The sequence below is a fragment of the Lathamus discolor genome, chromosome 9, assembly GCF_037157495.1.
Source record: "Lathamus discolor isolate bLatDis1 chromosome 9, bLatDis1.hap1, whole genome shotgun sequence".
In the NCBI taxonomy this organism is placed as follows: Eukaryota; Metazoa; Chordata; class Aves; order Psittaciformes; family Psittacidae; genus Lathamus; species Lathamus discolor.
In genome coordinates this window covers 15,999,596-16,063,979 of record NC_088892.1, presented here as the reverse complement: position 1 = coordinate 16,063,979, position 64,384 = coordinate 15,999,596, and the positions used below count along the sequence as shown (strand labels likewise).

At 44.7% G+C, this 64,384-nt stretch overlaps 2 protein-coding genes and 1 long non-coding RNA gene across 16 annotated transcripts; 1 reads left to right on the top strand and 2 right to left on the bottom strand.

Annotated features, from left to right (window-relative positions):
• Positions 1–7,176: 7,176 nt before the first annotated feature.
• RAB39B (RAB39B, member RAS oncogene family) lies at positions 7,177–15,248 on the top strand. Of its 8 annotated transcripts, none has more exons than XM_065689700.1 (5): positions 7,177–7,574; positions 12,238–12,382; positions 13,602–13,698; positions 13,772–13,936; positions 14,652–15,248. In XM_065689700.1, the coding sequence occupies exons 1-4, from the start codon at positions 7,360–7,362 to the stop codon at positions 13,885–13,887; spliced, it is 573 nt and encodes a 190-aa protein (XP_065545772.1). In that variant the 5' UTR covers positions 7,177–7,359; the 3' UTR covers positions 13,888–13,936; positions 14,652–15,248. The 8 variants fall into 8 exon arrangements, 7 of the variants coding, with proteins under 7 accessions (XP_065545772.1, XP_065545773.1, XP_065545771.1 ...); XM_065689701.1 differs by having other exon boundaries at positions 15,157–15,228; XR_010614900.1 differs by having other exon boundaries at positions 7,178–7,574; positions 13,772–14,765; positions 15,157–15,241.
• Positions 15,249–17,010: 1,762 nt separating this feature from the next.
• On the bottom strand, positions 17,011–57,222 carry VBP1 (VHL binding protein 1). 6 transcript variants are annotated; one of them, XM_065689697.1, is made up of 25 exons: positions 56,742–57,222; positions 48,985–49,127; positions 46,579–46,654; positions 45,933–46,035; positions 45,654–45,747; positions 45,440–45,551; positions 44,292–44,398; positions 43,637–43,678; positions 41,580–41,665; positions 40,375–40,498; positions 39,198–39,334; positions 38,780–38,883; positions 37,745–37,891; positions 37,223–37,282; positions 37,030–37,125; positions 35,569–35,685; positions 35,405–35,435; positions 34,802–34,922; positions 32,812–32,868; positions 32,372–32,479; positions 22,396–22,520; positions 21,447–21,513; positions 20,896–20,994; positions 19,032–19,170; positions 17,011–18,171 (listed from the first exon to the last, which is right to left on the bottom strand). In XM_065689697.1, the coding sequence occupies exons 1-25, from the start codon at positions 56,872–56,874 to the stop codon at positions 18,101–18,103; spliced, it is 2,499 nt and encodes an 832-aa protein (XP_065545769.1). In that variant the 5' UTR covers positions 56,875–57,222; the 3' UTR covers positions 17,011–18,100. The 6 variants fall into 6 exon arrangements, with proteins under 6 accessions (XP_065545769.1, XP_065545767.1, XP_065545768.1 ...); XM_065689691.1 differs by lacking the exons at positions 17,011–18,171; positions 19,032–19,170; positions 20,896–20,994; positions 21,447–21,513; positions 22,396–22,520 and adding an exon at positions 27,514–31,816 and having other exon boundaries at positions 56,742–57,220; XM_065689692.1 differs by lacking the exons at positions 17,011–18,171; positions 19,032–19,170; positions 20,896–20,994; ... (1 more) ...; positions 22,396–22,520; positions 37,223–37,282 and adding an exon at positions 27,514–31,816 and having other exon boundaries at positions 56,742–57,219.
• A 3,437-nt stretch (positions 57,223–60,659) lies between these two features.
• LOC136019543 (uncharacterized) lies at positions 60,660–63,431 on the bottom strand. 2 transcript variants are annotated; one of them, XR_010614935.1, is made up of 3 exons: positions 63,342–63,431; positions 61,743–61,925; positions 60,660–60,908 (listed from the first exon to the last, which is right to left on the bottom strand). It is a non-coding gene; the product is annotated as an uncharacterized LOC136019543 (long non-coding RNA). The 2 variants fall into 2 exon arrangements; XR_010614936.1 differs by having other exon boundaries at positions 60,660–60,789.
• Between the last annotated feature and the right edge of the window lie 953 nt (positions 63,432–64,384).

Sequence of the window (64,384 nt, the reverse complement as noted above, 5' to 3'; positions counted from 1 at the left end):
AATTATCTATTACTAAATATGTACTCAGCTTTATCCTTCACCAAGACAGGGATAAAACTGAAGTACTATGGAGATTCAGGGAGCGTATCACACTGGCTAAATATACCCATATAGTAACATGATCTGTTGAAGTAAGAAATGCCATGTTTTTGCAGGCTTGTTAAGTCAAAAAATGTATCGAATAGACTGGTGTATCAAAAACTCAATGAATAAACACACTTCAGTCCCTGACAACTAAGAGGGAACATACTCAGCACCAGGTTAGACTGCTTGTTTTAGTTGGCTGTTTGTACTTTATTGTGGCTTAATCCATTTTCTTTCCCACCTGGTTACTTCCCACCCCTCAGGTGTCCTGGTTGTCTGCTGTTAGAACGGATGCCTGGGAGGCGACATCCCTCTGAGCGCTGTCACAAAGGTTGTTGGAGGACACTGGGAAGCTCAAACAAAAGCATGTTTGCAAAAAGGCTGTAAGGTATGTGTTGGTGGAGCCATGCTGCTCTCAGCATCACTGCTGTACAAGACTTGTGGAAGGCTCTTGAAACACAAGCCTCTTCCCATGGGGTCAGGCAGGAACAACCCCTTTTTTCCAGGAGAAAGAAGTGCTTTTTGGAAGACTCCTCTGCTACAAGGAGCGTCTCTCCCAGTGAAGGTCAAGGTGAAGTTTGTGGGACCACAGGAGGATGCTTGAGTGTGTTTTGGTACTGCAGTACTGCCTCCTGGCCTGTCATGAGGAGGAGATGATTGATTTGTAGCAATAAGGCTTGAGTAAGACTTGCCAACTCTGGGGTGACTGTTCCCACTTTTGGGGTGTTTGCCAGCTTTTCCTACCCTTCTGAGCACGTTGGTTGGAAGGTGCTTGGTCAGCTCACAGCAGCACAGAAACTGAGCATTAGCCTTCAGGAGGCCCAGGGAGAAATGGCTGTTAATGGCTTATATGAGATCTCTTCTGAGAGAGGGATGGGCATGGTGGAGAGCTGGAAATGTCTCCTCCAGGGGCCTCACAGGAGTTCAGCAGCCCTAGACCAAGCTCCTTTTGGTTTTGCATTAATTTCCCATTTACTCAGCTGACGCCTCATGTCAGATAATAAAATCTGAATGAAGTTGGGTGGCGATGTCAGCAGGCAGCAGCATTCTGGGAGGAGTGGAGAAACAAAGGAGCAGGGTCTGAGCTGTCAGGTTTTCTGGTCACACTGGGTTCGTGCTGGAGGGCTTCAGTTAGCATTGATGCTGGAGAGGGGCTGGTGCTGGTACCATCATTTCCCTCCAAGTGACCTGAAATCAGTGCTCACTTTAAGCAGGCAGATACCTGATTTTTAATATGCTTTAAAATCATACTATGGCTGGACATGTCTTGGGCTGTGGCAGTCCAGCCTATGTTGTAGACTTAAACTAGCCCTGCTTTAATAGATCGTTTTAGGAGGAAAGGAAGGAGTCCGGAATATGAAGGCATTTCTGCTGGTCAGTTTTCCTGGTTTTTTTTACCAGGAGCGCAGTCAGTGTTTAGTGAATTACTTGGCAGCTTGTATTTTACAAAATGGAAAATACACACCACCACAGAGCCACAGTGCAACCCCCTGCAGCACCTTGAAGACCCCTACAATTGATCCTCAACAGGCATTACAGCTTCTGTTAAAAAGGCTTGTGTTTAGTGGTGTTGATCAGAGCAAATTCCAAGTATATTTTGCCTTTTCTCACTCTACAGACCTGCCAGTGCTACTGCTAAACTTGAGACTCCACCAGTAGGAACAGAAATCAGATTTCATGCATCTAACAACCCATAATGCCATCCTGCTAGTCATTAATGATCCAAAGTAGCTCTTGAGCTGTAAGCAAGCAGTCTGAGCTCTGGGCTCAGAGGGGAAGCTAGGGAGCTCTTCTCTGCAACGTAAGTAGCTCAGACACCCACTCTGTGGCAAGAAAAATCACAATAACCTCTCCTGCTCTCCTCCTCTCCCACTCACCATTACTAATTTATCCTGATTGTAATAGCTTCTATTTGCTCTAAGCAGATCCTGTTCGCTTCCTGGGAAGACTTGAACAGCTACAAGGACATAATATTCCCAGTGGAGGAGCTGTTCTTGGATTCAGGCAGACTCAGGCAGATATAATGATCTCTTGATGGGAGCCCCCCTTTTTCAATCACCCAACCCAAGACCATTTTAATGTGATTGTAATCTGAAATAAGACACGGGGAGCTGCATCTGGAGTAAGCCACCCCATAGTAATGACCTAATGTTTAATTTATTGTCACAGGGAAACATTTTGCAAATGATTCGTCTCTTCCAAAACCTAGCTGATGTGCCTGTGCAGGCTGTTGGGGCTGGAGGCTATGTCATGAGAGTGGTGTGTGGCACCAGAGGGTGGCTCTGCCACTGCAGGGATGCAGGGACAAGCTCATCCTCTGTGCACATCCACCCATGTGGATCACACTATAGGAGAGTTTAATATTCCCTGTCCATTCAGGTTGCAAAGCAAATGCTAACAGTGTCCTGGAGCACTGTCGTTGACTCAAGAGGCTATGCTGGTTATTTCTGAAGTTTCCCTGCCTTGGTGTCCCTCCCACATTCTCTCATTGGCACAGATCCTGGCTGGCTTTGCAGCCGCATCTCTGTTAAACTACCTGGGAGGAGGCAGAGCTTCCTTCTGAGAGGATAGAGCAATTCAAGCTTTCTGGGACAGCTGCTCTGTGCTAGGCCTTTTGTTCCTCTACAGCCAAGGGAGAAAGCAGTAGTGGTGGAGGACAGTTCATCCCATCAAGCTGAGTGGGAGAAATAGCTCTTAAGATGTTCTTGCCTCTTTCTGTTGGCTACAGAAAGAGCATGGACACATAGTGTAGGAGAGACAGGTAATGTATTAATGGGGGACCAGTAATGGGACAGCCAGCATCACTCAGCCATGACTATATTTATCAAGCTTGTGCCTGCTCTACTGCTGTTGATTTATCCCAGTGGTACCCCTGCAGGATGCCACTCCTGGAACCTCAACCAGCATGCTTGGTGTGCAGTACTCCATCATGCACTAGAAGCATTTTGCTGACAGGTTGGGGTTTGGTGAGGGAGGTCAGACAAGTTTCCCAGGGACAGAGGCTGCCAGTCTGCCACAGAAGTCCACCGCTACAAAAGACACTTTAACCCAGCCAAAAGCTAAGGTGGGACAGAAGCTTCACCATGTGCCTTCTGGCATTCAGCCCTGCCTGTGCTTCCCTCCTGCTACTGCTGTTGGAGGCTGTACGGCTGTCACCCCATCACAGAGTCCTAAATTACGCTTCCAGTGCCTGCTGTCAGCTGGGCTGTCAGTTCCTGAGCACCGTGCGGTGCCTTGGCTTTACGCTTGTCTGCACCACCCTGACTAACTGTGGGCATCATATAAGCAATAAACACTAATTCACCCAATACCTTCCCTCTGTCCTGGGCACACATCAGCTAGTCCTGGGTGTAATCACATCTCTGTCAGCAGTGTCATCATCTGTCTCCATGCCACATCTCCTGGACAGGCCTAATTTAACAGGTGTTTTATTGAAACTAGCTAATAAATTGTTTGCTGTCTGTGGTTAGCCAGCCCCATTCTCAGCATGCCCATCACCCTTGCGTGTGGCCTGTAACCATTTTCAGTGGGTAGCTGGTCTTTGGCCTGGCTGGTAGCATACAGTGGCAGGGCTTGGCTTGGATGCAGTTCATCTCTGCAGTGGTGAGCAGCACCATTGCAAGTGGGGCTGGAATACAAAACCTGCGAGGGCTGGGGATGTCAGCCCATGGGTTGGGGTGCTCTGGTTCACCCGTGTGCTGCTGTCGCTGCACCTTCCCAGTTTTGGGAGCAGGTTTGGGCTGCCTCGGGCAGCTCCTGTGCAGCCAGCCCCGCAGCCAGGGATTGTGTTGAATTGATTGTTTTTTGTATCCTTGGAAACTGAAAGGGCATTAAAATTGCATGGGGCATGCAGTGCTGATGTGCTCTCCTCCTCATAGTGCTGCCACTGGCTTGGAGATGGCTTCGGCCTCCAGCTGCCAGTTATGGGGCTGGTTCTGGGTCAAAACTAAACTCCAACTCAGCTATTGTGAGGGAGGTACCCTGTGAAATGCAGTGCTGTTGTCCAGGGGGTGTCTCACTTACAGCCATCCCTGACCGTGGCTCAGTACATTCTCTGCTTGTGGCCTAGCCACAGTGAGCACGGGCATCATGGCAGAGAGCTTCTGCCCAAGAGGACCTGCCTGTCTTGGAACCATCCTGCCCCAGCCACAGGGATGCTGAGGTTGGCACTGGGCTCTTAGCATGGAGTTGCATGGTTGTTGTCACTGTTTAGAGCACACATGGCACTCACCACCCACCAGTGTGAAGTGGGTTGGAACTGGCCTCACACAAGCCCCTTCTGAGTATCTGCTTAGGGCTTCATCACCTGACACTTAAAAGAAGTTCATGTAATTGCTCTGGGAGAGAGACTACAGGCAGAGCAGGGTAGCAAGGGAGTGTTTTTCCAGCCCTCACGCCCTTTTGTCCCAGCTTCCTTGCATTAAAGTAGATGTACTAAATTAGAAGTACCCACTCCAGTGGCTGACGTGTGGATGTTTTTCACCTTGTGCAGGAGCTGCACTCAGGTGTGCATTCGTGGCCCTTGGGAAGGGCTTTACCCCTTGTTTGGCTGTACACAGTGCAGGGCACGGGAGCTCCCTTTGACCTCTTGTGACAGCATCAGCGGCTGGGTTCGGCTCCCATGGGTGCTGCTGCAGATGCCAGATCTTGGCCTGTGTGTCAGCATGGGTTCAGCCATGCCCAAGCGTGTGCTGAGGTGGTTTTCAGGCAGCAATCCTGCAGTACTAGCAGCTGTGAGGAGAAAAACTGAACTCAAACTGAACTAGCAGCTGTGAGGAGAAAGCGGCTCCTCTGGAGTCACCCTTGGGAAGGAGCTTGGGAAGGCTGCCTCCCGTCTGGGGGCTGCTGCAAGTGCACCCGTGCTCCTACTGCTTCTCACCAGCACCCGCCATCCTGTCCCCAGCCAACAAGCCTGCCTTAGCATCACATCTAGGTTAACTCTCTGTATCTCTCTTTCAGACACCAGATTTTCCATTTTCTACAATGGTACCAGAACAAGGGCTCTCCCAGGATCTCATTTTCTCCAACCTTCTTGGTTGCTGCTAATTAATAACGTGGCTGCCTGGTCATGCAGCGTGTGTTCATCTGTATGCAGGAAAGTAACATCAGCATCATGGGATCCTGCGAGTTTATTTGCTGGGGGAAACGCGTCCCTCATGGTATGGGAATTCCTCTGGCTAAGCCAGCTTTTGCTGGGCACCAGTGCACCCCTTGCTGCCCTCCCCAGCTCCTCACAGCCCTGCAAGTCAGGGAGCTTCAGGTGTTCCCTGGCGTAGCTCACACCACTGCCATGGAATGTCCACTGGCACCTCTGCCTTCAGACACCTCCCGGAGATGCCACTGACGGCTGATCTGCAAATACCATCAGTGGCATCTGGTGGTGGAAGAATGGGAATATGTGTGCGTGTGCTGGGGAGGAGAGAAAAACAGTTAAGAGAAACCACAGTTTGTTGTGGGCTTGACTGATGGGCATCGAACACCAAGAAATCATATGGTAAAGTGCAACAGATGCCCACAAAGTGCCGCTGGCAATGATTTACTGGTTAATGTACTGCTAACTGGGATTTATAGGTTTAATATTTCTCTGTTGCACCTTTTCTGTTGTTGTGCAAACTGCTTCATTCTTTCCTGAGGTACATTAGAAGAGCGTCTTTTGGGGTTGTTATTTCTTAATATATGTATTTCAAAGGGTATTGAAGCAATTGCTTGCCGTTTATTCCTCATGACTTGGTCTCTTTAATGTTCTAGTCCAATTTACAAGCTGGCTAACTATCTCATACCTATAATAATGTCTTTTTTTGAGGATCTAATGAATATAATAGCCACTGTGATTTTGTTTATTTCAATAGTGGTCATGCAGGATGAGCTATTAATGAAACTATAATTAAAAGCACACCAATGCTTTCATAAATTTACAAAAAGAAGTGTCAGTAATCCTTCTCTTTTTTTAATGTTTGACTTAATATAGACATTTTAGTTGCTGTTTTTAATAATACACATGCTCATCTTCCCTTCCAGAGCCCAAAACTGCGCTGCCAAGCGCTGAAGCAGCAGGCGCTTGAGCTCAGCTGTATCCCACAGAGCCACACTACCTGTTTGGGACAGACTGATCAGAACTGGGACTTACAGTCCAAGGCATCCGTGTATACACTGTGCAAGGTATGCTGCTGCTGGGGGTCCTGAAATCTGTGCTTCACCCTGTGGAGCCAGGAACCCGCCCGAGCAGAGCGGGGGGAAATGGGTTTGTTAGGATTTAAGGTGCTGTGTAGTTAATGCCTGTAACTATTAATTTTTGAGACAATACACCTCATGTAGATACATACATATGCACATACCCGGTTTATACATGCATGCGGCTCTGCTGGGTTTCATGACTCTGCTAGTAAGGTACCTTACCACTACCACTGTCCCCTTCCAGACAAGGCTTCAATGACACAGCCGACCGGTGCCCGGGGGGCCGTGCTGAAGCTCCCTAAAGTGCCAGGCGCACTTGGGCTCTGCGTTAGCCTTCAGCGGAACGACGCTCCCGACGCAGAGCCGAGGAGCTCAGAACCGAGACCCGGGGCTGAGGCACCCCCGGAGCCGCTCCCCAGGGCCGCTCCTTACCCTCGCGGCGCGCCTGGCACGGCTCCGCTCGGCCCGGGGCTGCCCCGCGCGGTCCCGCCCCGCCCCGCCCCCGCGCGGCTCCCGCAGCGGCCGCGTTTCGGGCTGGCGGCTCCTCCCGGCAGTGCGGTAGAGCGCGGCCGCCATTGCACCGCGGCGCGCCCCGCACCCGGCCCGCCTCCGGCCCGGCAGCCGGGACCGGCCGCAGCCCGGCGGGGGGCGGCAGCGCTGCCGCCGCACGGACCGCCCGCCGTGGCGCTGCGGGGACAGCGGGCGCCGCGGTTCTGCAGGGCTGAGGCGGCGGCCGGAGCCCGCCGCGGTCTGCGCGGCACCTCAGTGCGGCTCGGCGGGATGCGCCGGCGGTGCCGGGGCCAGCGGGGGGCCGGGCAGGGGCCTGCGCCGGCCGCCATGGGACCCGCCTGAGCAGTGCGGCTGCGGCGGGGAGAGCGGGGCCGCCCGTCCCAGCTCAGGCGGAGCGGTCCCGGTCCCGGTCCCGGTCCGGGCCCGGTGTGCCGCCAGCCCCCGGTGCGCCGCGGTCCCGGCCTAGCGGCGCGTCCCCGCCGGCCGGCGCGCCCCCTGCGGGTGAACGCAGCGGCGGCTGCCCCCGGGCCCGCGGGCCGGGCATGGGCGGTGCGGCGGCAGCGGGCGGGCGCTGAGGCGGGCGGCGGCAGCATGGAGGCCATCTGGCTGTACCAGTTCCGCCTGATCGTCATCGGCGACTCCACCGTGGGCAAGTCCTGCCTCATCCGCCGCTTCACCGAGGGCCGCTTCGCCCAGATCTCGGACCCCACGGTGGGCGTGGATTTTTTCTCCAGGCTGGTGGAGATCGAGCCGGGCAAGCGGATCAAGCTGCAGATCTGGGACACGGCCGGGCAGGAGCGGTTCCGGTGAGACCGGCGGCGGGGGCAGCGTGCGGGCGGGCCGGGCTCCCGGCGGGGGATGCGGACTGGGGCCGGCTCCCGCGGGGCCTCATCGCCGGAGGAGGCGTTTGGCGCTGGGACAAAGCTGGTTCGAACGCGCCTGTCCCTGCCCCTCAGCTTTTACCTTTCTCCCTTCGATTTGTTTTCCTTTTGGTAGTTTTCCCCCCAGATCGCGCTGGGGAAGCGTTTGCGCCCCTGGACTTGTGTCACCGCGCATGGCCGCGGCCCCGGTGTGCAGGATGTGCTGGCTGTGCAGGATGGAAGGGGTGTGTAGGGTGCAGGTGTAGACGAGCGATGCCGCGGGCGAGGGGGACGGAGCCCGGAGGAAAGGCTGGGTTTGGGCTGGGGACGTTTGTGGGATGTTTTGGGGATGTTTACCAGCCCTGCGCGGCAGCCGTGAGCGAGGAGTTGTGCATCAGAGGATGCAGCTCGGCAGGGAAAGCGCCTGCTCCCTGTTGGTGCAGGAGCAGTAACCAGGATGTTTCACAGCTGAACGCGCTTAGGCTCGCTAAATGCAATGGGATGTGTGGTTTGATCCTCTGCAGCGACAGCAGAGCTTAGCTGTGTAGGACTGAGAAAGGCCGGGACAAACCATTCTTTAGTCGTGGCCGTGCAGAGGTGATGGGTGCTTTCTGGAGAGTGCGGTGCTGAGCACTGCGTGGGCACAAACCTGTGAGAGGTTAAGTGATAGTAAAGAAGACTTGAGAGGAAATAAAGGTTGCAAGTGAGGCCATGCCAAGAGTTCCATGCGGATCTGTGTGGTAAAAGCAGCAGTGATGGCTGGAGCAGGCTTGGCCCCAGCTAAACAGGGGGCTGGTGGTGTCGTGGGACACACGCTGCGCTGACAGTGCGTTTTGGAAGGGGTGTGAGTGCACCTTCAGCTCCCCACCTCCCGTTTGCTTATATTTTACATGCATCTTTAACCCTCATCTGTGCTTTCACCCTGCTCCATCGGGGAGCACTTTCCTTGCTGCACATCTCTGCGCAGCTTCACAGCTCTGCTTCTGTGCAGTAATGCCTGGCCTGAGGAATGCTGTAGTTTCATTCAATAGATGAAGCCTCCCCACCCTTCTCACCAGCTTCCTTCACATCCGTGGTGCTGGCGCCTGGCCCAGGCTGTGCAGTAGTTGGTCCTTATCTGCTGACAGGTTTTCTGCTACCTTGCAGCCTTTCGGGGCGAGGAGCTGGTGCTCTATTCTGCTGAGAGAGGAGGTGCTTTAGCTTGCAGTTGCATCAGCTTCCAGCTTTGGATCTCTGGCTGAGGCCTGTAGAAGACATGCTTGTGTGCTGTCCCCTGCTCCTGTCTTTGGTGTGAAGAACAAAAGGTGGTGGATAGCTCCAGTTTCCTTTCTTTTACACACTGGGGAGTCTGGGGCCCTGGAGGCTGCTTGCCCTGTGTGCTGGTGGTTGACCCGGCCCCAGCGCTGGGGTTGTAAGCATGATGAGCAGGCGACCTTCGGCGCAAGGGCAGGCTGCACTGCTGCCGTGGGCAGCAGCATGCACAGGCAGGAAGAGTGGAAGGGACAGGACGAGTGAGTGACATAAAACCCCCCGCACTATGCAGCTTTGAAACGCCCTTCCCAAAGCACAGGTTTAAATTCCCACTGTGAAAAGCTAGAGGGAAGTGAGCAAACCCTGGTGTCTTTATGGTGCACTCAGAAGTATGAAAAGAATCAGGCAAAAAGTCTGGTTTGTGTTTATCCCTTTCAGATCACCATTAGCCCTGTGACAAGTTGTGCCCCATGAAGGCAGCAAGCAGCACTTGGGCTCTTAAAAGCCATTTTTCTTGGCAAAAAGAAAGATGTAGACGTTACTGAAGCCTCTCAGACTTGTGGGTATAGGCAAGAAGCACGATGGTGCAGGTGTTCTCCAGAACTCTTAAACTTCTTTGTCAGAGCCCAGGGAACCTCTTGAGCAGGAAATCTGTAAGAAGGAGCACCTCAGAGTTCTCAGACTTGAGCATTCGCACTCTGCTTTGCATAGTTTAACAGCTCCTGCGCAAGGAGGAAACCACTGTAGTTATCTTGAAGATACCTTGTTGGCATTCTCTGGCCTGCAGCTGTGCTGCATTTCTGCTCTTCCTGACCCCCATTGTGAGCTCTTTCACTCTCCATAAATTAGAAGCAATTTCCGTGCAGTCAAGGCTTAAATTACAGTTAGGCATGTGCCATTCATTCTGTTTTGCCTGATCAGGCCCCAAAACATGCTGCATGGTAATGCTGAGGCGGTGGCTTTGGGAACGTAGAGGAGCAGGGTCCCATTCTTCCTGGATCCATCAGGTTCTGCCCATCTCTGGTTGCTCAGATACTGCGATTTCCTTGCCTGAAACGTGATGTTGTGTAAGGTCACCAAAAGCAAAAGCGCGTGCAGCCCTCACTCCCTGAACTGTGTAACCCCCGTACAGCAGAGCTGTGCCTTCTAGCCACAGCTTTCCCTCGGCTGAGAGGGAAGGACTCAACCAGGCATGGACCTGGGTGCAGGAATTCCCACCGTGGGTACAGAGCAGGGGAGACCTCCCAGATGGAGGCAATAGCTTTGTGTTAAAACTTGGCCAAAATAGGTGCAAGTCCCTGTACTGCTCCGCGTGAGCATGGCTGGAGGAGGGAAGGTGGCAGTCTTGGAAGGGAACTGGAGGGTGACATGGAGCGTGAAGGCGATGTCGTCTGCTTCCTGCGGGTAGATAGGAAAACAGTCTGTAGAGAAGGCTTTAAGGAAAGGCGCTGAGACCTTCACCTAGTTTTATGTCAAAGCAGCATTCAGCTGAGATCCTGCCATGTCTTTCAGAAGTACCTGAGGCATTGTTGGCGTTGGCAGGAGGAGCCAGGGCTGGTGGCAGGGAGCACAAGGGAGAAACAGAAATGCCTGTGACAGTGTGGGGGTGAATTCAAAGCGCAAATATCTGCTTGCAGCTGGCTAGATAGCAAAAGGCAGAACTAATTCCCTCAGTGCCAAATGTGCAGATCTACTGTTGTCCTTCAGCCAGATAATTGGGAGAGGAGAAATCATCCAAATGCAGCCAAGTGTCTTTTTCCCCTCCTCTTCTGGCTTTCTTCAGTTTTTGGCTGTGGATTTTCACCCATCATTGCATGTCTGTTGATAAAGCAATCCTTGAAAACTCCAGGTCACCTGTTCTTGGGGCAGTTTTGCCAGGTACACACCTTACAGGACCAAATAACCCCTAACAACAGTCTCGCATATCCAGACAGGACTCATCCCAAGGTAGAAAATGCAGCAGTGCTCATATTTCCCCAGCAAGGAAAGTTCAGGTGCATATGTGAGTTTATCCAGGGACTGAAACTGATCGTTGCTTTTGGATTTAGAATGAATCCATGACTTTGCAGAAGCACCTCAGCTTTACAGCTTCTTGGTGTGTCCATGTGTAGTAGTGATGGAGCTATAGCTCTGCTCAGCCTCACAGCTCAGCTTCACTCCATGGCCCTGTGCTGGCTGATTCATAGGAATCATAGAACAGTTAGGGTTGGAAAGGACCTTAAGGTCATCTAGTTCCAACCCCCCTGCCATGGGCAGGGACACCTCACACTATTCCAGTTGCTGCTTCTGGCTGCGCTGAAGCCTGCACTTTCTCAGAGGAGTTACAGAAGAAGTTCTTCCCTGTGAGGGTGCTGAGGCTCTGGCACAGGGTGCCCAGAGAAGCTGTGGCTGCCCCATCCCTGGCAGTGCTCAAGGCCAGGTTGGACACAGGGGCTTGGAGTAACCTGCCCTAGTGGAAGGTGTCCCTGCCAATGGCAGGGGGTTGGAACTGGATGAGCTTTAAGCTCCCTTCCAACCCAAACCATTCTGCAGTGATTCTCTGCACTCCATTTCTCAGCCTGTGGTCTCTGGATACCATTTAATGTTGTCAGTATTTGGCAGAACAAGACCAGTGGTAATGTGCATTCTCCGAGGAAGCTTTGTTATCATTTTGCTGTTACTCAGGGGTCGGACTGGCTCCTCTTGGTGCATTAGCTGTAACATCATTTTGATGAGTAGCATAGTGGAGAAGGTGCAGGGGTTAGTAGATGTCCACCTGCCAAGGCCCTGGATGTACAGAGGAGAGCTACAACCCCATGGGCTGCCTTCCAGATATGTAACCCTCTTCTTTTTCATGTCTGTCAGAGTTTTCAGATGTCAGTTTTATGTGTCTGTTTGGTTTCAGATGGACCCTTTAATTTGTAACAGTGCTTCTAAACTGATGGGTTAAACAGGGTATGCAGAGGACTTATATGGCAGGGGATGGACTCTTAGGACTAACAACAAAGGGCATATGATAGAAAATAGAGACTGAGCATGGTATTGAGGATTTGGAACACAGCTGTGATGAATCAGCAGGGCAGTTACCCAAGGATGAAATCTTTAGGCCAAGACTTGAATGGCAGGCTCTACAGAGGACAAGCTAAAAGTGGTAAGACACTGAGTGGCTCCTCTGCCCTGTATTCTGCAGTGCACACAGGGTGGTGGTAACGCTGCTTTATTAAACAGGGACCAGCCCTTCAGAAGGGCTACATTTGGCATAAGAAAAAGAAGTAATCCGAAGTCGCACACAAACAAACAAAACCCCACCTGAACTCTCTCTGCCCTTCTTCCCAAGCAGCTGTAACTTACACTTTTGTTGTGGTTCGTTTGTTTCCAGGTCCATCACCAGAGCTTACTACAGGAACTCAGTTGGCGGACTCCTCCTCTTTGATATTACAAACCGCAGGTCCTTCCAGAATGTCCACGAGTGGCTAGAGGAGACCAAGGTGCACGTCCAGCCATACCAGATCGTCTTTGTTTTGGTAGGTCACAAGTGTGACCTTGACACACAGCGGCAAGTCACCAGGCATGAGGCTGAGAAACTCGCTGCTGCATATGGTATGAAGTACATTGAGACCTCGGCTCGGGATGCCATTAACGTGGAGAAGGCCTTCACTGACCTGACTCGAGATATATACGAGCTTGTTAAAAGGGGGGACATTTCAATCCAGGAGGGATGGGAAGGGGTAAAGAGCGGGTTTGTCCCAAACGTAGTGCACTCTTCAGAAGAAGTGGTGAAATCAGATAGGCGATGCTTGTGCTGAGCTCTTCTAGTGAGGCAAGTGGTGATGAACTCTACTAACCAAATGTACTTTACTAAGTGAACTCGGTGTGAGAGAAGGGAGAGCAACACTCCCGTTGTGAACAGCCTCCCACAGTGTTTTGGACACCAGAACAGACCCCAGAAAGACATGTTCTGTTCCAAATAACCTTTCAGAACTGGGGGCTACAAACCTACAGGAGAGTGAGTGAGGGTGCATGTAGCTGTTGTAAGGGGACAGGAAGCAGAAATGAGGGGCTGCACAAGTCAGGAGAGAGTATACAGAGAGCTGGATGGGCTGGCACGTGCCAGGGTACTGTACTTGTCCTCTTTTAAGTAAATCCATAGCTCCATGTTGAGTATCGAAGCCACAGTATGGATACTTTAATAGTATGAGAAACGGGCAGACAGAGAGAAAGAAAGAGGACATCTTCCTTTGTGCCAGCTGTTTATTACCAGGAAGGTGAAAAGGCAGCACAGATACTGTTTCCTCATAAGCCAGGCTCCACAGGAGAAGCTTACTGACATGGTGTGCACACTTCTGAATTTTCTTTCTTATGTTCTTGAACCTAGTTTGATAGCAAAGGATATTCTGTGGGATTTAAAGAGGAAAACAGTAGTTATCTGACTGGTAATTAACATTTAAATTATTCCCCTCCCCAGTAGTGCTTTTCTTGCTGTGCTGAGCTGGGACTCTAAGTAGCAACTCCTGCTCCAGTTGTAATTATTCAGTGCATTTTTACACATTTACTGCCTAGGTGAGTACCTTGAATGTACCTGGAGTTCAGGGCTTTCCAATAGGATTAGGTGGTCAGGAGCATAGAGAGAACCACTTCCTCACATGTTGTAGCTTAAGGGTGGGGTGCTGCAGCCAGGTGGGACACACCATCTCTCTCTTGCTAACAAACGGCAGTGTGCTGACTCTTTGGGTGTCTTGCCAGCCAGGTCACAAGGAGGAATGGAAAAGGGGGAGATGGGGGAAACAAACATCAAAAAAACTTGAAAAGCTTAACTCAGGTGCGTCAGCCATCCTAAAAGGTGAGATTTGTTTTTAAAGAGGTTAAATAGCATAGAAGGCAACAGCTTCCATCAGTATTTTCTGCTGTTAAAGTGTCGTTTTCTTTCTTGGCATCTGTGGAAGAAAAGAAACTAGCGCTGGGAAGGAGGAGCACACCCCAGGAGTGTCTGAGCAGGTGGAAAGGAAAGCCACAAGATGAGCTCGAGTAACATTTGTTTTCCTCCATGTTTTAATTTGACAAAAGAGGATCCATCTCAGGTTGGTCGTTATGGGGTGGCAGCCATGTTACAAAAGCTACATGTAGGGAGATGTTTCCTGGGAATGCCATTCACCACTTAGAAGCTTTGCTTCCGCTAAGTTTTAACTTAAGCTTTTGAAGTGCAGCAGGGTAACCGTGCTCCCACAGCAAAGAAGGGAAGTTCAGCCTATTAAAAGCAAACAAACCTATCGTGGCTTTTTTCCACTTGAGTTTGCAAGCTTTATACACCAATCTGCTAATGGGCAGGAGAGAGTGATTAGGTAAGACCACAGGAAGCATCTAGTGCTTGATTTTAGGCCTCTAAAAATAGGGAAGAATAAAATACTTATTTACAGTTTTTTAAGCTACCTTGTCTGTAAAGGTGTGGGCTGCCTTGATCACTGTTGTGTTCAGCCTATTTCTCCCTTTGAACCTGGTCTCAGTTTGCAGCACATGGGCAGGTCTGTATGAATTAAAACCCCTGTGGTTTCCATAGCAAAGCTGTACCAAAACCCCAAAACCCAACAACCAAACCACTGAACATGAGTAATGCTTTTATTCTCAGTGTTCTAGGAACAGTTTGAGTCCCTGGGCTCTGCAGGGGAGCAGCAGTGTGGCACCTGTGTGGCACCTACTGGGGGGCACTGGTAGGAAGTCGGAGGAAGGGAGGGGTGGCACTGGACCAGCACCTTACAGTAAGCGTCTCGCTTCTAACCCCTGGTCACTCTTGAATAGGCTACAAACGCATCAGAAACCTTGTGCTAAAGGCAGATTCAGCTGTGGTCAAATTGAGTGCCCTGAAGATTAAACCACAACAAGAAGAAATCCCTGTACAAACTGTCTTTCTAGGTAAGCAAAGCTGGAGCCGATTGCTGCAGAGCGCACCACAGGCGCTTGGCTGCCCTGGGCTCCCATGGGCTGATGCCAGCGGAGAGCACAAGGTTTGCTGGGATGGGTCTGTGAGTCCTATTTTCACAATGGCAAGGGCAGACAGTTTCAAAAGGGGCAGTTCTTCTTTCTCAGAATGGGAAGTCCACCAAGAAGCCAGTTTGGTGGTTCAGGGTCCAGCCATTCACCGATTGTCCTGGGCCACCTCACTGAGGGTGCTGCACTAACAGCAGTGAGAAGCTGGATCAAATGGTGCTTTAACAATAGTAAAACTCTGTAATTTGCTGTGCAGAAACCTGGCCAGTATGAGAAAGATCGCTTTTCATGAGACAACCACTGTTTTATTTAATAGGTTTTGGACATTCCCCTTTACTGCTCCCAGAGAGAAATTCCAGAAAGCCCACATCAGTCAGTGCATGCAGGCCTCCAGAGTAAGTCTTCAATTTAAAACACAAGGATCATGATTCTAAAGAGGAACAGTGCAGAAGAAAATGTACGCGGTCTTAACTACTTAGAGGTAATAAATGGTTATATTAAATGATAGAGAAATCATTATCTACATCTTTTTTTCTAATTCCTTGCATTTTCTAGACAGCTTATTCAAACATAGGAAATGTAGATTCATCTGTACAAAATTTGGAATGTTTTTTCTAAGATGAAGAACTTATAGGGTATGCTACGAATTCTTTTCTAACAACTGGTTTTAATGCTTTGACTTCTAGTGCAAGAGGGGCTTAGAGAAATCAGCAGGTGCCACCTTTCACAGGACAAAGGTCAGGAGCTCTTTTACTCTAGGACAAAAAGAGAAAAAAATAAACCTAAGAGAAAGCTACTTTCTGTGGTCTGCACCACACATTAAAACCAATCTGCATGTTAGTCTGCAACTGCTCAGACCCTCTGGAATAAAAGCGTACGATACACTTTCCGCTTTGTTATGCACTGTAACGAAATGTGAAAATACTGCTGTATTTAGCTGTCTGTATGTGATTGAAAACATGCTTGTATTTAGCAAAATGACTACTCCGTGATAATGTGAAGTTCAAAACTTGTAAAGAAACGTTGGTGGGGTTTTTTTTCCTCCCTCTCCTCTGTCCTTTACCTGTAAGCGGTCTGCGTCCTGCACTTCTATAGCACAGTGTGAGGGAAAAGCTAACATGGACTGGCTCAACAATGAACAAGTACTCCTGGCAACAGCAGCCATAAAACCAACCTCAGACCAACCCCTTGCACCCTTCAGTAGTAGCCAAACCCAACCTCAGCCCCTGGGCAGCAGCAGTGCCACCACAGCTGCCGCACACTGACCTGCTCTCCCTCGGAGTAACAAAGACTTGACAGGAAAGGGCAGAGCGATGCTGGACAAGGGAAGAATGACTTCTTGTCTACGAGGTTTGGGTTTTTACTTACTTCATATCAAACAAACACCCAAACCACTATGGCCAGAGCCACCTCCTACGCCAATCCCAAGCCTGATACTTTTTGAACCAACTGAGCAGCCCCAGCTCCAGCACTGTCACCATTAGGGCACTGTCAGCTGCACACAGTATTTGCTTCCTGCAGAAACACTTAACTCATCATCTCATTGTGCCCAGCACAGGCAGGCGCTGGCTGCCCGAGGACCAGCCAGCGGGAGCATGCTTTGGCCTGCTGGGAGCTCATTAATCCAAATTGAAGAGAAAATTGCAGGAGAAAGCAGGACGTGTTTGCAGCTGCCCTTCCCGTCAGTGCTGATGCTCTTGCACAGGGCGACACAGCAGCCCGTGGGCTGAGCAGCCCCATGCCCAGCCAAGCCTGGCAGCCCCACGTACCTGTTAGTCACAGAATGCATTTGATCCAGATGTTTCTCTGGCACAGCCGGAGCCGCAGGAACAAACAGCATCTCCCTGCACGACAGGTACGGATGAACCAAGCCCAGGAGCTCCCTGCGGCTGGGGGTAAGGATGTCCCTGGGTTCTGCCCGTCCCTGCAGCTCTTGCACTTTCACAGCCACAGAGCTGTGGGGTCGCTAATTCAGATGTGCTGACTCACACGCCCCGTTTCATTTGAGCCGCTGTTCAGCGGCTCCACTTTTCATCTCTGCTGCTTCAACTGCATTTCCACACACACACACGCATACACACACAGCATGAAGGGAGGGAAACAAAATCACACGAGATCCGTGACATCTCGCAAGGAAAGATGCACAAAACCAGCTGTTTGCCACAACTGCTTAGTTTTACTATTTTAATATCATGAAATAAAAGTACAAAAAATTTACAGGTATATTGTTTCTTACATGAAGACCGAACAGTTAACATTTGCATTTATTTTGCAGCGAAACCTGTATTCTCAGTCACAGAATGTGAGTATTTAGCCACTGACATCACCACTGAGCATTTCAGTTTAGAAAGAAACTGCAGAGGTAAAAGGCAACAATCTTGCAAGGCGCCGGAAAGCCCCAGTAAAGACTCCAACTGTTGACACCAGCAGTGGGGCCTCAGTAACACACCCTCACCCGATACAGGTTTCACCACTGGGAGGCTGTGAGAGGGGGTGACCCATCTTGTCTAAGGGACCAGAAGTGGGGGTTGTTTACAGGCTACCAGTGCTTTGGGTCCTTGTTCAAGGCGTTTGTAGAAGTCGGCAGCGTGCGCATGGGTATGAGAACGAAGGGGAGAGATCGCCTGCGGCCCTGACGCAGCCTGTGCGGCTCATTCACCACTCCTCTCTGCAGAGAGGTCACAAAGTCTTGTGTGCAAAGTGCTGAGTTCAGTAACAGGCGGTTAACTAACCCATTGGTAATAAAACCACATTTATCCACTGTGGATATCCGGGCATGCTCACCGAGTGACGCTGCCTGTTAACTGACTGAAACAAAATCCAAGACTTCACTCTGTTTTCTCTGTTTCCTAGCACATCGCAGCTGCACATCTCCCAGCCCAAGTCACCTTTAACTCCATCATCTGTACACAGAGATGAAAAAGTAAACCCCTGCTCCAGTGCCAGACTCGTTTCATGCATGCCCCTCAGCTTCTCAGACAAGCTCTCAGGTAGAAATTTAGTTCTGACAGACTGGTCTGATCAAAATCCTCTGTCCTTTGCTGGACTCCGTGGTGCCTTTTCAAATAATTCATTTCCTGAAGCATGCATGAAACCAAATTTTGAGTTTACAAATAAATAAAATGGTGGTCACCATTAGTTTTTATACATTTTACCCTTTACTGAAATGCTTAAAGTAACTCAGTCCCTTGAGAATGAACTTTGGGGGTGTTTAAATAAAAAATACTTGGAAATTGAAACCACATTTAAAATTGGCAAAACTACGCTTTGTTTTTGGAAGGGTCTTGCTTGTTTCTTCTCTTTACATCCCAATTATAAACTCTAGCCATATCTGAGAGTGTGGAATTAAGGAAAGAGCTCGTGCATTCAGAAAGGAAAGACAGAAAAGGGGGAAAGCAGGTTAGAGACTTGGCCACGCTTCACTGACTTGTAACTGTCAATACAGAAACCATTTAATGAAAGAGCTGGCTTGGTACAAAGCCTTAACACACAGGAATATACTAACAACTAACTGCAGCATTCATGTCATTCACTTAAAAACCTCCAAAAAGATACTCCAGAGAAACACACGTTCAGTTTTACTCACAGCCACTCCTTCCTGATGTCAGTTGCCCTGTCTGTATCAGCTCTTTGCCTATTTCAGGTACCCGTAACTTCCTGCAGCACTAAGACAGCTTAAGTATCAACTTGAAAAAATAAGCAGTTGTGCCTTTGTTCACTACATCTAACGCTTCAGCTGATGGCTGCCCTCACCAGTGTACAAAGACATAAACCCCAAGTTAAGCAATGCCTAAGCAGCACCAAGCTTGCTGCAGCAGGGCTTGCATGGCTTGGAGAACATGGACACAGCTGAATTGGGTATCATGAGCAACAGATCAAAGAGCAACATGCTCTAGAGAGGAAGGGTCACTTAGCTTTGAAATGGCCACCTGGCCATCAGTCCACTGCACAGATCCACGCTTCCAGTCACTCCCAGTCTAGTTCTGCAACCACAAACGCAAGCCTTGCTACACCTATAGCCTCAGCACTGAAAACAAAATGTCCCCTTCCGCTGCTAGGAAAAGGTGAAGCTCCTGGAGTGCTACAGAATCCTAAGGACGGCCAGTCTCAGATAAAAACATCAGGAAACTGGTACTTTCCAGTGTTAGCTTGCCCATGCACCTCTTCCCCCGCCAACAAAGAAAAGGATACTGACTTCTGTAGTGGTGAACTGGTCTCTAAGAAAATCCAGGTCTTCCTCTAGAAGGTCAAGGTTTCTTGTGGCTGTTGACAAATTCTTTTCTAACAGAGCCTGAGCTTCATCAATATCATATTCAAGCATCACATTGGCCTAAAACAAGAAAGATTGGTAAAAGCTGTTACCCTTGCATTGTAAGGAAAAAGCCATAGCAGGCTTATTTCAAGCTGTTGTTTATAACTTAGCACATTAACAGAAAGCTGTCCTGACAGGTCAAGGCAACAAGATTCGGGACAAACAGTGCCAGAATCCACTCAAGGCCTCTGCCACTGCCTTAACTGTAATAAATCCCTCTAGTGACTTAAAAAAGGTTCTTGTCCTATAGCTAAGCAACAAGGGACTTCTCTCCCTGTGGGCTGCATTCAGCCTTTCAGGTATCAGCATCTCCACCATATTTGAAAAGAGACTTCACATTTCTTAGAAGCACCTTTCAAGAGCCACGTGACTCTAGAAACAGTTTTTGTTGCATTCAAGATTAACCTTGGGATCTGTGTGGAACACTGACAAACAAACAGCCTCAGGTCATTAACAAGAAGTATTACAGGTATTTCAAGATACAATTCGTGTAAGAGTCCTTTCCTTCACCACAGAGGTTTCTGACCTATGAATCTTTGTGTCAATGAGAAGCTGCCACATGAAGAGATAAAAGAGCAGTATGAAGATGCCCCAATGAAGCTTTGTCCCATCTGAGAACTGTGCATTGAGCAGCCATGTGCTACTAACCAGACGTGATCCCAGAGATGCTGCATGGAGCTGCAAGAGGGAATCAGCCATTCTTCTCCTGAAATAACCAGAAGAGTTTCCCAAAAAATAGTAATGCACAGAGCCCAACATGCAGACTGTAAGCAACAAGGAGATAAAGGCAGAAGGCCAAGAACACCTAAATATAATCCTGCTTGTGGCATTTCATTACAGCTTTTCCATACAAACCATCAACAGGATGAACTTTCTCTGATACTCTGTTACAAAATAAACCTGGGATGCTCCCTGGAAGTCAATGTGAATCCTGAAGACAGTCTCCTAAAAGCAAGAGGTGTCAGACAAATCCCTCTTTATGACAAAGAAATAAGTATGAGAGGCTGGGAGTAACTGCCCAATCAGCCCAGATGGTGCACAGGTCAACAATGTGTCTGTTGTAACCAAGTGGTTTGGTTTGGCAGCCAACACAGGGGTTTAGGAACATCCCAGATTTAGAAGTATCAAAATAGCATTAGCAGGTTATCTCCACATATAGGAAGCCTTTGAATACAAAATATCCCAACCTGGTATCACTTAAGTACCTAGAAATCTGTATTTTGAGCTCTGATCCCACCAGTCTCTAGCACGCTAAACGCTGGCAGGTACCTGTGAGTAACAGAAACCCCATCTTTCCCTAAAAACATGCTTGAAAAGGGAAAGCAAGATGCTAAATACCAATATCGCAGAAGATGGGAAGCTGGTTGCCAAACTGAAGTTATTTTGCTGGACACATTCCCACCCCAAGCAATGCTGGATGGTTAATTTGAACCACCAAGCAATAGAGGAGGTAAGGAAAACATTCACCAATGTGCTTTCTGGAAAGAGCCAACCAGCAAAATTACAATTCTCTGAAGTATTTGCTGTTCAGCACCAAATAAATCCAACATGAAACCTTGACCACCGTGCTGAAATGTCTTTGTGAGATTTGCCCTTCTGACAGGGGCAGCTCCACTGTGCACACATGAACAGAATGATGCCCATAGCCACTAGAAGTACAGGTGAGACAGCAACAAACACCGTCTTCTGTAAGCCTTTGGTAAGTTATTTAAACAGTTTCAGAGAAAGTTCCATTTTACTTACCCCCAACCACAAACAAACTTTATCTGTAGGAGGAACTGAAGCTTTGCAGTAGAGATTATCTGCCAATAAAAATCTGGTTTCCATTGGATTTGTGGAATCCTTAAGACAAATGATAAAACTTAAAATTGCTATTTTTCACTGGAAACTTATGTCAAAGACATAAAACTTACAGTAAAGAGCACACTTTTCTGCTTTTTTGCCATTGCAACAGTATTAACTTTGGTGGAGCTCTATGCAATTGTACTTCAACATTAAAGTCAGAGCTCCAAGAATAAAGCATTTTAAAAAGATGTATTTAAAAGCAATACAGAAATCTCTATAAATAATAGATGAAGTCAAAGCTTAGCTGCAATCTATGCACTGCTAACAGTCTGTATTACAAGCAGGTTTTGAACTAGCTTCCAGGAAGTACTACATACCTTTAAAAACAATTCTGCTATTTATAAAGGCATATTAAGTGTGCTCTCCAAAACATTTCTTGCAATGTGTTCTGTCAGGGTGGAAACGTAGTTAGCTTTTCTCATACTCATAGATATTCAAAATAAGTTTACCTTTTTCTTCTGCATGTGTTTTAAAATTTCTAATGTCTGTTTAATTTCAGGAATCTGACTTTTTAGCCTGTGAATTAACAACAGTCACGTATTATTTTACAGAGACACAAAGTTTCCTAAACAAGCGAGCAGTTTCATTACACAATCCAACCTCCATTTCCAAACCTGAAACTCTTAACAGCCTCCCAGGCTTCCAAATGCAGATTTGAAAGCTATGGCATGTAAAGGCACCTCAGCTCCAGCCCCACTGGCCCCACAGCCCTCTGAGGTTCGCTGGTTATCTGAAGCAGAGCAATGCATACTGCTTTCAACCTGGAACACGTGCATTGACAGTAACACATACCTCTTTGCTAAAATACTCTATTTTTGCTTATTTCTGATCTTCCCAAAGAGGGAAACTGCAGCAGAAACACAGATAGAAGACCTCTCCTTGGCAGCCCTTGCAGCAGCCAGTGGGCTCAGACAGCAGTGGCTGCCAAAGGCAGGCCTCCAGGTAGAAGTCAGGAGCGGTGTTTGTCCATGAAGGAACTTTAATCTACATAAAAATATTGCATCAAGTTTTGATTTTAGAAATCTGCTCCTTGCCTGGCTTCAGATCAAGACTGAAGCTATGGAAGAGAGTCGAGGTCACTGACCCAAAAGTTACAGGCTTGATACAGTCATCATTTGACAAAACTGCATTCTCATTTACCCCAGGTGACCGCATTTAAGAGGCTGCAGCAGTACTGTTTGGCCTTAAAGGCTTAAGAACCAATTCAACAATACTGGAAGTTATTTTGCGTGTCATTCTCCAGAAGAGGAAAGAGAAAGCTGGGCTTTCCTCGAGGTACTACAAGTATCAGCTCCCCTAACATAAAAATGTTACCTCTTGTGGTATTTTAAAATAGACTTATTTAAAACAATAAAACTATGCTGCACATTTCCCAGTTCTGCAAAGATGAGGACTTACCTCCTTTTCTTTTGGGCAAGATTAAGTTCCAAAAATTTATACTTCTGATACTGCTCATCCAGCTTCTTAAGAACTACATCTGCTGTCTCATTTCCAGGCTGTTTCATAAAAGAATCTACATCTTCCTTTAAGGAGAAAAAGAAACCCTCAGCGTTAGAACAGTTTTACAGCACTCCTAGATACAGTCACGCTCTCATCTTTCTGCAGCGAAGTCTAGGGGGGGTTTTACAGGAAAATAAACTTCTTGTTCTCTGGAGTCAGGTGCAAAATCCTTTACTTTCCCTTCTTAGTCATCTTTTCAATTCCCCCTCCCCTCTTTCTTACGGCAAGGAACTACAGGATAGGTGCAAGGATTATTTCATAGCCAGATTTGCTAGTACCTTGTCAGTGGTGCTTCCAGTCCCAGCGGATGTCGAATGACACCCGACAGGGATGGGTATCCTCAGACCACTGCTAACCCCTGCTTTGCTCTCCCTACAGCAGGGATAGCGCTTCTCTGGCTGATCAGATTACAAACTGTTCAGGATAAGACTGATGAAGGAAAAGAATCATGGCCTGATCAAACACGTTGTAGTAGAGACACAACGAGGAGGAAAACTGTGGTACCTGCTCAGGCAGGCTTTATGGTAGTGAACAGCTCATCTTCAAGAGCTCCTATAGCCGGCAGGAAGCCATGGAATCCTCTAGAGAACAATTCCAGCCAGTCCTACCATCGGCTGGAAAAGCAGCCAGGGAGGACAGGCTTGAGCAGGCAGGGATGCCGACCTCTGCAAGTGCCTCCTTCAGACCGCAGGAAGCTTCACCTGCCTGTGGGCAACGTTCTCAGCCTCCTGAAAAGCATGTGGGGATCAGCCACGCGTTTCTGACCTTGACATTTAGCCACGTATCATTCAGGGTGACCACACTCACCCACTGCTGCAATTCTGTCCTTATTTCTCTTCGTAGCTCTGTGAAATCTGACAGAGGCCTGCCACAGGCCTCTTCACTCCCCTTAACTAGGCGTTTGCATTCCAGTAGTTTCACACCAGAAAAAGACCATAACACATTACTGAAGTACTATCAGACACCTACCTGGTTCCCTTCATTATGACTCCTAAGTTCTCTTGGCTAAAGCAACTTACTGTGAAATGACTGAACCTGGTGAGAACTCACGCACCTTCCTGATCATGAAGGAAATCTGCAGCAGAAATCTGAACTCCACAAGAGACTCCAGCAGGCAGCATGGTGTAAGCGGTGCAACAGAGCTCAAGTAGACCAAGTTTCAGACTAACTGCCCAAGGAACGCCTTAAGCTACCTCACTGACAACAGCAGGAGAAGCATTCCTAATTCCTCATGGAGCCTGTAGAGAAGCTTTAAACAAAGAAACCCCTAAGGATTAGATTCAGGCACGCGTTGTACAAGTGAGGCCCGAGGATGCTCTGAAATGAAACCCCCTCTTATGGAAGCTCTTCTGCTCATGTAAATCACCCAAGACAGAAGGAAAAAGCAGGTGGGCAGCAACTCACCCCACACAGTGCTGGGTACCTCCTCTGCCCCAGCTAACTCCTGTTTGTAGACACAGGACAGAACCCAAGTCCTCCTGAAACAAAGATGCTGAGAAGTGAATCCAGGCCCCTGCATGCTGGTGGTCTCCTACCAGTGCACAACGCCCAGCCCAAGGCAGGCTCACATTTACCACCCAGGTTTTCCAAGGCCCGCTGGTTGGACTTTCAACCCATCTTACCCCACTGCAAGGCTGAGACATGGTCACTTCTTTGGGCTTGAACAGAACAGCTCTCTAGCAGAGCTGGGCATCAGTGGTATTAGGATCCCTGCTTCGTGGTGTGTCATGCAGCATCTCAACTGCAGAATTACGCTACAGGTTGGGCAAGGCCCTGCCAGGACTCATTTCTGTCTTTTGGGGAAGAAAATTCACTGGCTAAACACCACTGTTGTGTACCATAGAGGCAACAGAGTCTTCGCTAACTTCAAGCCCTGAAATACAGCAGCATGGCACCTTCCCACGCAGCCTTATGTTTATCTTTTAAGTGATGACCCAAATAAAGAGCTGCAGGCACTCACTCTGCGTCTCCGCATCAGCACCTGCGGACATATGCAGAGAGCATAACAAAAGAGACGTGCTCAGATGTGAACTCCCTGTCCTCCCACTCACACACATGCCAAGGAAGATACTTTATTTGGAAACACCTGGACAACAGCTCAAAAGAAAACAAGAGTTGGAAAAGTTCTGTCTGGAGTGACTTTACAGCTCCAGAGAAACCCTGCGTTAGTGCTTCCTGTCACTTGAAGTCCAGCGGCGCAAGAACCCACAGACCAATGCCTATGGAAAGGTATCTACCATAATAAACTGTTTGAAGAGCCTCGACTGAACTGAGACACTTCAAGGAAAATGTTTCTGAGGACAAGACTCACAGTAGGACTGCCCTTGTAGCACACGGTGGGAGGAAACATCAAGCAAGCGATCAGCAAGTTTTTATCATCATGGCAGCACACAACAAAACAGAAACCTATTGCCTGAAGAAGCCTGTAACGAAACCACCCGCAAGACCCTGGTATTTTCACTTTGTGGAGCAGATACCATTAACAACTTCTTGGTGTATGCTTCTTTTGAATAAAATAAAGTCTCTTTAACATCTACATCCAAGTACTCTAAGATCATCATAGAGAATGTCTTTTGCAGACACACCTATATTTGATGAGTACCTCTCAAAACTGAGAATTAGGAAACTGCAGTGGGTTTCAGATCCCAACACAAGGTTAGGAAGAAGTGAACAGAAGCACAGAACAATCCCAGGTGACATCGTACGGCACATGAGATACTTCAGACACAAGCATCAAAGGGGAACCAAACATGAGCTGCACCCACAGCTGCCAGCATGAAAAGAAGGGATGTGACAGCCCCTCTTGAAGGTCTGTGGTTACCTCCTGTCCCCTACCAGCAGTCACCTCCACTGAGGGCCAGCACAGACCACACGTTCTCCTCGGTCACAAGGACTGAGGTCTTGCAGTGCAGCTGGAGCCACGGCCGTTCCCTTTCACCTGCATCCATACTAGTCTCCCATAAGCGTGGAGGGAAGTCGGGCACAGGCAGCAACAGTTTTACATCCCAGTAAGATTTGCCAAGAATTGTTAAAGAACCTTAAAGAAAAAGCAGGACCTGGAAGCACTGAATTCCAGGGCACTGTACCTATTTGTTCAGGACCTACGACCTAGGAAGGTACAGAATAACACAGGTACTACACCTAGAAATACCAAAATGCAAGTGAAATCCATTCACCTCTGCAAGAACAGTCAGAGCTGACCAGTTCAAACAGCTCTGGTGAAGATGTCAGCACAGATCCGAGAAATGCCGGTTTATCCAAGAAAAGTCTCAGTAAGAAATCTCAGCACAAAGCAGCACAATAACTAAAGTGCTCAGGGCAGATGTCAGGCGTTCCGAGATGACACAAAGGCAACCCGGGTACAGCCAGTGTGATCAATATTTATTGATCAAGTGAGATAAAGCAGCAATCAAGGCAGAGCAATCAGAGCCAGCCCACAGCAGAGAGCGAACAGATACCTTTGAAACCATGACACTGCCGACGATGAGCTCTTCCTTCCAGCCAGTCAACAGATTTATAACTCTTGGGAAATCGCCTTTAAAGTCAGATAAACGGGTTCAGCCTGTTCTCCAAAAAGACACATTCGCTGGTTTGCAGGAAACCAGCTTGGCACCGCAGTCACTGCCAGAGACTGATTCAGCCCCAGTCAAGAACTACATTATGAGGGGCAGGTGCAGGTAAAGGTGCTGGCAGTGCAGCACGGCACTGCTGGAGATGAGACAGAATGAGCTCCGGGCAGGAGGGGCCGCTGTGCGGAACCACGGCTCGGTGTGTGCGATGGGAGGGCCCATTCACAGCAGGCTCTCGGCCGGCAGTGAGCCCGACCGTGAGCTGACACGATCCTGCTTAGAGCCGGGGCTGCCTCTGCCGGGAGGAGGGCACACAAAGAACGCCGCTCACCCCCGGAACCCCCCAGGACCGGGGCACCCCGGCCCCCGGGACCCTGCCCGGCCTGCGGGACGAGCACCCCCTGCCGAGACCGCAAACGGCCGCGGGACGAGCCCAGGGCGCCGCGGGGAGCGGAAGGTGCCGCACTGCCCGGAGCGCAGCGGCGCACAGTGAGGAGCGGCCCCGCCGCCCCCGACACGGCCCGCCCGCCAGGCCGCTGCCCCGCCGCAGGTGCCGCCTCACAAGGAGAGGGCCCGGCTGCCGGAGCGCGGCTCCCCTTGCTCATCCATCCCCGCCCCGCCCCGCCCGCCGCGGGCGCTCGGAGCGGCCCGGCCCGGCCCGCGGAGCCGCCGCTCACCACGAACACCGCCTCGGGGATGCCGAGGGGACCGCGCCTCCCGCCCGCCGCCGCCTCGCCGCACCCCGCCTCGTTACTGCTGGCCGCCGCCATCTTGGGAGCCGTCCGTGCGTGCGCGGCTGTGCCCGGGACGCCGGGCCTACGTCACACGTCAGGACCGAGCGCGGTCCCACCCATTGGCTGTCCGGCTGCGTGTGACGCCGTGACGCCGGAGCGCGCGCTGCGGGCAGCGGCGGCCGGCCCACAGCGCCGCCTGCCGGTGGGATGGGGTGAGGGCGGCTCCGGAGCGGCGCCGGTCGGACGGCTCCTGAGCCTGCGCATGCGCCTGCCGGGAAGCAGCGCTGGCAGCGCGCGGCTGTGGCGCGGGACTGCAGCTCCGCGACAGCGCGACCCCGGCGCGGCCGCGCCTGCACAGAGCGGCCGAGGGGGGAGCCCGCAGCGCCTGGCGCGGCGCCGGCGCCGCTCCCGCCCGCTTCGCTGCGGGGCTCCTCAGGAGGGAGCCCGAGGGCAGCCGAGACACAAACCCCTCCCCCCGCGCGCGTGAAACGCGCCACGGCTGCCGGAGGGGCACCGGGCATCCGGTCACGTTAAACTGCCCGAGCCCGGCGCCCCTCACGCCGCGGTAACGCAGCAGCACCCCAGCCCTGCCGCACGCAGCCCGCACGCCCCCGAGCCCCCGCACGCCCCCGAGGCCCCCGCACGCCCCCGAGCCCCCGCACGCCCCCGAGCCCCCCGCACGCCCCCGCGGCCCCGCACGCCCACAGCCGCTGTGCATGTGCCAAAGTTTATTTTTTTCCAAAACTTGTTTCATCAAATAAGGGGACGGGGCGGTCTCTAGAAAAGGGACAGCTCGTGTATTAACAAACTGAGAACGCCACGGTTAACGCACCCGCACAGCCAGGCTTGTGCTTCGGCGGCTGCGTTAAAAAGGGAACGCGTAGAACGTAACCCCCCAAAACGGGTTCCAGGTTGTGGCGAGTGCGTTTCCCACACATTCGGTGTTCTTATAAAATGAAGGAACCCATGTCAGGAAACAGCTGTACAAGAACGCATTGGAAAACAGCCCAACCAACCTAAATTATAGTAGCTCCTTTTAAATAAATATCCACTGAAAGGCACAAACCTGTTATGGGGGAAAACATAACGTATAAAACGAGACCTATTAAATAAATAATGTCAAGTGTGGGTTGGGGGGAGGGAGATCTGTTCCAGCACCGATTTCGTCATTGCTCCAAGACGGAATTTCCAGCCAAACATTTGGTGAAGGATTCAACTTAATCACAAGGATACACGCTTGAGATACACCGAAAGAGCCCACGTTACAATTCCTGTTGTAACTGTACCAGTTACTACAATCTCTTTAAATAAATGGTTATGAGGATCTGCATAATGTAGCGACGCGGTAATGTATATAGATCAATGACAAGATACATCTTCAGAGTAATAGCAACAGGTTTTCTATACTCCTAGCTATCAGTAATGTATAAATGATAACATGTACAGTTTCCATTGCTCAAAAATATAATCTTTTAAATGGAAATAAATGACTGATACACAGTGCCTTTAGATGTTTTCCTTACGATACAAACTACCCCAAACAAAGTTCTGCTTTTTATGTACAAATTAAGCACCGATCCACAGTGCGTACTACTCTAACTGTAACCCCCCCCCTCCCTGCCACACATCAAAAACCCAGATGTGGATACACCCTGTATTCAGTCTTGGAGTACGAAGGTTTTCTGTTGGTTTCTGTGTGGTTTTCTCCTTAAACAAAAGTCCATGTGTTATTTTCACCTATGAGAGTTCCACCGCCATGTGCACAGAACTGAGATTGCTCTAGTACAGGAGTCCAATGTTTAAAAAAACTCAATAACTTCTTGGAGGCAAAGTCAAACTGTTCCTAGAGAACATTAGAAACCCCCAGTTACTTAGAAAGAGGTACACGTTCCAGTCCGACACACAATCAACCTCTCCAGATTCCCCCAGAAGTTATGGTATATCCCACACAACAGCCTCCCTGTAGCAGCAGCAAGTCCCAACAGTCGGGCTTGAATGACCCTCTGAAGTACAATAACGCAAAGCACAGCATACTTCACAAGTCGTCCTCCTTATTCAGACAAACCCGGAGCAACATCTTAAGTCAACTATCTGCTCTCTGAAGCATCCAGAACAGGAGTATGATCAAACCAGTTGGAAGGAAACAAAAGGGGAAGTCACATTTATGTACATCTTTCTTCAGTGTTTTACTCATCACTATTCACAACTGCTGCGGAACAACCTTTGTCTTCAAAGTGGTTTTTTTTTCTGGAGAACAAGATCTGAGCCATGAAAGCCTCAACAGCATCCCAGGTCCTTGGGTTTTACTCCTAACACATGGATTACATGATTTAAAAACACAGCACTCTGCCATTTCATGTGTTCCAATATGTGCACAAGGAAGAGCTTGGCAAAAGCAGTCCTGTGCACCTCTGTGCAGAGAGAAGTGTCTCAGCAGTTTCTTCATGCGGATAAACCTGAACGCCGTGGTTTAATGTATCAAACATTCTAATGAGACTAAAAAGAAGGTAGCTCACAAAGTTTCTAGGATGTACCTGGTGGCTGTTTCTCCTTTTATAATACTAAATAAACTGGTATCAGACAGCTTTGCTACAAGAAAGCACACCAAAGAACCATTAAAAAAATCCAGAGCAAATCAGAAGTGGTGCAAACTACACCTAGGACTAAATCTGAGCCATGTACATTCCAGATGTTCAGAAAGCTCTGCAATAAAGTTCTGTTTGCCAGGCATTTATTTGCATATTTCATTAAAATCATGGATTACTACTTACAAAGCTCAGTATGAGAGAGACCCAACAGCTCACAGCGCTAGGAACTGCCTGCTGGTAGCGCCCTCGGCTCTGCCAGTAATGCCCAGACATTGATTACTGCATGTACTGCTCTAATTTGAACTCAAGACCTTTCAATGCTGAATAAATCAATGGAATTCACTATTTCTTAAACAAACACAACACAACGACCCACTCTAAATGGCATCTCTTCCCTCATCACGTGGAGGGTAACTATAGGCACTGAAGAACTCATTGGCTTAAAATTGTACAACTGTTCAACCCAATAGAGGTGGATTAAAGCTTGAAGCCCTTTGTAATTCAAACTTGAACATCAAACTGCTACACACCGGTCCAAATTCCTAAAATAAAACCAAAATCAAAGCACATTCAGGAACTCCTTGGTTTAAATCTCTGCAGGGTTACATGTCCCAGGAAGTCCGTGGTTACAGATTCCAAGGGTTGGGGGATGGTTTTTTGTTTTGTTGCTTTTGAGTTGTTTCACTTCGCAAAAATATTTCCATAGTGTTAAAAATACTATTTTTGCACTCCTTAGACAGAATTAAGCATTTAGGAAGCAGGAATATGAGCAAAATGTGGTATTTTAGAAGTTCTCTGCAGGGCAGTTTGACAAAATCCTCAGGCCTGTTATAGTGAGAGTCAGAGATAGTTCTGCAATTATAGACTCCCCAGAGCTAAAAGACATGCTGCTTTGGAGGTCTATGTATTGCAACAATAGAAAACTATTATTTTATTTGAAAACTCAGCTTTAATATTAATCATGAGTAGAAGTCATTTTACAGGGGAGCTTTTCACTGAACTCTGCCACAAAACTTCTGGAAAAAAGGTTGCTCCCAACTCCATTTACTTGATTTTTTTCAGTTGTTTTAAAAGTATCACTTTTTATCAGACATTGGAAATAAAAGATAAGGCATTTCCACAGCCAACTGCAGTTCTGGAGGAAGATTGGTAAATACAAAAGACGTGCCACAAGTCTGTACGCATCACGAATAGCGTACTTCATAAATTACTTGATTTAAAAGATTTTCCTCTCAAAGAGAGTCTAGATTTCTTAACATAGCATTTTAACCTTGAAATTACTACAGAAGAAAAAGATTACTGCAGCATTAAAGAAAAGATTATCTAAAAGTTTGCACATATTTACATGTTTAAAAATAATTACTTTTATACGATTTACAACTAGGTTCTTATTTCAGAAAAGCAGCACAAGCTATTCCCTACAGCCAGGTAATTTCCATAGAGGTGCCAGTTCACAAGTGGCAGCACTATTGCAAGGTTTGCTTCTTTTGACCAAATGGACTTTGTAGAAAAAGTTAGATCTCTTGCCTCTTCTGGACTTAGATTTTCAAATTGCTCCCACTTGCTGCTCCCGGGGACCTGGCATTCACTGGCTCCCAAAGATACTCTTCTTGAGCTATGAAAGACACTATCTGCAGAGAAGATACTCGATGGAAGTGCAGCTACTGCCACTGGTCAGAGGCTGCACGTGCCGTTCTGTAACACACTTGTTTCCCCTGCTCCATCACAGGCTTTCAGCCCATCACATACCAATGGAGCAATCTATTATTTTTAATATATATATATATATATATAATGTAATATGTATATATCTTGTTGATTCACAGCATTTCAAACTCACATTATAAAGTTCGCAAGTTACTATAAGCTATCCTAATGTGAAAAAGCTGTCTGATTTCACACAATATTGGCCTTATGATAATGCAAGCATTACTCTATCAGAGTATTCATTAGAGCACATAAAAATTTTATTGCTCGACTTCACTTGTGTTGTGTCTTGGTTACAACAGCCACAGATTTTTTTATGGAGAAAATAAATAGCTTTGATATCCTCTGTTAACTTCCTACGGTAATCCACTGATGAATAAGGTTGCAGAGCAATCATGATACCCCTCATCTCAGCTCTGAAGATGATAATCCAGCTTGAACCTTCTGAGTCAACCTCAATAAAATACAGTTTTGTGCTGAGCAGTTTGAAGGAAGAAAAAAGATCAGTGAACAAACATTCACACTGCAGTGACTGTTATAAACAAGAACCTTGAAAGCATTGCAATTCAAACTAATATTGTATTATACAGGGAAGAAACAGTTGCCCTGTTCAGGAATACATCATAGAAAGATCAAAATTCAGTCTTGTCTTTTTTGTTTTTTTACCAGTATTTGGTTGTTCTCACATCTTGCTGCTTTGGCGGCTCTACATAAACTGTATCTGTGAAGTAGAGATTACGTATTAATGTCACTTACATCGCACATGGTTCCCCAGCGGTTTAATTATGAATCTATTCAACTGCCTTCATACTTGCAAGGTAAGACTACAGGTTTTTGACTATAAAAAGTCCCCAAAGAACAGGAAGATGAACATATTTGGAGTACACAGTTTCTTCAGCTTGAATTGTCTTGTCCATGCCTTTTTCACTTCCTTTCCTTCAGGCAGCTGTCACCACCTCTCTAGTCAGTATGACTAAACCAAGCATCCAGCTTACATCACAGGAAATCTAAATTCTACATATCTTCACCCCTCCCATTTTCTTAATACTGACACAGTGAGGAGTTAGCCACTAAATCTGATTTTTACTTTCTTCCTGCATTTACATGCTCTCACTGTCTGAATTGACTTCCTTGCCAGCAAAACCTGTTGCCCTTGACGGAGGAGCCCCTCACTTTCAAGTGCAGAAATATATTAGTAGCCCTTCATGAAGCATTTGCTTGGTTTTACCAAGGCTAAAGTTTCAATGTGATCTCAAGATTAAGGAAAGCACTTCACCTGAGTTTCAGAAACAGGTGCAAAAGGGTTTGTTGGCCTTAGACCAGGCTGTGTATACATCATTGTCTGGGGTGCCATCAAAGGAGCAGCTCCAACCTGAGGGGGTACCTGTTAGAAAAAAAGCAAAACCCCCACAAAACAGATACATAAAATTCAAACTAATTCTAGTAGATCTTTTTGCTTTGTGAGTAGTAGAAAACAAGCGTATAAACACACACACGTAGTAAAGTCAGAGCTTTTAAAAACCACGCTGTATAGCATTTGGAGCAATCTTTTCCAAAGCACAGTGTGACAAAGCCATCAGATTTCACACACTATTGATCTTTTGAAACAATACATATAAGATACAGAATGATTTCAGCATAATAATGCCAGCCATGAAATCCACTGGAGGAGACAACTCCGTTTTTCAGCAATACGAAGACAATCCCATTTCTTACCATTCCGTATACAGGCACTTGAGGTGTGGTCAGTGGGTATGAGATAGGAGCAGGTACCTTCAATCAAGAAAATCTTCATGTTAGATAAGCTCATGCATACTGGTAATAGACACAAAACTGTGAAAAACATCTATTTTTCAATACTTAAAATAACCAATGTATTTACAAGAAATTGACTTACATATCCAGGATAGTGCACTCCATTCTGGCACAGCAAAAGGAGTAAGGACAGAAAATTATTTAAGATGTATTTGAGCTGGAAATTCTAACCATGGGGGGGATTCAAGGCCAGTACCAGAACTGACTCTAACTATGCTCAACTCATTTATTAAAACAAAGCAGGAAGAAAAAAAGTGCAAGGACAGCAACATCAGTAACTAAGCCTGTTAACTTGGACAGGCTCTCTGCCTAGAAAACTGTCATTAGTAAGACTAATTGTGCAAATAGAATATTTACTAGATCCAGCCACATTTGAGTATATTGCTTGCACAGACATTTGTGTGAGAAGCTTTTGGAGGGCATGGAATACTCCTTCTGGCTCCCTTTATGCGAGAGAAGGGCAGAGGAATAAGGAAGCCAGTGACAGTTCAGCTTGAGAAACGAATAGTCAGGTCAGTGTTGCTGACATACTGGTTTCTGATGTCTGCAACATATCACAATATGAAAAAAGAAAAATGAAGAGCATCTTAAGCTGGTAATAGCTTGGACCAGGCTATGTTCACAGGCATAGTAATGCATGCACTTCATACTGCCATGCAGTGTTAAGTAGTGCTCACTGTATTAAAAATGGAGTGCTAGTCCAAATGTTTCTCTATGAAAAGAGTATGGAGACTATACATGAATTGATGGGTTGGTGCTCTGAATACCACAGACCAAGCTCGGGCAGTTAGAATCAGTGTCCCAGTATTGGAAAGATGCTCATAATTGAGCTATTAAACATGAGCACATGAAATAAAAACACAAAACCCAAATCCACAGTGATCTATGTATGCTCAGGTGTCCTCTAGCCTCCAAAAATAAAAACACATCAGTGTTCTAACAGCTTCAAGAGCCTCAAGGGGGCATAAAAAGGTTTTACGGTCTCATAAGTTTCACGTAAGTGCTATACAACTGAGACATCCTCTCATCTGAATTCGGATTTTTGTTTGAGACCAATACTGGATTTAAGATTCTATTCAACTCTGATAATTCTGAATGAGCATACTCATGTAAGATGAGGAAAATAAGCACTACAAGCAAAGCCACTATTATTGGAAAATAAAGTCAGGCAAAGAGCAGTCCAAAACTCATGTAGTAATTGCCCTGGCTGTCCCTCTAAGGCAGCTGTATTTCAGAAGGGGTCTGCATTTGTATGAATACTTAAAAAAAATTCTTTTAAAAGAATAGGAAAAGTCAGTTGCTACAAATATCTCTCCAAGGAATAAAAATTCTTCATTTAAATAACTATAAGCTTCCACTTAGTATTTTGTACTGTGTTAAAAATAGGAAGTTGCTGCTGAGCACTACCAAAAGGCCAAAGTGCTGCTTGATCTGATAATTAAGGATTGCAGCAGTGTTTCATGTGATAAAACTGAAAAAGGAATGAAGAATGGAAGGAACAGCAGTTTTGCCCTTGAAATGCATTTTTAGATCTCTTTAAGGTGCATGTGTGTGCGGCAGGGAGGGGAGGGAGGATGGGAGCATCTCAAACATGCACGTAAGAAATTTTCTGGTTTGAAGTCATTCGTTTCAATTACAAAAGAACTTACGAACTGAGATACATCTCAAGCGAAAGGCTGATTATTTAGGTCTTTAACAGAGAAGTTCTACATTGAGGGGAAATAAAATATACTAAAATCTCTACCGTATTCAGTTTAAGAAGCAATCCTACAAGCATTCTCCACTGTCCCCACTCTTGTCCCAAACAGCCTTTGCTATACTTTTAAAGTTACACAAGTAGGGAAGTAGCATTTGCTAGAATGAAGTGTGATTTCAATAATAGAGAAGTTACCATATGTGGAATAGAGGGTAAGGGAGTAGGGCTCCACGTGGTCAATGTGTTTGTTTTTGCTTGCCAGTTTGTTCCACCAGTAAGTTTTTTCTCTGTAGGCTGGGTCCACTGCATATCCGATCTACAATGAAACTGTGCTGTTAGTTCTCAAAGTCAACAACTAGAGTAACAACAACATAATGGAAAACCAAAACATGCCTCAATACAGGTACACAGCTGAAATCTACAGGCAGAGGAAACACTGAGGATTTCAGTAACTACTCACAGTTCAAGTATGATGTCTGAGGGTTCTTTGTTAAAAGTACACTGTCATTACTGCACCATATCGCATAATTAAAGTTTTATGTAACTGCAAGATCTTCTATGGTGCTTCGTAAAATACTTAAATAAAAATACAGTAATTGCAAAACTAAATTAATTGAACTACTTCCTAGTAAAGGTTGACCATACTGGGGTAACTGACCACAAACTCACTGTTTCGTTGCTGGTTTTGGTACCGGATTACTTTCAAGAGTTGAGATTCTTGCTATGTTAGTGCTGGTAAACTGCCAGAGACTATCAAATACTCATGTGAGAACATTATAAGTACATGTATGCACTTACTTTTTGGGTGGAGTTCCTCCAAAGCCAAGATCTAGGGGGAGAGGGAAGGGAGAAGAAAAACAGACAAAATCCTTAAGCTTTGGGTTTTTTTTGGGGGGTGGGGGGAAGCTTGTTTTGTTTTCAGTAACAAATGGGACAGTTAGATTTAAAAGCTTCATACTTACTTCCCACTAGATTAGCAAGTGAAGAATCAAGGTCGTTTGCCAAAATTTTTCCATTTTGCTGGCTGGCTAAAGGGGCTCTTTGACTCTGTGGTGGTCCTGTGGGTTGCAATACATCATCTAGAAAGGTGAAACCTAAAGGAAAAAAACAAAAAAAGCAACAGTTAACAAAGCAGTTCCATTGCGTTTCATAAAATATGTCCATAAGCCATGCATTATGGCATCCATAAGCCATACATTCATTCCATCCATAAGGGAGGTATTTTCTTTATAGAACACAAAGTAGTTTGAGTATTTACAAGTGGAGGTTCAACATGCTGGAAGTGTTTAACACTTGGACTGAAGCATAGATTAACCTTTGGGGTTTTTTGTAGAATCCTATACTGTAGCCATTAATCAGTAGAATCTTTAATTTTCTTCAGTATTTTTAAATTAAGATGAATGTCCTCAAACTGAAGAAGGGAGGTTGTTAAAGACAGTTTCTAAAATGGTCTTGTAAAAATAAAATCAGTAATTTCATGATACTGCTAGGATCCTGAATGTACACAAAAGTTCCTTTGCTGTATATTCATAAGGACTTGGAATACATAGTAAAATACCAGCAACCAAGAGAAAGATCATAACTCAACTATTCTTCAAGCAGCACATTTTTATAAATACATCTATAAATACATTGTACATAAAGTACAATGCATTTCAATGAAGTCAGAGGAAACTCATTATCATGTATCAAAAGAAAATACTGAAGTCATAGGCACTGAAAACAGACTAACATAAACTTACCAGTTAAGAGATATCCAGAGGGCCACAATCAAAGTTCATTCCCCAAAAGAAGAGAAGAAACAGTTATTATTACAGTATACGTGATTACTCAAAGCTAATTTTAACTTGACAATCAGCTCAATTGTAATTATCTATCAGCCCTATAATCAGCTTGCAAATGTACTATGTTCTTAATGTTGGAGCCAGTCCAGAGGAGGCCACAAAGATGCTCAGAGGGTTGTAGCACCTCTCCTATGAAGACAGGCTGAGAGAGCTGGCCTTGTTCAGCCTGGAGAAGGCTCTGAGGAGACCTCAGAGCAGGTTCCAGTGCTTAAAGGGGCCAACAAGAAAGCTGGAGAAGGGCTTTGGACAAGGGCCTGCAGGGACAGGACACGGGGAGAATGGGTTAACCTGACAGAGGGGAGATTTAGATTAGGAAGGTGCTGGCACAGGTTGCCCGGGAAAGCTGTGGCTGTCCCATCCCTGGCAGTGTTCAAGGCCAGGTTGGACAGGGCTTGGAGCAACCTGCCCTAGTGGAAGGTGCCCCTGCCTATGGCAGGGGGCTGGAACTGAATGAGCTTTAAGGTCCCTTCCAACCTAAACCATTCTGTGATTCTAAATTTAAACTGCAATAGCAATTATGCTGAACTGTTAAGCAAGTGTTGCCTGGAGGGTATAAATTAGTCATAAGCTGGTTTTTACCATTTGTAGTCCTGTACTCTGGTGCTGTAGATTTTCCCCCAAAAACAGCATCAAAGTCCACGTTAATTGTTGGAGGAGCTGAATGAAGAGGAAAACCTGAAAAAAAAAAAAAATGGTTAGAGTATTCAAATGCAGCCATGGAGTAATGCCACTCATCACAGTCAAACTAGAGAGTTAAAAAATATCAAATTACCATCAACAGTCAGAGGATGATACACAGAAGCATATGTAGGTGTTTGACCACTAAAGTCATCTTTGTAAAAAGAGAGAAGAAAATCAGATCAGTTTGAAGGAGAAAAAGAAAGAGAACCAAAAATTAAGTCTGCAGTTAAGAGGTTTTAGTAATAAATGAGGATTTTTTTTTTTTATTGAACAGATTTAAAAGCTCAAGTGGCTCCTGCATTCCCCATTACAAAACAGCAAAGAGGTTGCAGTTTGAAAGGAAGCAGCAAAAATTCCAGCAGCATTACAAGTCTTAGGGCACCTATGCTGGGCAAGCTATATTCCTATAGCAATAAGGAATTGTTTCAACTATAGAAATAAATTTTTAAGGAAACATCTCTTTTGCTACGTCTGGAATTACTGCACCATTTTCACTTTTTAATAAAAGTGAAGATTGGTCCAAAGCACAAAAAGATTACAGGGCCCAGTTTTGTAGCATAATCATCTCCAGTTGCAAAGAAATGACATGAGTTTTGTTTGATTAGGTTTTTACCACTAAACAGTTCCACCGTTTGTTTGGAGGAAAAAGCAGAATTGATGAAAGGGGTGGCAGATTTTACAGCTTCTTCAACTGGCTTCATGTCAAAGATGTCCAGATGAGGTGGAGAACCAACACAACCATTTGAGGACGAGAAAGGACCTTTCAGATGCAGAAGTGAAGGAAAGAATACAGAGTACAAATAATGGAAAAGGAAAACAGACTGAAATGATTGAATATGAGAATCTCTAGACAAAGTAAAATCCTAAATATTCCACTTAGTGATCTGCCCATTAAAAGATTCAAATTCTTAGTTTCAGATTAAAAAACCCCCAAACCTAACAGCTCTACTTAGGGAAAATAGTTGTAGTATTGCCGTTGGGTGGGAGGGGGAGAATGACACAACATTTATTAATTAAAAAAGCTAGCAACTACATTTCTGGCTTCAAGAATCTACCTTTTAAATAGCACATAAAGGTAATCAATGCTACCTATTAAAATACCAATACTTACAATAGTGTTAATGTCGCCTTATTTTAGCATTTAATACATTTCTTTGACATCTATTCTCATTATGCTTTGGAAGGATTGGTGAGAGTACAGAGAATTTTGTGCACAAGAAGCTGGAAAGAACAGCTATGTTGTAAGAACTCTGAAGTCACCAACATCTTTTAAATGAAAAGTATATTACTTAATGGAATGGGAATACTAGTCCAGCATCTTTTCAGTTACATCTGGTTAGTTTGTATTTCCCAGCATCTTTACACTTTAATTTTTAGTTACATTTCTTCTATCTGTTCCCTTTTATTAAATATCTCCTTCATTTTAGCTACTGCACATTGACACTACTGCTATGTGTTAAAAAAAGGCAACTTTTCTATAACAGTTCACCAGAGCTTTCAGATGACTTATATTCTGTCTAGGACAGAAATGTTTGGATGCAAAGTAATTAAGGTTTAAGATGTACATTAAACTAAATATGAATCTGTATTTCATTCTTGTATTCCAAGAATTCACCTACTGCTTAGTCGAATCATGGTATCAGCTCACCTCCCCAAGCACTGCTTGGTGATGTGGGTATAGCTGGAGTACTCTGCACAGCTGGAACAAACGCAGGCTGAAGATCAAAAAGGTCACTAGAAAGGTTGGGCATGCTGAATAAGAAGAGAGAGGGAAACATTAAGATGTGTAGTAGGCACTGTATTCCTGAGTTGTACAAACATTCACATCCATCTGACTTTCTCTTACTTACTAACAGCCCACCAATAATAGCAATACAAAACAAAACTAGTAATTAAGTACTTATTATTGACTGTAACCAAAATTTCTGGGAATACACTAGGAAAGCATCAGCAAAAGGTTATTCTGGAGAAGTACTTGAGAAGCTGCAATTGCTTTGCAGCTGACCATGGAGCTACAGGCCACTGCAGTAATTTCTGCTTGCTTCAGAAAGCCAAGTATCTCTCACCTATTTGTTGTGGGTGCTGGTACTGAAAAGAGGTCAACAGCTACAGTGGTATTCACACTTTTTTCTGATAAGGTGCTTGGGGATGCTGATCTGGAAACGGAATTTGATACTACAGAAATCTCTCTTAATCGCTGCTCCTGAAAGATGAGATACACAGTTTGCATTTTTGTCAGGAAAGAATCTTCAATAGATCTCTATAATTCCAGAGACAAGACAACTCTGCATTACCATTAAACTTTGCTTTCACACTCCAAATAGTTTTAAGATGTGACCTCCAGATGACACGAGCAGAGTTGCTTTATTGTTTAGGCATGTGTAGAGATGTTAAAGCAACACAAGAAAAATTTCCAACTGCCCCACTTGTGTATGCCTGGGACACAATAGAATTACAGATTTACCTTTCACCAAGAGAAGCATTTTGCCTTGTTTGAGATTTTATAGTGAGTATGTTCTCAGGAAACAGTTATAAATGGGCTAAAGGGACCTTAAGGACCAGGATTCAGGCCTTAGGAGAGAGACATTATGAAAGAGGACTACTCAACAAGTACCAACGAGCAAGCAAAAGCACATCAAGGAACCAAGAGAGAATACAATCCAAATGTTACATGTTACCACACTTCAAATATGTTATTATTCAAAGTCCATGAATTATACCTAAATATATATGATTTCAAACTGCTTTTCAAAGTAAACTATAGAATTATAAATAAGAGCAGTTAAATGTGGGCAGAACTATAGCATATCCCCTCATTGTGAGCAACATGACCGAAGAATCACACTAAAGCCATATTCCATACATCATGGGGAAAAGTAACTCCCTCCTACCAATAATCAGTCTTACGATAGCAATGCTGTATGTTCAGCTGCTAAGATGTAACCTAGAATTGTTGTACTCTCATTTTGTGAATCTTTGATATAAATAACAATCTCCTGTAAAGAAGAATATAAATGATCTCTATTAGCTGTCTCCTATTCAAGTCATACTCCTGGTAAGAGTCACCACATACTTCTAGCAGCCATTACATCTACATCCTACAGAATCATGCCTTGGTCTCTCAAGGTGAGAGGTTCACCATACTACCCCCACCCCCAAATTTTAAGCCAAACTTGGTTTCCACCTGTATGCAGCTCACCCGCCAATAAATCTCAGAGTACAAACTTGTAAAAAATATAGTACCTTAAGTGCCTGCAGTCTAGCTTGCTCCTCCTCCAATGCCTGCTGTTTTTCTTTCTCATCCATCTTCCTAAACAGCATTCCTGTACAGGCAAGTGTGGAAACAGCCCTGGATAGGGCAGTAGCTCTAAAAAAAGTAATGATTTTTAAAAAAGTTTTATTAAGAAGCAGCCAGGTATACATCACTGATGGTGCAACCATCAAGTGCCTTAGTCGTGTGTCACTCCCCCTCCATTCCAGTCTTTTCTGTAACAGAGTAAGGGAAAAAAAGCAGACACCCCAATAATGGAGTTTGGTGAAAAAGCAGTGTCAGTACACAGGATTACTTCCTCAAGTTTCAGCAGGTAGGAACTGGAAAACGCAAAACATACCAGCTGTCTTTTTTCTTTAAGATCATACAGATTAGATTGGAATTCTATTCCATTCAAGTGACAGAGATACAGAAAGCTTGTTTGTGCATATTATACATGTAACAGCGAATAAAGCAAAGTTATTCCCTATAGAGTATAGTTTTTAGCAGAGTACTGTGCAGTAAATCCTCGGATACTTGCAAAACCACACAAAAAACCTGAGGAATAAGACAGCAACTCAGGAATGTAGTTTACACTGCTACATTTATTAACATCTACCATGTTTCTGTGGGAGAATGCCTATGCCAGAAGATTTCTCTCACTCTTCCATCAGAAGTACTGTTCATACATATTGATACTGTACTTGACAGAAAAAAACCCAACAAAATTTCTGTCAGCACAAAGCATCTCAGCTAATTTGGCTGTTCTGAGAAGGAATCAAAGAACTTCTATGAGTAGGTTTTATGATAATTTCAGTCGGAGAGGTAGACAATGGACAATGAAGATAAATGCCATCCTGTCCCGGGTAAAAAGCCTCAAAACCCAAATACCTTAGAAGGTTTATAAGCCAAGGACTTGAAATAAGTAAAAGCTAAAAAGAATAATCTACAAAGTCTCAGCTCAGTGGTTTATTACAGCATAATAGTCTGTTAGAGATACAGACAGACATACCTAGATTTCAAATGTGACTAAGCTATCAGACTATTACTCACTAGATGCTTCACTTATACTTTTAGGAAGATATATTTGAAAATGAATGAAATTCGAGAACACCAAATGACTGAATCCTGAAAATTCTTGGCATGAAGATGACAAATCCCAAGTATGGGCAATCACTGTAATTCACTGGCTGCTCACCTGATGGCAGCGGAGACTTCTTTCGTTTTCTTTCCCTCTACAGAAGCCAAATGCTGTTCCAGTGCTTCAAGCAAGCTGCTTGGTGCCTAGTAAAAGTATTTATAAAATGAAAGTTAAAGTATTTATAAAACATTGCTTCCAGACAACACATCATTGTTTAGTACACAGATTAGTTTCCTTATCCACTAAAACCAAACAAAATCTCATACAGCAGTAATTGTGCCATCCTGCACACCAGTTGTTCTTTAAAGGTTCTTTAAAAGAAGTAGCACAGAGACATGAAACTTCTCTGCATGGAAAAGCATATTCTATACTTACTAGATTTTTAGAAGGTTCCTAAAACCTTCAAAACAACCCCTTCAACCATAAAACCTAAAGCCAACCAGCCAGTAACTTCTCTGAATTCTCTCATTGCTGCAGACATCCAACAACAGAGATGAAATTCTTAGTAGTTTTATGTCAGGGAAGATGTCTGGGCTAACCCAGATATGACTTGAAACAGGCCTGTATTTTATGACTCAGACTCCCTCCCCCCACCCAAAGACATCTGACAGACTGACATCCAGACAGAGGAAAACGACCCAGTTATGTTCATGAAATACAATTACAGCTATAAGCAAAAAGTAAGCAACATCACTGTGAAACAGGGCACCTACAAAGGGAAACATTTTCTATATAGGAGCTGGCAAAGGTGGCAGTAGTGTCAACATTAGTATCAAGGAAGGACAAAAGTTATACAGCAGCAGTAATAATAAACCTCTAAAGAGATAAACCCATTGTTGTCAAGAGCCGTTTAAAGAAACTCTGAAACATGCATATCCCAGAACAGAATAATCACCAGAAGCATAAAAAAAAGTATTAGGAGATAGATTAAATATGGTAGACCAAAGCAGAAACAAAGACATGATCCTGTCAGAACGTATTTCAGAAATGTAAGCACACAGAAAATTAAATTTCTGTGAAAGCCTGGTATTAAAAAAATTTCAGCAACTTCTTTTAACATGGCACTAAATGGATGTACAATTATTCAACTCTTATTAAATGCCAAGAAATTTACTATAGAAGCGGACTGCTTAACAGTGGCACAGGAGTTGTGGAATACACAGGATGCTGACATGCACCACCACAGTTCAGAGTTGCCTTTCACATCTAAGTGCACTTACAAGAAAACAGCCGAACTATTAACTGAAAGAAAAAGTTGTGAGAACAGCAGCTATAAAGGGTTTTGCTCACTGAAAGTTTCAGATATAAAAAGCAGTAAAATGAAGTTTGAAGTAAAAAGAGAGAAAAAAATTGCTTTGAAGAGCCTTATAATGTCCCAGTTGACTGGACAAGTACACACAAACCCAGTGAATTACCACTTCAGACTTGAATATGATTTGATTAGCATAGTACAGACCAACTGAATACTGCAGTAATAGTCAAAGACTAAGATGCTAAGATTAAACACCAACAGAAAACATCAAAGTACTGTTTTCATTCATTCTCTGCTCTTACACTGCTGGTGACAGTCGTATTTCTTTCCTAGAACAGAGGTCTAGAAGTTCTTCATGGTCTTAATATTAATTGCTAGGAGCAAGCATTAGAGATTTGTATTTAAAACGTGTGTTATTTCAGATGGAATGTTACTGCCAACTGGAATGTTGGCAACAACACTGACAATGGAAGCTTGTGGTTTCAATTTGACTTCCATATTAAAAAGACACTGGCAAAGTTTAGGCAAATCTTCACAGTAAATATATTTTTACACATGAAATTTAATTTTGTGAGGTGGTGCAGGATTAGATGCGACTGTTCAAAAGTTTACCTGTTAGATTTTAACTGTTTCACACTGGCTCCACTTAAACAGCCTGCATACTCAAAACCTCAGTTTATTGCCAGAGTCTCCTGACAGACTGCCATTTATTCTACTCATCAGGTTACTCTGCACTACAGAAAGAACATCAAATACCTCTGCCCTGTTGGGTTGGTCCTAGGTTAGAAATACAGTGTCCCTGTGAACTGAAAGAGCTTGCAAAAGAACCTGTTAGGTTAATCAATATGATATGCAAACTGACCTGAGTAAGATCTGGAATGTCTCCCTTATCAATTCCAACTTGCTGGGTTTACGAAAAGAAAAAAAAATAAAAGAGAAAAAGAAAAAAGTCATTATTACATGCAGTGGCAATGCAAATAAAATCAGTGATGTCCAAATGTTACCTGGAAGCTAACATATTAAAAAGGGATATTAATAACTTTACAAAGTGGTATGAGTTTCACTGAAACTTAGCAATCATAAGTGCATTAAATTGCATCTCAAAGCAAACCCAACTTTTCATCCAGCCTAACTTTAACACAGAAAAACTTACTGGCAGCATTAGAAATGCTGGCATTGCTTACTGGAATTACATCTCCATTGTTAGCAGTTACAGTAAAGGAGAGCACTGTAAATAGACTGTAACATTCAGTTCATACATTTTGGACCCTTTGTGTGATTTATAACAACATTACAGAAAACTTACTCTGTTGTCTGGCTAATAAAAAGGATACCAAAGAAACTCACCTCATATTAATGAGTGCATACTATCTCTAAAACAGCTAATCTGTAAGATTCTTGCATAGCAAAGTTCAGCAGGAATTACTCTGTATATGAAGTTCATTTCATGACTATAGACTACTGTATCAGTACAGACAGCAAAACAACACCCTTTCCATTGACAAAGATTTATTTACCTCTGCTACTTTGAGGAATTCTGACAATTTGGTCATTCTGGCTAGAAATTTTTTGTAAATATCCAAGCCTTCTTTGCACTGGTTCTTCTTCATATCAAAATATCTTTCTGAGGATGCAAATAAAACTCATGTAAGATAACACCCCCCCAGCAAAAAGCCAAGACAATATTATAAAAGTAAATTTGAGACAAGCTTCAGGTGGGAGTAACTCAAAGCCATTCAGATTTTAACGTTTACATGAAAACCTGACACCTTTTGTAATAAGTTAATCAAAAGAAAACACTGGTTTTTCTATTTGGAACCCTAGAATATAACACAAAGCTTTTTTAAGCATGAATGTGAACCACTGCAACTGTTAAATTAGGTATTTAGGGGGATGTTTTCAAGAAGTCAGCTTATCAGCTGGCAATGAGGCAAATTATTTTAGCAATTGAAAATATTCCTGGTACATATCTACATTTTTAGACCCTGTATCATTATATTGCGATGTTTGCAAATGGGCTCAATATCCAAAAGACATCAGAACAAGCAGAGTGACTCAAACACTGAATTGACCTACCAAAAGATGGATCAACCACATCCTTCACTTTTTATGGTTTTGCTGTATATAATTACAAATATTTCATTGAGTAAAAGCATTAACAGAACAAACTAAGATGTTTTCATTCAAAAATTTGCTTAAGTAATCATTATAAGGCCTTGCTAAGAGCTTATTGCTCTTGCAGAAAAAAATCATACATGTCATCTACTGGGCTCATGAGATTCAGGTACAAGGTAAAGGTGAATAGTCAAGCTATAAACTATGGGAAAACAGAAGTCAGTCATACTGTGACTATACTGAACACTCAAAATGCCAGGTATCTCACTAGTACTTTTACAGCCCAAATGCAAAGGTTACCCACTGCACATATGGTATCTTTGTTCTAGTCTCACCCTTTCCTCTCAGCTTCTGTTTCATGATGTATTCTTCTAGGAAGAAGCATATGTTTAAGCCTACGCTAGTTACCACTGAAACTAGGACAGACTTAATTCACTGGTAATGGAGCAGAGACAATTTATTATGAAACTGCAGTCAGACACTGTCTATATTTTTTAGTTCTCTTAGTATTTTACACAAAAGTTCAAAAGCTAAAAAAATTCTCACATACCTAAAAGATTAATAATCCCCTCATTGTATGCTGCAAAAAGTCTAATGGAATCTTTAAAGAGGAGCATAAAGGCAGCATTTATAACACCATTTGTTAGTTCATTTGGATTTGCCTGTGTAGAAAGCAATGAGAAAGTAAATTAGTATTTAATAAAATAATGAAACTCTCACTTCAAAATGAGAGTGTTACTTAACACTGGGTTTGAAGTACTTACATCAAAATCAAGGAGTGCATCAAGCTGGTTCTGTATGATTGGAAGGGTTTTCAGAAGCTTTTCAGCATTCATGGTTCTCATCACTCCATCTATCCTACACAGTAGAAGACACATATTTACAAGTTACCAAGAGACCTCAGCGTATTATGCTGTTTCAATAACACTATACTGCTTCAAAGGGCCAAAAGGGGCACAATTCTACAGCAAACTCAAGAATGACTGCCATTTCCCTCCCCCCCAGTATGGACGACCAAACAAAAGAAGCAGCAACGGTCTTACCCTCTTTTCATTTTGGTGAAGTCAACTGCTACAAGTCTATATGAAAGTGCTTTTTCATTCAAGTATCTGCTATATCGCCTAATGAAGGTAGACATATCATAGCCTGAAAATTAAGCATTTGTAAGTTAGACATTTTGAGGGGGTACAGGGTTTTTTAAGCTCTTTTCAAAAACTATTCTTTTACAAGCCCATTTTTCATCAACTCGCATAAAAATCTTCACAAAGGCACTTCCCAGAGTCTTGAGATTCACTGTTTTTCACCTTGAGATGTGGTGTTACAGTTTCTTCCCAAGTTGCTAGCATTAGAAAAATGTCCATTGCAATTATGAAAATAAACACCTAAACACATTAAACTATTAGGCAAGATCCAAGCATAAAATATTAGGCAAGAATCAAGCAGCTCCTATTGAGATATAATTAGTCTAAAAAGTGCCTTCCTATCAAAATGCTGAAGACTTTGGTAACTTATCCGCAACGCCTCAAAAAACACATAAAGACCCCAAAATGTTTTCTACAATTGGCAAACAATTCTCAAGGGATCAGAAGGGGTTCTGTTTATACAGCACGTCCTTGTCACCATTCTCCTAGAGTGCACCAACACAGAGCAAAAAAGCAGCAGTTACTTCCTTCAGTGAAAGGTCCTTACCCTGCATGGCACTTTTGTCCAGGTAGTTATTTAAATTGAACAAAGTGTTTCGGGATGCAAGATACTGGATAAAGCGCTGTTGGTGAAGAAGTTGAAAATATTATTGTTGTGAGAGTCAAAACATTTAAGCATATTGCAAGAAAACTACACTTAGCTTATACCTGTTTCTAGTAACCTCTATCAACAACAGAACTAAGTTAAAAGGTAAAAATTTAAAGGAAAAGTAGAAACTACTGATTAGCAAAGGCTCAGAAATCCAAAACTCTATTTGGCAAAAATATAAAATTAAATAAAAAAACATCACTTCCCATAAATAAAAGACTAATAATCCCAGAGGAGGCTGCTTAGGTTAAATTTGTATTTTAGAATAGACAAGCTGGAAAACACAAACCAAAAATACCACTAGCATTATCCAAGCTCCCACAGTTCAGAGAGCTCTGCTGGAGCTGTGGAAGTGGGAAACACACTCAGTTACAAAGTTTAAAAGTAACAATATGCTTCTGGAACTATGGTGAGCAGCAGCAGCACTGGGGTTATAGTTATATATATACATTGTAATGCACTGATCTGACTAACAACAAAGTTTTGACAAGTAGTAGCTGGCTCCATAAATAACACAAAAGGAAGAGGCAAACACATTCAGGTAGCAAGACAGTTTTAAAAGCTTCTCTGCCACTGTTGAACACAGATCTGCGACAGCAATTTCTTGCCTTCCTTGCTTCTTTGTATGTGTTTTAGTCCATAGAAGAGGATTATGATCAGTACACCTTAGTACTGCGTTCACAGAGATGTAGAAGAAAACCAGTTGGAACATGGACAGGAATGCAACAATGATGCTCAAAATGTGTCTATACAATTTCAAAATTAGCTACTGTTCTGAATCTCATTTTAAAAAGGTCCAGGGCTAAGCCTCACCCTCCAGATGTTGGGGGTCTTGCATTGCACAATGCACACGTGAGAGGAATTTTAACCTGTTTCAGACAAAACTTCATCATAAGAAACAGGTAGTCATGTTGAACAAGAAACTGCAAGACAGTAACTACTCAGACAACACTGACTTTCTGCTTTATTTACTTCCACTTAAAATAGAAGTCCAACGTCTGATAACTTTTCATCTGTATAAGAAAAGGCCTTCTCTAATGTATTAGAGCAGCGTGAAGTCCACTCACACTCCACCTGAAATTACAGAACTAGTGTTCCAGCCACATTATCTCAGCAGGTGTAAAGTAGCTTCCAGTTTCAAATGCATCCATTCAAAGCAGAGGAGCAGACATGAAAATTTCTCTGCCACTACAAAATGCTGCACAGGCAAATAGACACTGACTGGCTAGCCCACGGCTCTTAAGCTTTTAATTTTTACTACAGTTCAGTTTGTTGGTTTGTTTTCTTGCAAGCTTCAGTGTGTAGACATGAACTGTATTGGAAAAAGAGAATGAAATATACAAACTGACTTGCAGCATTCAGTTTAGCTTCATACTTATTCTAAGTAGTGAATTTCAAGCAGTGAATTTTACTTATCCTTGTATTATCCTCTAATTTCAGCCTATTATCTGTTGAAACTACAATTTAAGCACACAAATAACTTTGGTAAGCATTAACAAAGAGCACACTGTGTTTTACAAGTCATCTCAATGAAGTGAGAGAAGGCAACCAAGTTTTCAGAGCATTTTAGTGGCTGGAAGCAGTACCTTAAGAAACATCATTTCAATAATGCCAGTAGTTGACAGTTATTTATTACGAGAATGCCTACACACAAGTTCAGGACTCAACTGTCACCTGACCAAGACAATGCTTAGTTTCTAACAGAAATGACTGCCTAAGAGCGGCTACAGTTCTAATGCTTCTCAGTATTGTCTGAGAAGCTTTTCCTAAATAGTGATGAAATAATTAAGTGAAATAAAAGCAACAGAAACCTGTTTAGGAGAAATGTTTATAGTAACAATGTATGAAGATTTATCCCATTAGATGATGATTTCCAAGATCTAATGTTCTAGTCACCATATTCCTCCCACACTTTAGTAAGTATTCTTATCTATTAATAGGTTGGCTGCACATTTATGGAGTGATAACAAGACTCCTCTGCTGTGCTCTTACTGATAAGCACCAGCCTAATGAAGTAAAGCTCATCATAAAGAGCTCATAAAGCTCTTTATTCTAGAAAGGTCACTCATCATTCCCTCACAGCCCAGCCCAGATACCAGCAGATACATTGCAAATACTGATATATTTCAGTATTGAAATATTGAAAGAATATTTTTTTTTTCCTCTGGAGAAGTACTTTCCAGCCATCAGCAGAGGAAAAACAAAGACCATTGAAAAGCAAAGTATACATCTAATGTTTCAAAGACTGAGAAAAATTTTTAATGCACTGCCAAGGAGGCTTTAAGAGAAGTAATCATGTCTTACCTCATTTCCATACATCATGAGGTGGTGTGTTGTAATTAGAGCTTTGAACACTACAACCCAGCTACTGTTTGCAGTTCTCTCAAAGAGTGTATCTGCCAACTGTGGAATATTCACATTCATTTCATTTGTGCACTGTATTAGATCTAAATTAAAGGGGAAAAAAAATCAAAACATTACAATCAGCTGAATGCTCAAAGAGGATCCTTATTTTGTGTTTTTATACTGAGAATTCTTACTGGATGCATTATAAGAAATAACTGAGCTATTTTACATTCCCTACTCAAATTCACTGCATTTTAGTGAAAGACTCCAAGCATGAACTTCAAAGACATTTCAATAATTTTATGGGAGTCTCAGCATATCATCAATGACTTGCTCCAGTAGAAACTCTATGCCCAAATTATTGTCTGATACCCACTCAATCTTAGAAAAAAAAACAGACAAAATAAACCCAAACAAAAACCCAACAGTAAGCCACCCACAACCAACCAACCAACCACCAGGAAAAATGAGAGCAGCAAGGAGAAGCTGAGACATCTGTGCCTCATGAGATCAACAGGCAGCAAGGACCCTGCAGCTCCAGCCTAAGCTTGCGTACCGACACACGCGATAGCAAATGAGATGCTACAAACCTGCAATAAGCCTCTTTTCTATAAGAATTAAGAGCAAGAATTTGATTCTACAGATGCAAACCAAGTATTTTGTGTTGGAGCATGGCAGGCCTCAGGCTTTTATATCAAAAAACCTCTTTGTGTCCAAGACTGATTATAAACTCAGTAGTAGAACATTAACCTGGGAAGTCAAGAATACTTCAAGTCTCTGCCTGAGTATTGTTACAAACCCAGAACAGGCTCCAGCAGATACCTGGGAAAAAAAAAGCCTGCTGAGAAGAAAGCAAAGAACCAAATCCAGGACTATTCTAAACCCCTCAAGACATGCACATTAGACATTTATTCTCTCTTGAGCTAAATTTGGCTCAGGTGTGATCAAAGTACACCTTAAGGACTGGGCAAGGCCAGAAAAACAAACGTCGAGTTTGAAAAGCTTCCTTTGTGGCCTCTTCTTTAAGCCAAGTCTGCGAGCAGCCTGTTGGCTGCAGAGCAGCATTGCTGTTCATGCGGTTTGTCTGTCTAAGTACTTGAAGAAGAGTAGATGCTTGGGAAGTTGGGCAACAACTGAATACTGGGTGTTGGCCAACTTGTCTTATTAGCTTCATGTACAGGACAAAGTTAATGTAAGCAATTTAAACATGAACTTAGAGATCACACATTGGTAGTTTTGCACAAAATACTTCACAGAAAGACTGCACTTCGAATTTCTATCTGTTTCACTGCACAAAATAGATTACAAACGTATCTTACAGATCTGTTTATTAAGAATATTAAATTCTTTGAGTAAGGATCACTGTTTAGAACAACTTAATAACCAGAGTGATTTTAATAAAGTAATGAGTTTTAGCTAGTATCTTGCTGAAGTAGAAAGCTATAAAATGCCAATTCTAATAAGTTACTAATTTCATTCTGATGCCAAAGGTTTCAAAACACGTACAAAACATGACAGCTGGGCTGAAAACTTTCATCCTTATTAGTAACACACATAATGCTGAAAGAAAGAGCAGCCCTGGAAAGAAGTCTTAAGCTATTCATCAAAACTTTATTGTTGAGTAGTATTAAAACATTTCAGTATTTACAAACATTAAGAGTCTCAAAACCCGTGTTATTCGATACATGCTGCTCACAGCTGTATCATCAGACACTGTGTCAAATTAGGAAGTACTTTAACATTTCTAGAAATCCAGACGGTCCATAGATAACCATTGCTTCATATAATGAAGGAAGTCCCAATTCCATAATTTATACACAGAGAAGACACAAACTTTAATTCAACAGCCTCATCTACTGAATGAGAACTTGTTTGGCATTTCTCAGGGAACTCAAGTGTCTGTAACCAGCACAGAGATGTTACAAGTCCTATACTAAGTTTATAAAAACTAAGCAACCAATAAACTCTATACAGAGCAATACCCACAACATGACAATACCTGTAACAATGCCTAAAACACTACTACTAGGGAGCAATTAAAGAAATTCCACCAATCTGCTAAGGTCAGAGACACACAGCCTATTGAAAATATTATTTCTGCACAAAGCCTTTTTCCTACACAGGATCACTGAGCAAGTCAATTTTTTCACTGAAGATTTTCAATATTAAGAGTGCTTACTGGGAGGGAAGATCCACATTAAAACCCAATGCTTTCTGGTCTCAAGTCAAATTAGTCAAGGTAACTTCGTTCATATACTGCCAGCACTCTCCACAGAGATTTCAATCTTGTCACCTTCCCTCAAACTAAGGTCTACCAGCAGCTGTTCCTGTAGAGTCTAAGATGATGCTGAACACCTGGGAGACCCCTTGCATATAGCTACGACTACAACTGATATAAAAGTTACATTCTCCTAGTGCTGCTCAGACACAATGTGACAGAAATTATACTGTTAGCAACTACATCAAATGCCTCTCTCTCTCCTTAAGCCACACATTCGTAAAAAAAAGCTTTAGCTTTTCATGCCATCATAAAGGTTTACAACCATTAAAAGCCATCTAGACATCTGTCTAGCTTTAGAAGGGAGCAACTGGCTTCTGCTTTGGTACATAAGACTAAAAGAAGTTTTCTGTCAAGTGACAGTAACAGAGTGGAAGTTGATAGACCTCAGGTGCATTTGAGAACTCACGCGGTACTGTTTTATTCCACAAATGTAGCTTCACGTAATTTAGAAGTGCAGTTCTAGTAATTCCAATAAAGTGCTAGTTAGGGTTTTCAGCACATTCTACTTGTTCCTGTAAGATGTGAGCCTGACCATTTTAAAAGGCAACCAAAATGAAATTTCACACAGTAGGGCTACTCAGAGTTTAATTCAAGCTGTGTTTGAGGTTAGAGGACTTGAATGAGCTGCAAGTGCCATGCACTTTAGACGTGTGCTGAAGACTGGCTTCCCTGAAGACAATTTTTATTGAGGGCACTTAGCACAGTTCAGGTCTTTGGTCTCCTTGAATGGACAAATTCATAAGTTACAGTTGCCAACACCAAAGAACACATGCTTAAGCAAACAAAACATCTCTAAAATAGTAAACCAAGAATGAAAAAAAAATCTAAAAATCTCAGTTCATTTTATAGGCCAAAACTGGTGTTTCCTAAGAGTGAATTGCAGAACCCAAGCTTAAAAAGACTCTTTAATAAGGATACTCAGGGCAATTTTTTCCTTATTATTTTACAACTAGTATAAACAAAACTAGTATCACGTTTGAATTACAGCTCTTGAGATAAGTAACAGAAAAGGCAAGTGTTGTTTCTCTAATATGTTCTTCAGAGTCTGCAATAGGAATATCTACATCAAACAAGCCTACACACAAACTATGGATCTGTTACAGCCGGTGGCAAAGAGGAAAAGGTTATTACCACCATACATGCGGATATATAAAGGAACACATGCACCTGAGACTGACGAGCAACACTAATACTGATGTTGGCAATGAAAACTGGAATGAAATTTGTAGGGCAAGTGATGCTCATTTTCTTATCACACTACTTATATCAACACTTTACAACTCAAAGCATTTTGCCAATTACCCAGGGGAATCATTTCAACTGCAAGTGAAACTGTGGTGCTATTTCTAGAATGGAATTCAGAAACATTTTAACATCACCGGAAAGGAGGGGAGGGTGGGGAGAAAGAAAAATCAAACTGCTTTAAACCAGAAGAGTACCACAGGAGTCTTCAAGCAGCCTGGATGAGATGTGACAATCTTACTGCCAGAAGAATACTAAGGCTCATCAAATATTGGCACAATCATCTATGAAACCATACAGCTCTTTGGAAAACAGAATGCACAAACCAGCTATTTTAAATACACACACACACACACACATATATATATATATATATATATATATATATCAGGTTTTTGGAAAATTCTCAGCCAGGCACTGACAAAAAGAGAGACACACTTTCCAACTTTCAAGTAACAAGAAAGTAATCCTTTTCTCGAGTCAGGAATATCTGTCTCAAGAGAGCTGCAAATACATGAGTTAAAGACAGCCATAGCTGTTTAATATTCCTGTATTTCTTCCATTTTCTCACAGGACTGAAACTGTTCTAGAGAAATAGAAGAATTAAGACCACATACCTTAAACCCAACAGTCTTGAAAAAAATTTGTATTTTGTTTTTGAAAGTTACACCATAAACTATAAGTTTATAAAAACATAAAACAGAAGATCCACTTCAGCAAACTTTCTCAGCATAGCCTAAGGAATGCAACAGTTCTTGCTGGAAGACTTAAAAGAGCACCTGACACAAATATTTCTATGCACCCTTATAGAGCAGATTTGCCAACAAACTTTAAGTTTCATTTATGTAATAGCTAAATCTGAACTTAGAGTTACTTTACTAGAAGCAAACCAATTCCACTACTCTGTCGCACTCCCCCATTAAACAAGGATAAATGACAGCCCACGGTTTGTTGGGTTTTTTTAAAGCTTAGAGCAATTGTTCAGTAAAATTCACATTTATAGATGCAAACAACTATGTTGTTGTTTTTCAAGTTAAATTTCCTCAATTACTTCACAGATTACTAAAGAGTTTCAAACTAAAGAAAGGCACCTTACCCCCTGTGGAAGAGTTCAGGGGTATTTCTTGGTACTGTATCACAACTTAAGTATCCCTTGCAAGAGCCACGCTGCATCAGCATTCATGAGCTTTAGCTACCGAAAGTAAGAATAGGCAGATACAAAACCAACCCCAAAGTGTGACAGTCATAATGTGGTATTAATGGCAAAAGTTTAGAATGGTTTGGCGAAGACCTATGCAACTTTCTCCTGTTGCATAATACAATTCTACAGTACCTGAATTATCACTTCTTACAAGATTTCCAAAGCCCGTGTAAAAGTCTGAGGCTTTGATGAATAACATTAACTGCTTTCTCCTCCCCTGTGCTTAAGAGGGCCATATGCAAGTTAAACAGGAGTTGCTCTTTCCTTTATTACTATATTCACTGAATTTAGGGGGTTGTATCTTTCCAAATTTTGGCCTACATACGGGTCTACTCAGCCAGTTACCAACTTGTCTACAGCTCTAGTTTGTTCCCTTTTTTATTATGGCCTTTCAGTAGTTAGCCAGGAAGAGATATGTCACCAAAGGCATAATCTAGCCCCACTCTACTGCAACCCAAACTCAGGAGGGGAAGCGAGGAAATCCACACTGGGGAAAAAGAGACAAAGACCTTCAGGTGCTTCACTAAGAAAATACCCGCCTCTGCATAATACTTTATGTTACTCTAAAATATTACAAAATACTACAGAAATAGATCTGCTGACTTATTTAGGCCACTCTGACCTACCTTAAAAGAAAAAAAAAAGAACCCACCAAGTATTCCCATTGACATTGCTTAGGTTTGGATTTGGTTTTTGTGTGGGTTTGTTGTTTTTGTTGTTTTGGTTTTTTGCTTTTTCTTTTCAAGAAAAATAAGACTATACTGCTCAGCAGTTAGTAGCCAGACAAAACCCAAGGCTCCTAAATACTAGTTCAAACACTGCAAGTGTTACATCTTCCTGTAAACCCCCATATTGTAATATAGTGTTTCCTGCTGAGGAAACAGCAAGGGGGGGTGGTGTGGTGTTAAGAATTAATCTGAATAGAGTGCACAAACTGATACTCCTCCACAATCCCTGACACAACTACAGCAACTCTCAAAAACATCTTGAAGCTTTTTCTTTAGCAGCAATTACAAGTCATACCAGATGGTGTAGCATTTTTGAATGCCACACACACGTAGCGACCAAGGTGCAACTAGCAGTGAATTGCATTAAATCCACGCTATGTTTTCCTTCATAATTTACTCACACTGTATCTTTGAAAATACACTGTGCGATTTTTTTTTCCCCCAGAGATTACATCATTTAAACTAGTATTTTACCTACCTGTGTTTAATGCAAGTAAGTTTTGTGTACTAGGGATAAAGTGCCACACAAAGGCTTGCAGATGTTTGAACAGGAGTGCCTGGGTATGTATGCCCAGTGAATAATGGAGAATGTGCACTGGGATTTCTTTTTAACCCCTTGCAGAGATATTTGCAGTACCATATTTCACCTCTTTTTTTCCCTCTCCTACCCCACCAAAGTATTCCTCTATTTCAGATACCAAATCAGAACAAGCTTTTTGTTTGTCTTAGATCAAAGTCTGAGGAAGTCAATTACACCAGAACACAGAACTCCTCTGCCACAGAAGGGGACCTTCCGGAGACTGACAGCTCAGGACAGGTTTGTATCAAAAGATATCCAAAGGAATTCAATAGTCAAAACGCAATCTCAGTTTATGCCCTTCTCAAGAGTTTTTCCAGGTTTCAATTTTCTTATTTTGTGAGGGTAACTTACAGTAGATGCCATGATTTTAAGGATATTTTCAACCAATGCACTACATCTTTCAAGCTTCAGAAGCTTTCAAACTATTGAGCAAACTCACCACTTTCTGGCTTCCTGTTATGTTACCATTTCTGGACTCAAGGGTTACCTCCTGCAGTTATTCTACCACAGGCAGAACACAAGGTGAGATAAAGTAAGGTAACTTTAAAAAGGCGTCTTCAAAAAATAAATTGACAGTTACCCAGATTTAAGGCTTTTAATTTCAACACAGCAGCTGCAATATTCACTGCTGCAGCTGGATTCCGCTCATTCAGATCAAAACCAAACGAGACACATATTTGTTTGTGTTTAACTATTTGATCCACACCAAAAGCTCTCACAAAATAAGTTTGTCTTAACAGAAGAGTGTCACAGTGTCAGAGCACCAAACTACCCTCAAACCATACAACTTATTACACGTCTTCCAAAGGCTGGAACAGCGGAATCCCCTTAACACCACCAGCTAGTGCAAGTCCTGCAAAACTACCAGCCTGCTCCTCTGATTTTGAAGAACCCAGCATAAAGCTTCATATCTTCTTTCCTATCCCCTGTGGAAACACACGCTTACTTCACTTCTAATAGTACTGCACAATGTAGAAGGTTTGGAGCACTGGTTGCACTTTAGCAGCCGTTAAACAGTAACTTCTATTGCTATCCTGTTACTAAAACGTGAAACAAAGCAACACCACCGATACTTTTCTAGTTATCACGGGCTCTAGTTACCAGTTTTCTGAGGCTTTTGGAATGCAGAAAGGTGTTTTAACGTATTAACAGTGACAACATACTCTCATTCTGGAAAGGTGCACTGGCCCACCTTTACCCTCCCCTTTACCTCACTTTTTACCTCGTTTCAAGAGCCGTAAGACATGCAGCTATGGTATTTAGGGAAACATTGCAGTCTGCAGTCTGCCACACGCACAGAACGACAGAAGAGTGCTTAAAAATTTAACTTCTCGCTCACAACAGCAAACCCACACAACTTCACCCACTTTTCGCCCCGGTGCCGGATTAATAAACCCAGAGGACACAGGCCAAGAAGCTCCCACCGGGAAGAGTTCACAAGGTTGCACTAATGCTGCTCCCTGGTGTGACAAAGCTCGCTCCCTCCACGTGTAAAGCAAGTTCTGAAGAGCAAACCAGCCAGGTTCACCCGGCCTTACGCGACATTCCCTCCTCCCTGCTGCAAGCAGGAGGGGCCACACCGGCTGCCTCAGGGCTCCAAGCGGCTCCCGCCGGGCGAGCCGCGGGCCCGGTCGGGCCTCCCCCGGCCCAGGCCGCAGGCGGCCACCGCAGGGTCTCACTTACAGTCCAGGTGCTTCTTCTTGGGGCCCATCACCTCGTGGGTCGTCGCCTTGCAGACAGCTTTGGCCACGGCCGAGCCGGTGACACTGTGCTGCGCCGCCGTGATGCGGTCCGTGATCGACTGCCCGGACATCATCGGCGCGGACCCGCCGCGGCGGGCAGCAAGGCCGGGACAGCGGCTCCCCCGCAGCCGGGGAGAGGAGAGGCGAGCGCAGGCGCCCGGGGGCCGGGAACCGGCAGCTCCCTCCGATGTGAGGCCGGAGACCGGGGGGTCCTGGCCGGGCTCCGCCTCACCGGCTCCTCTCACCCGCCGCTGCCGCTAGGAGGGCTCTCTCCGCAGAGCCCGCACCGCCTCCGCGACGCAGCGGCGCCCCTTACCCCCGCCGCCGGCCCGGCCCTGCTCGCCCCGCGGGCTGCGCCCCGGCTTTCCCTTTCACATTCACACTACCAGACAAAATGGCGGCGGCCGCGGTGGCGGCGGCGGCGTCAGGTGACCGGCGCGCCCGCCCCGCGCGCCGCCCCGCGCGCCCGCCCCGCTCCCGCCGCTGCCCCCTCACCCCCCCCCCGCCCCGCGGGGCCGGAATCCGCGCGCTGCGGCCGCGTGCCCGGGGGGCTCCTCCGTCACCGCTGACGTCAGACGGCGTTTGGCGGGGCGGGAGCTGCTGGCGGGACCAAGTCGTTCCGAGCCCCGTCCGACCTGGGCGCTGCCAGGGACGGGGCAGCCACGGCTCCTATGGACAGCCTTCGTCCCGATGGCAACCGCCATCCCGATGGCGACCTCCATCCCGATGGCAATCTCCATCCAAATGGCAACCTTCATCCCAATAGCAACCTCCATCCCAATGGCAACCGCCATCCAAATGGCAACCTTCATCCCAATAGCAACCTCCATCCCAATGGCAACCTTCGTCCCGATGGCAACCGCCATCCCAATGGCAATCTCCATCCCAATGGCAATCTCCATCCCAATGGCAACCTTCATCCCAATAGCAACCTCCATCCCAATGGCAACCGCCATCCGAATGGCAACCTTCATCCCAATAGCAACCTCCATCCCAATGGCAACCTCTATCCCAATGGCAACCTCCATCCTAATGGCAACCTTCATCCCAATGGCAACCTTCATCCCAATGGCAACCTTCGTCCCGATGGCAACCGCCATCCCAATGGCAATCTCCATCCCAATGGCAATCTCCATCCCAATGGCAACCTTCATCCCAATAGCAACCTCCATCCCAATGGCAACCGCCATCCGAATGGCAACCTTCATCCCAATAGCAACCTCCATCCCAATGGCAACCTCTATCCCAATGGCAACCTCCATCCTAATGGCAACCTTCATCCCAATGGCAACCTTCATCCCAATGACAACCTTCATCCCAATGGCAACCTTTATCCTAATGGCAACCTTCATCCTAATGGCTCCCTTCATCCCAATGGCAACCTTCATCCTAATGACAACCTTCATCCTAATGTCAGCTTTCATCCTAATGGCTCCCTTCATCCCAATGACAACCTTCATCCCAATGGCTCCATTCATCCTAATGGCTCATCTCAGCCTCCCCTCTGTCAGGTTAAAGCCATTCCTCTTGTCCTGTCCCTACAGACCCTTGTCCAAAGCCCCTCTCCAGCTTTCTCGTTGGCCCCTTTACGCACTGCAGCTGCTTTAAGGTCTCCCCAGAGCCTTCCCTTCTCCAGCTGAACAAGCCCAGCTCTCTCAGCCTGTCATCGGTTGATCTAACAGGGCTCGCTGTCAGGTTTGGTGGGATGGGTTTTCTCATGGAGCAGTGACATTGGTGTCTGCAGGGTGGCAGAGGTGCAGAAGGGCCTCGCAGTATCGCTGCACACTGTAGGAAAGCTCCCTCTCGCAGGTTGTGGAGACAAAATAAAAGCTCCTTGGAAAACTTTTCTCTTGCAGACTTCATCTGTAGAAGCAACATCGGTAAAAAGGAAGAGCCTGGCCTCCCTTGCTGAGCCTATTGCGTGTGCTGCTGGTGAAACTGAGCCTGCTCCAGAAGACACATGTAATAATGAACTCCCTCCCCTCCTCTTTCCTCTCAGCTTCGTTGCTGAGCAGACAGCGCATGGTCTGGAATACCCCCTTAGTCAGCTGCACTCAGCAGTCCTGGCTTTGACCCCTCCTAAGATCTTGCCTTCCCCCCCCCCAGCCTCCTGGTATAATGTTGGAGAGGCAGCCTTGGTGGAACACTGCTCAGCAGTAGCCAAAACACTGGTGTGTTACCAGCACCCTTCTAGCTGCCAACATAGAGCACAGCACTATGGGGGCTGCTGGGGGTAAAACTTAACACCATCCCAGACAGACCCGATACAGGTCTAAGCAGAGCAAGGAAGGCGAGCAGGAATGGCTCTCAAGTGGAGCTGTCTATCTCCCGATACTGTTGAAAAGCATGATGACACTACAGATATTAGCAGTCCTATGATCTAGGGATGGTAATGTTGTCAGTGAAGGATTTCTACAACCCTAAGGGCATAAATGCATTACAACATGGTCACTGCTATTAAAACATTGAACATTTCCTGTGCTGGAAGAAGTTACAGACTCTTCAGTCTGACTGGCAGCAGGCAATTTCTAGCTGCCTTTATTTTTGCCTTAAGACTTGTAGTTTCTGGGGGAAAAAAATCTTGAATCTTCAAAACCTGAGGAAACATCAAAAGAGTAAGAAAAAAATAGACGGAAAGATTAAATACGCATTATAAATGTCTACATCTCTTGGGGCTTGTCTAAACAGGGAAGCTATTTCACAATACATGAGGGTGTGAGCTGAAGCACAGCAGCTATTTTGTGCTACCTCCACCCCCAGCAGGGACTCTCTTCTTTTATTCTGTTTCAGAAAGCCTAAATTTCGCATAGAAGTGCCAGAGTTGAGTGTTTCCCATTGCTATGGCTCTGTCTTTATGTGCTAGTCAGGCCCAAACATGAGTTCAAATGTCCCTCTTCAGTCAGTGCATTGGATTGCTCCAGGTTGCATCCAGCATGGATGCTGCACATCGCACCCTTCAGCACTGATGTCTGCCCAACACAACAAACTGAGCACAGTCTGTACAGCCTGAGAGCTGACCAGTCAGAAACACAGTTCAGTTTTCCATTGGTGTTCAGACCATCTCCTCAGAGTGCTTTATAAATGTGCCTTCTTTAGGTTTAATTTGTTAATTACAGAGTGCCTGTGTAATTCCTGTTCCATACAACAAATTATGCCATGATGGAATACTCGAAAGAATTATCCCAAATCATAAAACGTACCACAGGTGCATTTCCATGGTCACAGAAGCATATGAAAATGTATTTTGGGATGGACCTCTGGAAGTCACACAGTACAGCTGGACCTCAAAGCAGGGCTAGTCTCGACAGGGAAATGGACTGCTCAGGTCCTTGTTCAGAACTGCACTGGAGATCATTAAGAAGATTCCCCTGTTTAGGCAACCTCTGTGGTCATATACAATGTCAATCTGGTATTGTAGTGTTGGACTTGGCAGTGTTAAGTGTTGGGTTAAGGGTTATGACTATTATAATCTTAAAGGTCTCTTCCAACCTAAATGATTCTACAATTCTGTGTCTGCATTTTCAAGACTTATGCAGGTATGAGACTATTGAGACATCTGATGCCTGATGAATCCGTTAGTGAAGGAAAAGGATTTCTTGTCAGCATAGAGAGAAGGAAATCAGTGACAAGCCAATTTGGGCCAACATCTGTCCACCTTAAGAGACACATCTACATTTCTGATGCAATGCGGAACTTTATTTTGTTAGTAAGAGCGTGTCTGGGTGAAATTCTACACCTTTTAAATCAGATAAGGACAAAGAAGTAGAAGTTACCACCCCTTAGGGTGGAGTGGCAAGGTGCATTCATCATCCTCAATTAAGGATGTCTTTATGGAGGGGTTGTGCCATGACACCATGAAAGATGAACAATTAGCTAAGCAAATTGTTGCATAGAAATTTAATTGAGAGGTACATAAATAGCTCCTAGGGAGTGATGGAGTGATACCTTACCCACCTCTCAGCTCCCCAGAGCCAAATGCGTCGTTGGTCCTGAGGAGACAAGGAAGTGTTGATGTTTTTAGGGCTGAGGTTGAGCTGAGGTTTCACATCTTTCTTCAGGAGCCATGCAGGACCTGTCCACTGGTCGCTGCCTCCGTGGCTCTGTCAGACTACAGCCAGAGCAACAGCACATCTTATACCAGTTAGCTGTCTATACTTCTGTTCACACCACATTAGTACCTTACACCTTAGTACATAATACTCCTTGCCCATCTCTCTCCCACCTTCCCCCCTTTCACGTGAAAGCAGTACATTACACAACGTCATTTAGGTTGCTCCACTAGCCAGTCTTGCTCTTTGCTACCCTCTTGCACCTACAGACTTTAGTTGGTATTTGTAAGGATAAAAACCTGGAAACGGTATGTATAATTTATGTTTCATTCATCTCGCTGCCCTGTGTTTACTGTAGGGCAAGTGATGAGGGCTTCAGACAGGAGACAGGAAACATAGTGCTGTTATGGATGCATATAAATAGTGCTGGGGAGCTGGTGGAGGGAATGGGATGTTTCTGGGCTTCTGCCATGACTGAATGACACAGATGGTTTTCCAGGGAAATGAGTATTTTAGTAATGAGTAGTGAGTGTGCTTTGGGCTGGCTGCACCTACAGCCCCAGGAATGCAAACAGTTTAGCAGCAGGTTTGTCAATAAATGCCATCTGCTCAACAGCACTGAACCCAAAACACTGCAGAACCTGCCTTACCGCTGGTACTGCTGCTTTGCCAGGTACAGGTGAGAGAAAAATCACTGCTGAATTAATTTGTGTAAGTACTGTGATGGTGACCTAAAAATTACAAACCTCTATATTTAGTCAGACTTGCTCAATCCCAGCTTTAACCTGGGAGATTTAAACTGCTGTTGTTAGCCGTGGTTGAAATGAGACGTGAGCATCATTTAAAAAGCCTAAAACCAGAATGGGTTTCAATGCTAGTTGGCTAATTCTTACCTGAGCAGAGACATGAGAGAAAAAACCCCACACACTGTTGACCAGCTTGGATTTGTGGGTAGAATATTCTGCCAGTCTCTTCATGATCTTCATTTCCCTCTTTCTGAGTTGTGAAGTGCTGATAAGAAGTTTAGCTCCAGAACTAGGACTCTCCAGAGCTGAATACATCCAAACCTTGTGTAACTGCAAAATAGGAGACGATCAGACCATGAGTCTGTCATTGGAGACTGCCTGGCTGAAACTCAGACTTGCCGTGCTTCTGAGTTGGGATTTTAGTGCAGGATCAGAGAGGATTCCAGGGAGAGAATAATTAAAGGGAAAAATACATTATAAAAATAAAGAAACAAGAAGTGAGGATGTAAAGGAAAATGAGTGCTGAGGAGTGGAGTTCATGGCACGTGTTCTGTGTGGAAGGACAGAAGAGACCTATAGAGAGGAGGCGTGGAAGAGATGGGGGAAAAAGTTCCTCTGCTGCTGAAGTTTGAACTCGTAACTTGCTGATTGTATAGCGAGGGGGGAAAGAAAGAGGAAAAGGAATAAGGGGAAGGAAAAGCAATCTGGAGTTATGCTGCAGCTGCAAAAGTGCTGGGAGGCAGAAGGGCACGAGGCCCATGGCTCCTGCAACAAGCAGCTGGCTCCCATTCCTGCCCGCACACTAATCACATTCCCTGCAGGAGCATTCAGGTGTACTGCTGTCAATAATGATGCACTCAAGAGTATTTCTGTGTTATTTCTGCAGTACTTCCCTGTAGCAGTGTTCTTCCTGTAACACCTTTCTGCTTGGTGAAGCTGGTTTTTTTTTCAAAACAAACTAAATACTCCAGTGTGAAGTGATAGGTGTGTTATAATTCCTTTAACCTGTTCCAGTCTGGGCGGTTACTTTATGAGTAGGTTTATGAGGAGGGTGTTGAAAAGCTGGAGCTGAGTGAAGAATCTCATGCAAATCCAGGATCCAATGCTTAGCTGGAGGATTAGTCTTGGTTTAAGGAAGTCTGTGGGGGGAGAGCTCTGTTTTGGCTTTGGAGCTGTCCCAGGACAAGCCTTATTTATTTGCCAGAGCCCTGTATGTGTGTGTGTATGTACACGTGAGCAGTTCTGATATGCCAGCAACACAGCCTCCAAAAACATATGGCACTGGTAATGGAAATGATCTTGTATTAAAATCAGCTTAAAGCAGTCATGGAAATTGCAGCCCAGTGGGCATCAGTTTCATTCAAAATAAATGAATGGGAACACAAAATGATGGTAAACATGAGATATTTGGGTAATGTCTCGTGAGTAAATAGGGACAAAGCTGCAGAAGTCTATGAGAAAATCTTCCACCTCGAAACACAGAATTCCTTGAGTGTGTCAGTGCAGCGGAAGATAAGGGCAAACCGGCACATACCTGTATCTAGACTTGGGGAAAAGGAAACAGAAAGGAAAAAGACATGGGCAAATGAGCTAAAGCACTTGTGAAATGCCCTCAAGTCATCTTACTGTGTTACTAGTGCTCACAAACCTCTGAAAAGCTGATCATCGTGAAAGGGAGAACTGGAAGTAGATGTGAACAGTAGAGAGTTACAAGTGTTTTAAAGCTGAAATTGTTATTTGCATTACCTGTCATCGCTGGTGGAGCATGCACTAAGTCAATGCCATTGGAATACAGTGATTCCAAGTCAGGCAGGAGATGGAATTTTTTATGCAAAACTACTTTTTTTGTACAAGCTAAAATGAACCCAATCAAGATACTGGCAACACCAAGAATTTAACCAAAAACATTCACAGAGGCAGCTAAGAACACTTAAAGACAGATGAGGGGATGGGCTTGGTGGGGGAAAGGGCTCGAACTGGTGTGGCATTGGGTGCTGTGGGATGGGCGGCGTGGCTCCCGCAGCCTGCCTTTCCCTCCTGTCCTTTCACCTGTTTTTATGGGAAAATGCTGGATCTAACAAACAGCCCCATGTCCCACAGCACTAATAAATAAACTAGTATATAGCTTTGTTTGGTTTCGTGCTTGGAGACTGACTGTGCTCTCCAAGGCTACAGCCATCCCTTGCTTATAAGACATCAGAGAAACCGCACACTGCAAATGTCCTAACCACAGGAAAACTTTAATGGGAGTTCACACCTCATTAAACAGCAGCAAATCCACATGAGAGAGAAGCCCTGACTGAAGAGTGGATTTTCTGGTGTCTAATAAGGCACAGACTCACATTAAGTTTCTTCCCAGGGTATAATTAATCCCGATGCCTCTTTTTGCTGATGACCTGATGGGTGGGTGCTTATCGTGGTCACCATTGGTCGAGCTGCCTTTCACGGTGCTGCTGCCAGAATGCCCAACAAGGTCATGGGTTGGGAGTGTGGGGCAACGGCCCAACCTCAGCCCGAGATGAGCTGTGATGGGTGCCCTGTTCCCGGGGCAATGGGTATCGCTGTGTCTGGGAACACCGCCCTGCATGGGAACCGTCCAGCGACCACAAGAGCCCATGTGCCACAGGAAGAAAAGAGCTGTGTTAATGTGGATAGCTGCCTGCCTGCTTCAGAAGGTCAGAAGCGGCGCAGATGTCAAGGACAGGGTCTGCAGAGCTGCTTGCTTGCAAAACTGACAGCACTGGGAAACAGTTGTGGAGCTGCAGAGTGGGTCAGAGCCCCTCCGCCTT

Coding starts and splice junctions, on each gene's coding strand:
- RAB39B (XM_065689698.1), top strand. CDS start 7,360: ATGGAGGCCATCTGGCTGTACCAGTTCCGCCTGATCGTCATCGGCGAC. Junction 7,575..12,237: donor GCCGGGCAGGAGCGGTTCCG/GTGAGACCGGCG, acceptor GTTTGTTTCCAG/GTCCATCACCAGAGCTTACT.
- VBP1 (XM_065689697.1), bottom strand. CDS start 56,874: ATGATGTCCGGGCAGTCGATCACGGACCGCATCACGGCGGCGCAGCAC. Junction 34,923..35,404: donor GGAGGAACTCCACCCAAAAA/GTAAGTGCATAC, acceptor GTTTCATTGTAG/ATCGGATATGCAGTGGACCC. Junction 32,480..32,811: donor AAGTGCCTGTATACGGAATG/GTAAGAAATGGG, acceptor TTTTTCTAACAG/GTACCCCCTCAGGTTGGAGC.